Source organism: Glycine soja, chromosome 3 (genome assembly GCF_004193775.1).
Source record: "Glycine soja cultivar W05 chromosome 3, ASM419377v2, whole genome shotgun sequence".
NCBI classification, from domain to species: domain Eukaryota; kingdom Viridiplantae; phylum Streptophyta; class Magnoliopsida; order Fabales; family Fabaceae; genus Glycine; species Glycine soja.
Window position 1 is genome coordinate 33,120,766 of NC_041004.1, and position 72,089 is coordinate 33,192,854.

General features: G+C 35.5%; 4 protein-coding genes and 1 long non-coding RNA gene across 5 annotated transcripts; all 5 read right to left on the minus strand.

The window, feature by feature from the left end:
* Positions 1-8,660: 8,660 nt before the first annotated feature.
* Positions 8,661-15,301, minus strand: LOC114405166 (uncharacterized protein At3g06530-like). Its single transcript, XM_028367809.1, has 14 exons — positions 15,292-15,301; positions 15,008-15,147; positions 14,782-14,874; positions 14,170-14,350; positions 13,831-13,925; positions 13,561-13,710; positions 13,276-13,432; positions 12,980-13,113; positions 12,700-12,781; positions 12,428-12,608; positions 9,394-9,465; positions 9,141-9,212; positions 8,931-8,999; positions 8,661-8,854 (listed from the first exon to the last, which is right to left on the minus strand). The coding sequence occupies exons 1-14, from the start codon at positions 15,299-15,301 to the stop codon at positions 8,812-8,814; spliced, it is 1,479 nt and encodes a 492-aa protein (XP_028223610.1). The 3' UTR covers positions 8,661-8,811.
* Positions 15,302-15,471: 170 nt separating this feature from the next.
* On the minus strand, positions 15,472-16,199 carry LOC114405529. Its single transcript, XR_003665258.1, has 3 exons — positions 16,121-16,199; positions 15,928-16,023; positions 15,472-15,828 (listed from the first exon to the last, which is right to left on the minus strand). It is a non-coding gene; the product is annotated as an uncharacterized LOC114405529 (long non-coding RNA).
* An 888-nt stretch (positions 16,200-17,087) lies between these two features.
* LOC114405483 lies at positions 17,088-18,213 on the minus strand. Its single transcript, XM_028367992.1, has 2 exons — positions 17,971-18,213; positions 17,088-17,869 (listed from the first exon to the last, which is right to left on the minus strand). Exons 1-2 carry the CDS (start codon positions 18,139-18,141, stop codon positions 17,600-17,602), a joined length of 441 nt encoding a protein of 146 aa, XP_028223793.1. The 5' UTR covers positions 18,142-18,213; the 3' UTR covers positions 17,088-17,599.
* Positions 18,197-22,264, minus strand: LOC114405167. Its single transcript, XM_028367810.1, has 6 exons — positions 20,566-22,264; positions 20,197-20,334; positions 19,078-20,062; positions 18,646-18,934; positions 18,334-18,546; positions 18,197-18,235 (listed from the first exon to the last, which is right to left on the minus strand). Exons 1-6 carry the CDS (start codon positions 22,262-22,264, stop codon positions 18,197-18,199), a joined length of 3,363 nt encoding a protein of 1,120 aa, XP_028223611.1.
* Positions 22,265-33,521: 11,257 nt separating this feature from the next.
* LOC114405169 lies at positions 33,522-34,352 on the minus strand. Its single transcript, XM_028367811.1, has 2 exons — positions 33,973-34,352; positions 33,522-33,759 (listed from the first exon to the last, which is right to left on the minus strand). Exons 1-2 carry the CDS (start codon positions 34,350-34,352, stop codon positions 33,522-33,524), a joined length of 618 nt encoding a protein of 205 aa, XP_028223612.1.
* Positions 34,353-72,089: the final 37,737 nt, after the last annotated feature.

Here is a 72,089-nt window from a genome sequence, read left to right on the forward strand (position 1 = left end):
CATCGCCACCATGTTGCCGATGTCATCGCCATGAATCTATCGCCTCCATCGTCGTTGTCATTATTCCACCCAACCACCACCATTTCACTGCTACTACCGTCACCATCACCATTCCACCACTATTGTCACCATTGTCGTTATCACTATTCCACCACACCACCATTAGTCCACTGTCGATGCCATCACCATCATTTAGTCACCACCTCCATCGTCGTTGTCACTATTCCATCCTACCACTACCATTCCACTGCTACTACCGTCACCGTCACCATTCCACCATCGTTATTGTCACTATTTCACCCCACCATCATTATTCCACCGGCACCGCCGTTGTCGTCACTCCCACCTTGTTACTTATGTCACCGTTGTAATAGAGCGAGATAAGATAAAACAGTTGACTTATTCTATTTATCTTCAAAACTAAAAACAAAGCATAAATCGAAACTACAAACTCATCACTAAAATTGATTTTGAATCTTAAAAATTTCAAAACTAAAAAACGAGAAATCATCCCAAATAATACCTTAGTTTGTAACATTAAATTTATCTTTACTTATAATGTCTTTTTTTTGGAATTATTACATCTATTTGTTGGGAGAGCAAAGCATGGTTTTTTTAATTGATTTTTTTTTTCATTTTACTACCATCTAAAATAATAAGAATACCATTCTAAAGAAAAGAATAAAGAAATTATCAAATACATCCTAAAAGATTTTTTTATTTATCTTTAGTCATGGTGGTGTTTCATGATTAGGTGACAAATACTACGAATGATACTATGATTTGACCATCTACAATACCAATATGGAGATTCCTCATGGCGATGACTTTGCAAAGGCAGAAAACTCTTCATCTCCCTTGTTGAACTCAATAATTCATCAAGCACCTTTGACGACTAGCCTTTCTGTTCAAGACGTAACAAAAACAATTGGTAGGAAGAGGGTTAACAGTAATAGAATAACTTAACGAAAGAAGATTAAAGATAAAATTATATGTAATTTATGATTAAGATAACCTCTTATTAATAATGTGTTCATTGACATATCATTTCAAATTTTTATTTGACAAATTTTTGCACAGTAACCCGCCACAAATGAAGTGCTATGGGTTAGCAAAAACAACCAAAATTCTCCCAAAAACAACCCACTACAAAACCAATCCAAGCAATCATTTGCAACAACTCTACATTCCTTGATTCAAACCAAAAACCAAAGGGAGGTGGAGAACTGTATGCTAGTTGCAGTTCACCGTTTCCCACTTATACCATTAATTACTAAAGAATTTACAACACTAACTTAACACTCATGAGCTATACCCATTTGGTGAGAGGAAATACATTGTAAATCATATCATAACCGTTCTAAATCTAAAATAATATTAACTAAAAACATTCATTGAATAAAATCAATGTAATTGTAATGTTGGTTGGATTTTGATCATAAGATCTGAAAATTGAAACAAACTACAAAAAAAAAACATGTGATTTTTTTAGGATCGATTCCAATGTTCTAGTCTTTGAACACACCTAATAGAGTGTAACATTGTTGTAGGATAAAAAATAATATTGCACAAAATTCTGGATTTTATTAAAATATTTTCCAACTAGGAGGAGCAAAAATATATTTAAACAACAAATAAACATTTATGTTGTCATACTAAATTACTATTGTAATGGAAGAATGAGCTTAATTTTGATGACATAAAACAATAGACATTTTAGCATTACTAACCAAGTAAAAATTATCATACCCATGATTTTTAATATGATTATGACATGGTTTTTAATATGATTATGACAAAGTTATCCGTCTCGTCGCAAAGTTATCTTTAATATTATGAATATATTTTTATTAAATCAATAAATTATTTGTTATTTTTAAACAAAACAGTAGAAAAACATAATCTATATTACAATTTTTTTTAAAAAAATTATATTCTCAATATATTTTTATTAAATTAATCAATTATTAATTATTTTTAAACATAAATAGTAGAAAAAACATAGTCACATAAAATTAATTCACACAATATGTGAAACAAAAAATTAAAAACATATTGTTATATACATTAAATGATTTGTGCTATATTGACTACACTTGTTCATTAAATTTTTAAGAAAAATTGTATTTTATGAGTTAACATCCATAGATAATTATATAAATTTATTACTAACATAATTATATATATTGTGAGATAAAAAATTGGGAATAGAAATAAATAAATGCAATATCTTTATATAATACTGTTAGTTTCATTTTTATTGTAATCTATTATATTTTATTGGGATGACTTTCCTATCTATTTTAATAATATAGTAACTTCAAAAAATAATAATTAATATACTTTGTAATAATTTATTTATTGTTGTAATTTTATATTTCTAGTATAGAGGGGCGAAGTATTAATTATAGCATCAAACTCTTATTGGAAATCAACCATGTCTATAGAATTATAGAATAAAGAGTAGAATGAAGAAGAAAGTGAAGGTGGGAAGGGATGAGAGAATAAAGAAGGATGAACAACTTACCAAGTAAAGAAATAGTGTAAATAAATGAATAATGTGTGAACTTTGGGTAGTTTAAAAGTGACATACTGTGTGAAGAGAGAAAACATGAATAATCGGAGGAAAAAAAAAAACAGCAGTCCAACATTCCACTATGTTTCAAAATTTATTTTTCTGAAAATTAATAATCTTATACATTTTAACAATTTATCCTTAAAAAAACGATTCAATCTCTAATTTTTTTTATAATACTTAGAAAAAATTCTTATGATGTATTCACAATAAAGGCATATAAGTTTCATCCTTGCATGTTGGAAATGTTAATAACTTGTTTCGAATACTTATAAACACTTCTTATATATTCCCTTGTTGAATTTTAAATTCGGGAAAAAAATTATGTCTTTGTTTATGTTTCATTTTCAAAATTACATGAATTATTCATAATATTTATTATGTTTATTTTTTATGATTTCTATTTTATTTAATGACGGACGGCAAACTCTAAATAAATTTAAAATATAAATAAAATAACAAGGAAAAATTTTCTAATAAAATTCTATTAACATGCTTGAACACGTGTCATGAATAATGATAAATTAATTTATATTTGAGAAAATTTGAGTTATTTTACATTATATATTACAAATTCATAACAATTAACACAACAATACGCCTGTACATGGCACGAGCCATCAAACTAGTTCTTGAATTAAATATGATTTTTTCCACCCAATTTTTTTTTATGATATAGAAACTTTTATTTTTCTTTATAGGAATACCAATTATTTGGTTTATTTTATATACGTCAAATTTGATAACTCATTTATGTTCTACTCTTTTCAAATTTGCCAAAGCATTTAGCTAATGAAACATTTTATTTCTCTATAGTGCAATTACATAGATTCTTTCTTTTTTACTTACAAAAATAATAGGTTTTTTTTTATTATGAAACATGGAATATATTTTATTTCATTATAATTTTACCATATATAATCCTTTGATTGATTAAGACAATTTCTTACCCCTTACAATTGTTCAAATGTTGAAATATAATATTTAAAAATATTTTAAGAATTATTTTTCACATATAACTTATGGTAAATATATATACTAATTAATAATATATATTACTTATAGTAAATATATATACTAATCTTTTAAATAATACCTTTTTAATAATATTTATTGTGACTAATGATAATCTAACCCAAAGAAATATATATATATATATATATATATATATATATATATATATATATATATATATATATATATATATATATATATATATATATAATAGATAGGATAAGAATGATAATTTTACCACTTGTTTTCCATTGTTTTTTCTTTTTGAAAGGGATTTTTTTACCTGTTATTATCTAAACTAACTATGTTTTGTATAGTATTATTATAAATCTCATTTATCTATCTATCTACATATTTATTTATTAAAATTAATTATTTTTAAGATTATATTATAAACATTTATATATAATTGTTATAATATTGGATAACTTTTAGTTATTAGGATAAAATATATTTTTAGTTCATATTCTTTCATTGTAACTTGCACTACTATAAAAAAGCATTTCCACGACATCAATATAACATCGGGGTTATGCGAACGTTGTTGAATCTGTAGCGGTGGTATTTTTGTAAATACCCCGACATTAACGACAACGTTTTTGGTGCTGCTTGATGTTGTATTTGAGCGGTTCAAATGACTATGTTTGAGCTGTGAAAAACGTCTTCGTATTTCACAGCATGCTAATGAATACAACGATGTTTTTTAAGAAATCACTGTCCTTGTTGCAGTTTTGCAAATTAAAATAAAATTTTAGAAACCGCGCCCTTACCTTATAACTCTTTGCCCTTCCTATCTGTCGTGAGCACGCCCTAGCTAGCAACCTCCTTCGTAGCAAACCTCTGTGGTGCCCTCCCTTGTGTGCTTTTGCGTTTCGTCGATGCCGGTAACTTGTCCGGGCTAGGTTTTGTCCAACTTTTGTGAGGTAAGTAAACTTTGTTAATTACTTGTTAGTTTTCGTCATTTACCAGTTCTAGGGTCTGTCCGGGCTTGGTATTTATCGTTGAGGTCAAACTCTAGGGTCTGTTGGATTGAGTTCTGCATAAGCAACATGAAAATATAACAACATTGCAATTAACCCAGCTTTTCCTTAATTTATTGGGTGCTATGGTAAGGACTGTGTTCGAAAGTGAAAATAGTTTTTTTAATTGGAGTTGTGTGTACACTTTGAGGTAACACCGTATGTATGATACAGCTATATAGGTGAGTCATGGTTTTGAGGGACAAAGAGAACACTTCATGGGACGGGAATGGTAAATAATGATGATGATGGTTTGTGGGGTTTGCTTAAAATTAATATGAATATGAGGGTATATAGAGAGAGAGACAGAGGAGAGACAAGGATTGTGTTTTTATTTTGGTTGATACCTATAGTGGAAAAGGGATTGGAGGGGGACCTCATACAGAGCTGTTTAGCAGACAATCTGTATCATCATATCACACACTATAACCATAACAAATGTACACTAGAAACCACTGGTTAGGCAACTCAAATATCAAACACGGATTCTACTCCATAAAATTTCAACTCATATTAGCTATTACCCATAGGTCCTATCCCTTATCCTCCTAGTCCCCTCTAACCATTTAGGAGTCCCTAGGGCCCTCAAACAATGAACTTTAAGTCTTGATATTGTATCGTAGAGATTATTGTTAATGGATTCCGTAACCATTAAACTTTACTGGCAGTCTAAGTAAATCAATCTCGAAGGTTGTTTGAAGAAATTAAAGGATGTATAGGTATTGAATATACTATTAGTACTTTACAATGACTATTGTGATTGGACTATGTAAACAGAGTTTTGTCCTCAATGCTTTAATTTATAACTGAATCAATAAATTTCGGTCTTTTAATTATGAATTGGTTTTGTTGCTTAAACTTAAGTTGAAACCGCCTAATGTGATATAAGTCTAACAAACTAATTCAAAATATGTTGTCTTATTCACGCACCTAAACTTTATCCTCAATGGAGTGTACTGTGCTATGATCAACTAAATAGCCCTTGGAGTTGTCTTATTCACGCACCTAAATAAATAAATAAAAATGGTGCTCAACATCAAGAGACTAGCCAGATTCTACTAATTAGAAAAAAAAAATAGGAAATGCATTACATAATAATAGTCATTTAAGTATATGATAAGGAACATAAGGTACACTTTGCATTCAAGTCTCGTGTGTGATAAGGTCCATAAGGTACATTTTGCATTTAAGTCTTGTCTTGTATACAACATATGCTTCTTTTCTGTTGTATTGTTGTTATGAAAAACTTAAAAATTATGAAATAAAAAAGTCATTATAATTCTTCATAGGTAGAATCTGATTGTGTATTCCTCCAACCCCTCAATTTGCTTACTTTTTTTAAATTGCTTTGTCATAGATGCATGAATTAACATCTGGACTCATTTAAGGACCCTGTTTTTTAGGCGAAGAACCCAATTTTGTTTGTTGTAACTTAAGTTTCCAATTCCCTAGCAAGATAGGTTACTGCTAATATGATAGTTTGAAGGTCATTTCCTCTTTTTGGTAAATATAATATGATTTTTACCCCAAACATAATTATTTCCTTTCCTTAAGTAGTTTAGGTGAGTATTTGTGTTCATGCCAATTGTAGATCAAAGTTATTTTTCCATAAATAAGTTTTCAGTGAAAAGTTTTATCCATATTGGTTTTCCATAGAGAATTAAATTATATCCGATTTTTTTTTCGACAAATGCTACTTTGTTAGTTGGTAGTTTTTGTTAATGCTTAGTTGGCTTGCAACAGTGGCCTATAACATTAGTGGACAGGAGAGAACAATTAACTACCATGAGTAACTGATAATTGGTGAGTTTCTTGAGTTAGTGTGTGTTCAACCAACTAATGGTGATTGTTAGTTAGTAGCACAGTATGTGGGTAAGGTGGCAATGGATAGCATAATTCTTGAAATTTTTCTGTAAAATAGGGTCTGCAACAAGAAGCAATTATATTTGTCTGCAGAGTGCTTCTTTATTTATTGGATAATTTCCTTTGACCAGAACTCCAGAAGTTTCCTTAGACAGTTACTTCTGGTGAAATAAATGTGTTCTTACACTCAGCTTTCATTTTTATTAGTGTTGGGGCTACACAAGTTTCTGTGTGTAAGGTGAGGTATTATAATAGTAGAAGGGATAAGTCATAAGTTAAAGAGGTTCAAAATTGAAAGGCAGATTCAATTTGGAAGAAAATCTTGAAATGGAACTATTCATCACCTGGTGTATCTGAGGCTATCAGGTTAAAAAAAATGAACTTAAAAAACAAATGAGTTAATCTAGTATTGCAATACATCGGCTAGTTAGTTTCTTTATAATAGTATCACATGTAATACGATTTCCGTCTTTTGACTTTCTTTAATAGAGGTAATGGCCCTCTTTAATTTATGAACTGGTTAGTAAGCAGAAACGATCATCTATCAAAGATGGTTCATGTCAGCTATAAGAAGTATAAGCTTGTGTATGCTTGTAATCCTTAACAAGAATTCTTTTGGTTTAGTCTTTCCTATTTAACCTTCATTCGCCAATGTTTGTTTCTATTACTTCTATATATATTACATGTCTTCTCCTTATTCTCATATCCTAGTATTTTTTATATAGTTTTGACATTTCATTTGAGTTGTCATTACTATTATAATTTGTGCTATTATGAGTTCTTGATGAGCATATATATCATTGCAGGAGAAACAGTTCTTAAAAATGTTCCAGATGTCAGTCATTGAAGTGCCCACAAATCTTGCTAATATTCGAAAACATTTGCCTATTCAAGCTTCTGCTGTAGGACATTTAATATTCGTTACTGTTGATTCTTAAGTATCTTTATAGTGTTGTATTTATTTAAACGAAAATACATTTTTGGTAACATCATAAAAACACGTTTTCATTGAGACAAATCCATATCCCATACACGATTTTGTTGGATATTGTGTTTGGACATTCTCTTACAATAGAAGTGCATTACTATTGTATATTTTTGTTCAACCAAAAGTCCGGGGTATTTTTGGAAATAGAAAATATTAAACAAAGTGTGAGGTGGTAAGATCATCTTTGTATCTTGCCTTCCGTTTCTCCATACTTTTTGTTTTCCAATAGATCTTCGTCTTCTAAAAGGTAGTCTCCGAAACCTTAGCAGTGATGTATTCCTGACTCATTTTTTTTCTCTCTAAATAAGGGCTCATTAATTTGAGAAAATATTTTTATTTTTATTTTATAAAAATAATTGTCATTTTCATGCCTCGCCTTTTGAAGTCAATTTGTAACCTTGCCTTTCAAATACACTGCTTCCTTGTCTATGTGCTTCAGATTGATATCAACAAAGGCATTGCTTTAGGTGCTATCTAGACAAACTTCAATCTCGTAGGCTAGGAAGGCACTCTTGAATTTGGCAATGAATTCCAAGCTACAATATTTTTGTTTGCCTTGAATCACTACTAAAAAATAGGCTTTCTACATCGGTTCTAACGGCCTTTCTACATCGGTTATGACGCGTGGTGGTAACCCGGGATCGTTGAATCACAACATCGGTTTTATGACCGTCTTTGAAGGCCGGGTTTTCTACATCGGTTGTCTAGCTACAACCGATGTAGAATGGGTAGCTTTCTACAGCAGTTCCAAGGCTAAAACCGATGTTGAATGGGTTGATATCTACATCGGTTATCAGTCAACCGATGTAGAAAGTGAAAGATTTTTATATCGGTTATAGTTCAACCGATGTAGAATGACTATATATGGTACGTGGCTACATCGGTTATCAATCAACCGATGTAGAAAATGAGGAGATTTTCTATATCGTTTATCACCAAAACCGATGTAGTATGAGGATGTTTCTACATCGGTCTACAGTCAACCGATGTAGAATTTGAAGAGCTTTTACATCGTTTATCGTATAACCGATGTAGAATGAGGATATTTTCTACATCGTTTATAATTGAACCGATGTAGAATATGTTGATTTTTTTTTTAATTTTTGGAAATTTATAAACCCAGGTTAAATTAGTACAAGAAAAGCTATGAATTGAAATACAGTACAAATAATGAAATTCAACAAAATATTGAAAAGCTATGAATTGATCTATCTTGCTCACTCCTTTTAAGAATGTTTGTACCAATGATGTAAAAAAAATAAAATAAAAAAGACTGAATTTTTTTGACAAGGCTCTAATTTAAATCATGCTCCAAAGTTTAGACAAAAGTTTGATCTGCTCAAACCTACTTCTCATGGAGATCTTTGAGATTCATATTCCATCAATTGCTCCCCACTGTTATGTCCATGTAAACCAAGTATCAGAAACTATAAAATCTCAAGTAAAATTTGATGTCAAGTTGTAAACGTACTTATGATCATCTTTGTCACTGTTAGTGCCAGAGGTAGGTGCAAAGCCTTTAATAACATCAAGCTTGTCTCTACAGAAGAAAGAAACAAAAATAAGAGTAGATTCATTGCAGATAATTCTTTGCAATGATCAAGAATAATTATGAACCAATCAATCAAGAAGCATAAATTGAAAATTGGTCCCACATCAAGTAACAGTCCAAGTAACTTACAGGATCTTCAAGTGTTGTAATTGAGACAGAAAATCGGGAACTTCATCCTTTAAGCTATTATTTGATAAATCCCTGGAAAGCAAATAATTAAGTTGCCCCTTTAGATATATTTAAATCTTGACACATGTACCAAATGACATATTGATTGTTGACACATAATACAAAGCAAAAAAATAAATAAATTAAAATAAGAGGTTTTTTCTGCAGGTCTCATCATTATTGAATCAAGAAAAATAAAATAAAATAAACTCACAAATTCTCCAGCATGGTGAGATTTAAAATTGAAGGGTCTATCTTTCTTGACAATCCACTCGAAGATAAATTCCTGCATGTTTTACACAAATCCACTTGAAGATAAATTCCTGTTTTACACGACCAGTCATTATTATAGGTTAAATATGTTTTTATTTTTAATAAATTTATGTTTTACATTAAATTTTTAGTAAAATAATAATTTTTATTTTTGATCTTTAACACTTATTTTTAATCCTTAATAAATTATATAATTTTGTATTTAATTCTTGATAATTTTTTTCATTTATTATTAGTTTGAGCTAAAATAAAATTTACTAATTTATTAGAGAACAAATAATGTGTTAATTTATCAAAAATTAAAACAAAATATTAAGAATAAATAAACAAAAGTATTGTTTTATTAAAAATTTAGTGTAAAACAAAAATTCATTACAATAAATATTTATGAAGGACAAAAATATATTTAAGCTTTTTATATATGTTATCATTTCAGTTTTATAAAGTTATGATATTAAATTGTTAAACACGACTTACAAAGTTGTGATTGTTGGGGAGTCATTTCCAGGATAAGTACAATTCAGACCATCCCACAAGTAGTCTATAGGGGCGCATGGATTCATTGCAGAAGAAAGAAACAAAAATAAGAGTAGATTCATTGCAGATAATTCTTTGCAATGATCAAGAATAATTATGAACCAATCAATCAAGAAGCATAAATTGAAAATTGGTCCCACATTCTAAAAATGGTCATCTCAGTGCTTCAAAAAAATTTCCCAAAAGAAATAGAAAGTACAAAATCATACATAAAAGCTTAGAAGCAAAGTTTGAGGGTTTTATCTTACTTTTGATATCCTGTGTCCACACCTTTGTTGGGGATGAACCAATTTCTTCATCTCCCTGAGTGTTATTCCAATTGGCACTTTCTTTCTTCAAATGACCAAGCTCGCTCAACAAATATTCAACATTGATGTAATGGCATTCCCTCCGAGTCTTCCAGAAAAGGAGTTCCACAAACAATAGGGGTTGCTTTTTCATTTTCTTTAGCATCTTTCTGACCAAACAAGTAGAGAAAAAGATCAAAATGTAGGGACATCAATGCTGAATTTATAGACACCTTGAATTTATAAGATATAAAGTAGAGAAAAGGATCAAAATGTAGTAAAATCTTAGTTGGTATGCTCATATTTACATCTGAATAACTATACCTGCATAGTCTTTGCAGGGACATCAATGCCGATTGCTATGTTAGTTAAGGAGAAGCACCCCTTGGGCAGTAGTGAATTTACCATCCTTGGGCAGAGGAAGATACAAATCAAGCTGCTTAAGTTTTCTAGAGACTTGGGCAGTAGTGAATTTACCATCCTTATCCAGTGCATTGGCTATCATGTAACTACATCTTCTGTGGTCCTTGAATCTGCAGAAATAACAACCCAGCTATTAACAACAAAATCAAAAGCTAAATTGAAATTCTATTTGTCATCCTGAGCAAAATAATATAGAAAATTCAGAAAACATTGAATTTTCTTATTTAACTCCTCTAAAAAGGTAAGCCACACAATATGTAACATTAAACAAAGTCTAAATAAATAAACAAACAAAAACACTAATGTAAAGCAAATGAAACAATGTCAAGGTCTATGTGACTGTACATGTGTCGCCAAATCCTACCTATCATTATCCTTTAATCTAAATGCTAATATTCATTCACTAAATCAATTATGTGACCAATTCTCTTCTTCACAAACCCAGTTGTCACAGTGACACAGATGGACCGATTGGGGACGCTGATGAGATCTGGTTTATAATGTCATTTTATTAATGGTTGCTGGCATCATTGATTATAGAGAGTCTCTACTAGAGACTTGTCTTTATACCAGGATGTATTATGGTACATAAAGCAACTTCACCTGCCGGCTAGAACCTTCCTAGGAAGAGAGTATAATTACAATTAGTGTTTTTGCACTAACAACATTCATGGCTTTATCTTTATAGTCCAAAAGGAAACACCAGCCAAGAACTCTTATCACAATCTCGTCAGCGCTCAGCAAGGCAAAAAAGCAATAAAAAATACAACAGCAAGGCCCATGTAGCGGGAAGAGAAAACAGTTGGTCAAGTGAGTGGTTCAGTGAATCAATCCTAGCCTTTAAGATTAAAGGAGAAGCAAGGAATAGGATTTGGTGAAATATAAAATTTGACACTTAATGTCAATTGGTCATATATACATAACAGAAACACATGCACATGCACACCAAAGCCTAAAGCTGCAATTTAATAAAATACTCCAAAATAAAGTGTCATATTGCTTAGTTTGGAATTTATCATAATTTTTTATTTCATGTTTATCGAAGAATTCATCTAGAGGAAATAAATAAGGACAAGAAGAAAACAAGCAACCATTCTAGAACAATAATAATAAAAGACATAGAATAACACATATCAAAACAGCTCTCAAGTGAAAACCCATAATTACAAAATTTATAAGCAATATAATTGATTAGCATTTCCATCTTGAATAAAAATAGGATTATTCAACTGTCAAGTTAAGGTTCCATCCTACAGTTTATGCATTGGTTCAACACCATTTTAATTATCAGCTGTATATATATATATATATATTCACATTGAATGAATGTCCTAGTTCTCCCTATATGCCATCTACCTAAAATTCCAATTCTTTTTCGTCCCACCCTTAATTTACTTTCCCCTTCCTTATATGACTTTATTTGTGTCATGCATCCCTCCAATCCTTATGAACTTTGAGTTTTGACAATGGGGACAATGAACAGAAACAGAACAGTTATTTCCCAGCAACAGCAACTGAACATCATTTAGATTTTAAAAAGAAAAGGGGAAAAACTCTGTCCAAATGCTTCTGTCCACATTAAGAAAATCTAGCTAATTTCATCAACAGAACAAGAAAGCATGGTCATATTGATAAGCAGCAGCTAAGACAATGAATATAACAAATAGTTCTAAGGTAATAATATTGGTGCCATTGAAATGAGAATTGTCATAGTAACATCATAAATACCTTTTTTCTATATCTTGAGGTACCAAGATGTTTCGAGGCTCCAAGATGTTTGGACAGGATGAGCTAAAAGCAGATGCAAACAATGAAGGAAGAAATTTCTTGTCGGACAATATGAATGTTTTTTGTGGATCCATCAATGCCAAAACATCACCCAAAAAATGGATCCACGTTGCATTGTTACCTGTTCTTACCAATTTAGAAATTTATAAAGTAACAAGGTAAAATTAATTAGGCATTGAGGGCTACATCAAATTATTCAGACAACAGAGTACCATTTTTCTTGCCAGAACGCTCAACATGACACCACAATGTACGCAATGAATCAATACAGCTCATGGCAGCAACCCTTATAGACTGGAAGAAAAATAAAAAAAATGCAAAGAAATCATTTGAGCCGATAACATCTTTTCAAAAACAAAGAAAACGGAAAAAAAAAGTAATAGAGGATATACCACCAAGAAAACCATTTGTCAACAATTATAAATTGGCGGTGTGCAGAAAAGGACAAAAATATACACAACGTCAGAGAGTAAAGCTAACAAAGAATCATACCTGATTATCACTCGCAAATGGAACAAGAACAGAAGGAAATTCAGCTAAAAGTTCAATTTGCCATTTATCTTGCGACAGGCTACAAAGAAATGCATAGCATTGAAGACTTTCAACCTGAACTGCAGCAGTAACACCTGTAGAATGAAAGATTCAACCAAAAAATATGCCAATTGAACTTTATCTTACTTCTGATTCTGAACGAAAAATGTTAACTATAGAATACCAAAACAATTTGTAAATATCAATTCCAAAGGAACACAACATTAGCCAAGTAAAATATAATAAGTGTAGAGCACCTTCATCTGTGAAAAACTTAGATAAGAGGCGGGGAGGTGATATTTTGCATTGTGCTGCTAAGTAATGGAGGTGTTCGAGGAATGTATGCTTCAATTTAGAGGAAGCAAAAAATACAAACAGATCCCTTATCTTGTTGACCCACTTATCATCATCATGCTGCATTTTGTAAAAGGTTAATATCCAACAAATGTTGAAGGTGAGAATCTAACAACAAATTCCAAGAAGGAAAGCAGGTTCATTAGACAATTGATAAAAGGATTACAAATAGTAAAGGAATTACTAACAAGCAGAATGTCAGAAGGTAGTACTGATATTAGTTGTGCTAGCCTCCAAAATATGCAAATCATAACCTTCACATTTAGATGTCTCAGCTTGACATACAAAAGCTCATTAAAGAATGCACTGCAATCCCAGTCTAACACTTCAGGCTTGAACTGCAAAACAACCCGAATTCCCAACAATCAAAACAGAAGTAAAAAAATTAGCTTCTCATTACAAAAAAAGTAAAAAAAAAATGAAATAAAAGCACCAATATGCTAGTAAATCATTTGTACCTCATCCAATGAGGCATCACCAGCTGTCATTGATGTTTCCCACTCAGCCTTTAGAATAGGAAATACACATTCAAATAGTGTATAAATGTCTTCATCTTTGATCAAAAGAAAAAAGTCAATATTTACCATTCCTTGATCCCATCTTTTGTAATTTTTTTACAAAGAAATCTAATACAGAGAATAGAAAAGTACAACTAGGGGAAGTAAAATATACTTCAAACATTTATTTCTAGCTTATTTGTTTAAACATTACTTTTTTAGTCATTATACGATATAAGATATTTATGTATTAGTTATCAATTATTTCTGAAAAATATTAAAGAGAAGGGGAAAACAAACCTTTTGGTTTTATCAAAAGAGACTGCAAAAGAACAAAAAAGAAGAGTGTCTTTGACAACTCCAAATCACTGCAACTTTCAACAAACCAAGCAATATGCTCTTTGGGGTGGACCATGAAATTCTTAGCCATGTTATCAATAGTCTTCAAGTTAATTGAAGATAAACTTCCAGGTATCAATGTCTGCAATTTTACTTCAAGAGTCACTAAAGTAAAAGATGATTGACGATTTCATCTGACGTAAACATATTCATGAGTTGTTGTGATTACTAATTAACAATTTAGAAATACTATCAAACCAAAAATGTCTTTGAGAAAACCCACACCACAAGTACTACTAGTAAGTAGTAACATATCATGTTCATATACTAGACTCGTCATGCTCCAATTGGGTTATTCCCACCATAATATCTGTAAAAAATGTGCATTTGAATTTTCAAAGTTTTGCTTTTCCAAAGGAGACAGGACCTTATGCTTGATTCATATCTTCAGTTCACCTTGGCAAATTCTTTATAGGATCTAGAGTTTGACAAACTTGCCTTTTTGAGCAACAGAATTAAACTTCTTCATACTGTAATTGTACATTAAAAACAAATTTGAAAGTAGATATTTACCCCTTCTCCAAAAGAAGACACGACAATATTCTGATAAAGTGGCCAGTTTATTTTGTTGACTAGTCCCAGAGCCTTTAAATTCAAGCTTTGTGTCTGCATGGCAAAATAAGTGGTTATTTGATAATTACCAGAGAAGGGAAAATATAAAAGCTATTAAATAAGTACAAGACCAAAATATATTAATTTTCTATCCGAAAAAAATATTAAATATGAAGTTACTTATTACCTGTGGTAGAACAAGGAGTAACGGAAAAATCATAGCAGCAACATTCTTCAAGTAATCAGTATGATCACTGAAGTAGGAGATGGCATTCTTTAGACAAGTGACAACAACTTCACCATTTAGACTATAGTTATCAGCTGAACCTACAAGAAGAGAATGGCGCATAATACATAGAGTGAACAAAGAGCATAATTTTTTTTATTCAATTAGTAAGGAACCAAGCAAAGACCATTTGCTTAAAGAATATCTAATACAAATCATTTCTTCTTTTTACTGTTTAGAGTCACTTGTAGGCATCGCAGTTGCTTCTCCTACAAATCAGATCATCTGACAAGCCAAGTCATCAGGCAATTTGTAATTATAAACTTATAAAATTTGAAATTAAAAAAAAGGAGAGAGGTCATTATTGCAGCACCTGAGTAGCTTTTCCGATGATTTCTTGGATCAATGTATGAGAAGGTTGCGGCGGACTGAACGACCCAAGCAGGAACATGTCAAACGCTGACCTGCATACAATTAGAGTTGCACAACAAAAAAACTGATCCTATATTGGGACCAATACAAAATGCAACCCAAAAGCAGTGCACACTAATAACGTAAACAAGTCCCATAATCATGTAACGATGCCGAATTAAAAGTCATGACCAGACAAATGATGTGTCTTGTGCAATGAAAATTTTACGTTACAAAGGTGATTAATGTTCCTATGTCATCTAAATTTGTCTAATTTACATCCATTTTCCAACTTCTAGCAAATAGGCTGCCCATTTCTTGCGTATTGTCGTCATGGTGTCAGTGTCTAATGCTGTTCCATCTGAAAAATACTACCAAGGGGAAGAAAATAAAATTTAGTTAGTACATCAACCATTTAAGTACGATTTCATACTACACAAATTGATTTGTTAGTCTAATAGAGGACATACGTTGTGGAGTTCATTTTTCAAACCGGCACTAACGATGCACCACATCCAATGCATCACATAATATCCACACTCATATGGTCCTTGTTGTACATGGCTCTACATGCAATATAAGCGCTCAATAAATGCTGGATCATTCCAATTGAAACATCAGACTTATTTCAAATTTTTTAAAAAAATAGGGATTACAACATACCTTAGCCTCAATCCATTGAGGTGGAGGTGGAGGTGCATTGTCCTTGCCTTGGAGATTACTGCATATTTCCTTCATTGCACTAAATTTGACAATAACAAAAGCCGAAGTTAACATGTAATGCTTTGAGTAGTAAACTACAAGTAATGACCAATGCTAAATTGAATAAGGTTGCGAAGTACTTGTTCACTGCAAACTTAATGTGAACATCAGGCTTTCTTCGTATAGAACAGAACCATATTATAATGTTCTCTCGTGGACACAACACAAGAAGTTGCCAATGTGCCCTAAAGTCAGCAACATGAAATTCACCATCAAACTGATGCAAACACATTGATAACAAGCACATGAATAGACTTACTGATTGAAGTAAGGTCCTAAGTATATTTCTCGATGTGACTCCTTGACCCACATTTCTATGTACTTTTGACATTCTTCACGCGTGTCCTTTGTGCAGCGTATAGACTGGGGCTCAAGGAAACCGTACACTGGAGAAAAACCAATGCTTGTACTCCAATCATTCATAAACCTGTTTTAAACACAATCAACAATATTCTTAGACAAATATGGAGTGGACAATAAGATATGACAACCAGTCAAATAATATGATTTACTTACATCATCCACAGCTGCAGTACAGATATGTTTAAACATTTGTCACCTAAAATTATTTCAGTCACATCTACATGTGTGATGAAAAAACCATTTGAGGCATTAGGTAACCCAAATTTCGCCCCGTCCCATGCCAACTCCATTGGCTTTGTGTAAACCACATATGACTTCTTAACCAATTCTCCCAGTGGGTCATCTGTGGCCACAGATGTTAACCTGTTCGGCTCTCCAACAGACTTTGATGGAGGCTTATCGAGTCCTATGACCACCTATAATAATTGAAGTTAGTGTACAACATGAAGAAGCATGTCAACAAATAGAACAGATTCATAGGAGAAAAAAACTAACCTCATTAGTTACTTCCCTAACAAGATGGGTCGGCCATGCGACGAATGTGCCAACGGCCTGCTCAAGATAATGAACCTCTGATGTAGGAATAGGGACCTCAGCGTAAGGCATGTATGTTCTGACAACCTGAACCTTAACAACATCATTTTCATAACGAACATTATGTATGGTAGATGAATTCTCAAACACTTTTCCCAAGCCCGCAAGCACAATATTTTCCCCAACAACTACGAACAAGCCCATCAGATCGTCACCACCACTCAAAAGCTCTTTAAGTAATCCGCTTCCTTCAGGTCCAGCGCAGCTACCCTTTGTGCTAACACGCGCAAGTAGAGCTTGTATTTCTGGCGCCTCAATGGGGGCTGACTGATGTGATGCAATATGAGATAGCTCTACTTTCAATGATTTTTTTAACTCTTGCTTCATCATCTCCAAATTTTGCCACTGTTTTTCTTCAACTGCCCTCATCCAAGCCTCTTGTTGCTGCTTTTGTTCTTGTTGTACCTCCTTTCTTATCTCATCCTATACCTCCTTTCTTATCTCATCTTGTAGCTGCTTTCTTATGTCATCCTTAATTACACCGATGATATCAGCCAATTGTTGTTGGTTGATCGATGGTGACGATGTGCTAGAAGCACGTGAGGCTTGGCCAAAGTATTGGCTTATTGTGACACTTGTCCCTGCGACGCGAACACGGCCTGGATGCTTAGGTCGGCCAAGGGCCGTGTTGAGTATGTCCTGTCGCCCATGCGGAACAAAACTCCCCTGTGTTGCTTGTTCCTGTAATGAATCCTGCATGCATATACAATTTTTGAATTTGAATTAAACAAATTTGACTAGGTTAGCTAACCATTATTTGCCAATGACAGTAACCAAAAAATATATGAACTGACAATTTTGTCTGCAATTTCTTGTGCCACTTCAGACGTCATTTGGCCATGCCGCTTAGTGCGGGCGATCTTCCACTTCAAGTGTCTTGCAATTGGGGATGGTGGGTCGACGTTGAGTGTTGGGCTTTCAGTACACGAATGTTCCTCATGTCCACGCTTGCTCTTCTCCTCCATAAGTTTCTTGTCAAGCAGTTCATACCCCCCACGAGACAGTACGTGAGGGCAGTCATTAAATTTTTTGAATTTCCTGGGCCTTCTTTCGTATACCCTGAAAAAGACAAGCTTGTACTAGTCATATATATGTTACAAAACAACGAAAGCAAAAATTGAATCGATTATTGCAGATACAGAAATACTTAAACAAACCTGCCAATTAGGAGTTTTGCGGCTTTTTGCAAATTCCGCCCATGTTTCTGGATCAAGGCCATACTTGACTGTAGGATCAGATATTTGCTGACCTTCATTGTCAGCAAAGACAAATTTTGAAGTCAATGAAGACTTAAATTGCCTCCATCTTGCTGCAACTGTTGACATCACCTTTTTTTTTGCATTTTCACCTTCAGGGATATCAAATTTGCGCTGCACAACAAAAGGAGTTATGTAACAGTATGTAAATGAATCCTTTAAAAGTAACTTAACAAAAAAATCATGAATACAAGTGTATTTAGAATTACTTACCAAAATATCTTTCCATATTAAGCTCTTTAGATTGTCGGGGACAACATTCCAATTCGCGTGTACAATAGGAACTTTTTCCCTTGCGACAACCCCTAAATAACTGTGAAATTTCTCTTTATGAGGCCCTGACCCTCTACCTGTAGCTGGATTCACGTTCACAACTGGCCGTGGGCCATCTAAGCATCTAGACGTCAAACTTCTGAGCCTCGTGGATTGTCTTGTCCTTTTCGAAGTAACCTCAGGAGGGTTTTCTGATTGTGGCGGGGATGGTGGTGGTGTTGCCATGGCCCTGCGGAACAAAACAAGTGTTATAAATATGTCAAATTCAATGATGTAATAGGGTGCATGATTTTCAAAACAACTTAGCAATTTATGCATGACTAATGTTAGAAATGTTAAGTAATACTTATATGGTTGTGCTTATATAGTTACGTAGGAATGTTCTCCCATAAACCCTCGTCATGATCAGTACGATTTGCATATACATCATCCTCTTCTTGTTCAATAGTACTTGAAGGCATATCTTTGGAGAAAGATGGCATGTCAGTGACATCAAGTGTTGATCCATCAACATGGTGACCGATACAAATTGTTCTCCCTTGCAAAACCACTGCCCATCTAGAGTCGCATGGATCTTCTACATAAAACACCTGTCGAGCTTGCGTTGCCATTATGAATGGGTCGTCCTTGTAACCAACTTTTTTAAGGTCTACTAAAGTGAATCCCATTTTGTCTTTACGCACACCTGTGTTTCCATTGACCCACTTACATTTGAAAAGAGGTACTCTAAATTCACCGTAATCAACCTCCCAAATCTCTTCAATGACTCCATAGTAAGGCATGCAAGCTTCAATGGGATTATTGTCAGCAGCACTACAAAAGTGCTCTGATTGACCATCAACACTGACCCCGCTATTTTGCACACTACTTTTATCATCCTGGGACTTTGTGTAGAAAGAATACTGATTGATATCATATCCCTTCCAAGTTGGAACATTCATATTTGGACCCACGGCTAGCAATCTTAATGTGTCTGAAGCACTGTCATCGGCGAAGATTGTTTGTCTAAACCACGATATGAAAGTTCTATTGTGCTCTTGCAACAACCTCATCATGTTCATTTTTGGGTGAATACGACACAGATGTTGTTTGTGAGCATCTATGTAAGGGATTACCTCAGCTGTGTTGTGTAATACATATAGATGAGCTTGTGCCAGCTGTTGGTGATCCATGGTTACAACATTGAACCCCCGTGTGCCCCTACCTTCCATGGTGGAGCCATGACGACTTTGAGGAAGTCCCACTGGTGTAGCCATTTCTATATATTGTGAACAAAACTCAATAGCTTCCTCAGCAACGTATCGTTCAACAATGCTAGCCTCTGTCGATATGGATTTTTGGTATATCCTTTCAACACCTTCATGTAACATTCAACTGGATACATCCATCGTAAAAAGACGGGCCCACACAACCGAATCTCACGTACAAGATGAACAATTAAGTGAACCATGATGTCAAAAAACGATGGAGGAAAGTACATTTCTAATTGACATAGGATAATGGCTGCCTCGTTCTCCAAATCATCCAATTGTTTTGGGTCAATGACCTTACGACAGATTGCATTAAAGAAAAAGCACAAGCGGCTGATTGCAACCCTTACCTTTTCAGGCAATATACCACGCACAGCCACTGGCAACAATTGTTGCATTAACACGTGATAATCATGAGATTTCAAGCCAACCAACTTCAAATCATTAATTGACACAAGGCTCTTGATATTGGAAGAGTATCCTTGTGGGACTTTCACATTTTTAAGACAATGACAAAATTGTTTTTTCTCCTTAGTTGACATTGTGTAACATGCTGGGGGCAAATAAGTTCGCTGACCTTGTGATTACGGATGTAACTGTTCTCGTATACCCATATTGACCAAATCTTGTCGACATTTCAGACCATCCTTTGTCTTTCCTTTGATGTTAAGAAGGGTGCCAAGTAAACTATCACAAACATTTTTCTCCACATGCATAACGTCGAGACAATGCCAAACATGTAGATTGGTCCAATAAGGAAGATCAAAGAACACTGACCTTTTCTTCCAAATGTTCTTGTTAGCATGATCCTTCCGCTGTGTCTTACCAAAAACAGTTACGATGTCTTTCACCCGATCATACACTTCATGGGGAGCTAACAGTTCTGGGGGTTCTTCAGCCTCTTGGCTACCATTAAATGCTTTCTTCAATCGTCGATAGGGGTGATAATGTTTTAAAAACCTACGATGCCGTGTATAAACTGTCTTCTTCCCATGTTTAAGTTGGATGAAACTTGTGTTTTGCTCACAAATAGGACAAGCCTGGTGACCTTTCACACTATATCCACTCAAATTCCCATAAGCTGGAAAGTCATTGATGGTGCAAAATATCATCGCATGCAACCTAAAAGTCTCACCCTGATTTGCATCATACACATCAACCCCGTCTACCCACAACTTGCGCATGTCTTCAATCAAAGGAGTAAGGTACACATCAATATCGTTTCCTGGCTGTCTTGGACCCGATATCATCATAGACAACATAATGTATTTGCGCTTCATGCATAACGAAGGAGGAAGGTTGTAAATCATTAGCAACACAGGCCATGAACTATGATTAGTGGACAAGTTACCAAATGGATTCATGCCATCCGAAGCAAGACCAAGTCGAAGGTTTCTTGGTTCGGCTCCAAATTCAGGATACAAGTAATCAATTGTCTTCCACTGTGGAGAATTAGCAGGATGTCGGAGAAACCCATCATTTATTCTGTCAACTGCATGCCATTTGAGGTTAGAAGCATCGTGTGCAGTAGCAAACAATCGCTTAAACCTTGGTATAATTGGAAGGTACCAACAAACCTTTGCTGGACGAGGGTTGGATGTGGCTACATCATCAGTGTATTCCCCGTCATTTTGTTTGTATCGTGATACCCCACATGTTGGGCAATTCCGCAATTCGGCAAACTCTTTTCTGTACAACACACAATCATTACGGCAAGCATGAATCTTCTTGTACTCCAGACCCACAGGACATAATATCTTCTTAGCCTCGTAGTGACTATTTGGTAACTTGTTATCATTGGGAAGCATATTCTTCAATAAGACAAGCAACTCAGTCAGACTTTTGTCACTCCACCCAAATCTAGCCTTCAAGTTGACCAAAGCTAGCACTGCAGATAACCGAGTGAAGGTTGTGCACCCCAAGTACAACGGTAACTTGGAATCTGTTTCCAAATCTTCATAATAGGGTGCATGAGCTTCCAAAAATCCCTCTTGCCCAAGATCACGTATCATGTCTTCCATTCGATCTCCGGTTTCTAACGGTACCGCCTCATTGTCGGCAGGTAATGAGACCTCTGGCAATTCACCGTGCCATATCCAATTTGTATAACTCCGAATGAAGCCATCACAAATTAGATGTGATCTAATGACAACTAATGTCTGACGCCTTCCATTCACACAGTTTACGCACGGGCAAAAATACTTTCCACCCACAGCTGGTGCATGTTGTTGTGCAAACTTCAAGAAATCTTCAACCCCCTTTTCATACTCATCGCTTATGCGGGGTGCTTGAATCCAACTTCTATTCATGTTTCTTGTTCTACAAGAGGGCGTCTGTTATGGCATATGCATGACAGTCTCACTTTTTTTATATGAAGGTCGGGTCCTATCCCATTCAGGAACAAACTTTTTTTGCTTCATTCATATGTACAAGTTAAGTATGTTATGCTAAATTTGATGAAATTTTGGCAGCATTTCGCATTGGTTTCCAAATACACAAAATGAAAGCGGTCACCTAAATTGACCACAATCAAGTATGCACTCGGAGAACAAAGCAATATGCAATAAACCAAAATCAAATCAAATATACCACAACATACTTAACCTATAACTATGAATGAAGTAAAAAAAGAGAGCTTCCAAACTGTCCGAACGGACAATTCAAGAATCCATACCACAACTAATCCAAACTATCCGTATTAATCATGGTATGGAATCTCAAACGGGAAACTAGGGTTCACTCACAATGCACATATTTTTTATGAACAATAATAGTAATTTATGGAACAACAAACTTACAATCCAAATAAAATTCCTATTAACTTACATACCTAGATAGATGGCTGCGGTAATGGAAGCTTCAAATACTATCAATTTTGTCGTGGGTTAACCAACAAAGTCTGAATTGTCCAATACAAAACTCATAAATTGTAGCCACGGAAACCACAACAATGTGTAGACAGTTGTGAAGCACAACAGATTATACATCGTTTATCAGCAGTTGATGAAAATTTAAATCAAATCATACATTGCTAACTCAATTGACAAACAAATTTTATGATAATACAAGTGCTGAACCATATAAAGAGGTGCATACTTTTACGGCAGGAGATTTGTAAGATGAAACTGCACATAACATGACTTGGTATTGGCTTGTTTGTGTTAGCTAATTATGCTGTATATTTACCATGTCTTTGTCATTTCTTGTTAGTTATTATAGACATAGTCAACGTACATAAGAAAGAACAATAGTAACCAAACAAAAATCAGCAGGCTTTAAAAAAGTGTGTGGAAGAGATCAACTGTTTGGAGTGGGAGAGTTTTGCTTTCCATCCCAGCCCTTTAATTATCCTTGTCTTTGAATGCTATATCAGGTAATTTCTACTATTTTGGGTTTTACTTGAAATGATTTTTGGGCATGGATTTGCTGGAGCTAAAGAGAGTACAATTGTTGGTAATACTTAAGGCAAGAGTGGGATGGAACAAATGGTCAAACTGAATGAGATGGTAAAAACTTCACAAGGTGTGCCAAATTGTATGCTTTATACATAAGTGTAATACCAATTCAAATACTAACATGTTAATCGTAAAATTAAATTAATAATATCTTAACTAAATGATAAGAACAAGATCATTTTCACCCAAAAAAAGAGAACAAGAACACTATGTAAAAAAAATGGTTCATTATAATATGATTATTCATATACTATGGCACCTTTCTTCACATCAGAGCACATGCATTGTAATGTACAGGCAAGTAACAGAAGCCTAAACAAGAAAAGAAAACAGGAAACACAACTGGTAAATAACCTATTCATAGGTGTCTAATTGGTTCTATTAGCAGAGACTAATAATAATCTTAAACTACCTAATAATTTTTTATTAAGCCTATATTTTCCCTTTTTTTTATGCCTTGCTCATAGGTGTCTAATTGGTTCTAGTTGGGTATCCAACAATTATACACGCACTTCAACAAATATAATGAATTTTGTAGATAGTAGTAGGAGATGGGGGCTACTCTTCTTCGCTTCTTTTCCGAAGCTGTCAGTCCTTGGTTCACTCATAAGTCATAACTTCACATGTTCAAATTAAACAGTGAGGAGTTATAAAAAAATATCAAATGGGATCGGGTCCATTTTAATTTTTTAGGACCTATGTAGTTAATATAGTTACTAGGATCGAATCCCATAGGGTCAAATCCCTGACCCCAAAAAAAGAAAAGTGCCACATGCTAGCGATAGTGCTTGGCATCTCTGAAACATAACATACTGTTTCAAGGGAACAATTCCTAACACAAACCCCAACAGAACACTCGAAGTAATCATTTCATATGAATGAATGAATACTAAGAAACTTTTTAGTTGCCAAATTCAAAGCATGCAGCAGTACCTCAATTGTACTTTTCTGCATCCATCTCTTATTGGTCATGTCATGATTTTAGTAGTATTTCACATTCCAATGCCCAACATTGCAATAAAATTATCCATGATATTTTTAATTAGTGGTGTATTTTTTTTATATAACACTTGCATTATTATAAACAAGCAATATCTCCAATATCCGAACTAGTATTGTCAATTTGATCTTAAGTCATACAGGCCAAAATATCTTATCAAAGTAAGAAATGTCTTAGAATTTTGTTGTATGGGTTCTCATCTTATGAGATTTTTTGCAAATGGGGTAGGCAGAATATGCCTTTGTAATTATATATCATTTTCAGTACATCTAGTACTGAAGTTTTATTAATACTATCAGATTTTTGCAGTGCAAAAAAAAAAAAGAAGCCAAAGTATACAAAATATACTTCATTCAACTTCTTACATTATTATTGTCAATTTCAATAACCCTTTACACCAATGCACCTAGATAAGGTTGATGACAGCTGGGGCAATTTAAGTCGTTTGAAATGCTTTCAACATTTGCAAGATTGATAAGATACAATAATTAGATAATTAAAAAGTTATAATCTCTCGTACGTATAATTTATTTTGTGGTGTTGACAGTTTCAAGGGTTGTTATTATTGAGAACAACGGTCGCAGTGTATGTAGTGAGAGCAAGGTGGAACAAGTAACCTCTTACGGAGAGACGGCAACTTTGTTCGATTGGTTAATAACCTGTTCATATATAGGTGTCTAATTGGTTAATAACCTGTTCATAGGTGTCTAATTGGTTCTACAATTTTCTACAATTTAACCTTGTATTTTCGCACAACAATCAACATATTTCTATGTCTGGTATTGTCTTTGGGTTTTTAAATGCTTTGGTTCTATCTGATATTGATTGATAACTTCTAAAATGTGGTGAAAACTACGATAGACATTAAATCCAAATCACACACTCACACACACATGTCTTTTGAATACACAAGCTTGGATACCACATGTCCACATTACTCATAATTTTTATTTTTAAGGTTCAATGAAAGTAAAAATTCTTTTCAATATTTCACTTAACATTTTATACAAAAGCAAAAACTACTGGGACATGCATGTTAGATTTCTTCTGATGTGGGACTTGGGTATTTCCCAACAATGCATAAGTCACATAGGCAGGGTATTCTAGTCTCTAGACATCAGTTCCTATCAAATGAATGACAGAGGAAACAAATTAATTGTTTCATTCACTTACATCAACCAAGTCCAAATTTGCTACTCTATATTTGTGTGCCTAACCAGCGTGCGTCCAGACAGGATAGACTAATAGAATGATTAATTTGAGGAAGCTTGTTCAGAGGTCACTGTCTTTAGAAGCACTTCGCAACTTGGTGCCTCATATTGAAGCCTTAGCCTTATCTGCCATGAACTCTTGGGGTGGTGATGGCCAAGTCATTAACACATTTAAGGAAATGAAAAAGGTAGGTTTAATTTTTGCTGCAAACATAATATGTGTGTGTATGTGTATAGCTTTTATATTAAATTGACTCATTGACACTGGACCAATGATTGGATGGATTATTATATTGCTATTTATATTCAAGCACTGGTGAGTCTCGCATTTCTGGCATTTGTTTATGTATATTTTACTATATAAGTGGGATAGTGATAGCAATTCAGCAACAGAACACCACATAGGCCACATTGCAGAAGCTACTAACAGGCCAAGAAGAGTGAGTAAGAAGCCCACTTACTTGCTTTGCGCGAAGGCTCCAAGTGCTTGTAGAATCTTCCAGAGTTTGTTACAGCATTCCACTAGTTTGTTGGTAGTGATAATTAACTATACAACAATTTGAATTTCTATTAGCTATAGTAGTATAAATATGTAAAAGAAGTGGAATGAAAAATCAAGCAGAACACCCATAACTGAAGTCAACTGCAACTGCAAGTACTCTACATATATAATTTCCTTTTATGCTTGCTTTTCACTAATTCGATGCAATGCACTCAGAACCACCAAGTTTAAGTGGTTGCAGCATATTAAAATAATCCTACTATTTGATCTTTCTCTTGCTCGTTTTGCCTTGTTACTAAATGGGTTGAGATGCCTCAAATAAACCCTCCTCTACATTCTGTTTGATCAATGATAGCATTTGATGGACAGGTTTAAATGGTGGTGTGTTTTAAAAAGAGAATGCAACAATACAAGGATTTTTAAAATGTAGGATATTTGATTGAACAGAAGATAGAAAAGCAGGTTAAACGCTACATTAATACTTGTGGATAGACTCCGACAAACAGTGTTTTCTGTTCACAAATTTATTAAATCTGAGGCCTTATTTAACCCACCGGCTTTTATCCAAAAATTTAGAAATAGTATATAACATTATATTCATTTATTTTCAGATAAATTGGTACATAAACGTGTCGTGTGTAGGCTGTGTAATTTTGGAAAGGTATTATTACTCGGTTGGTCCTGAACTGTTAGTAAATTTTTAAATAGGTCTCCAAACTATTTTTGTTTAAATATATCTATGATCATGTGATTTTTTTTAGTTAAATCCCTTAAAGTTTTTAAAATCGCCACTAATTATCATTGTGTCAGTTTAAGGACCTATTTAAAAATTTACAAATATTTCAGAAATTTATTGAATAACTTAATATTTTAAAAATATTTACAATGTTTTTTTTATGATAATGCAAAATTTCTGTAGAGTCTCTGTAAAATTATGTATGCTTTAATTTTTAATTCGTAAATCCATTTTTTATTTGATAAATCATAGTTATTCAGTAATATGATAAAGGAAGTGTTAAAAGAAAGTATTGTCGCTTAGTAGCATCCAAGTATAAGGATAGGTTGGTCTAAATCGAATAGAAGCCACTTCTGATCTGTCAATTTTAACTAATTATGGGCTGGACTTACTGGATTGGGCCAACTTTTATAAGAGAAAGCAGACAAATCAGGCCTGTTGTATCCAACAATCCTATTATTATAGCTTCTACCTCTCATTACATTTCCAACAATTCATTTTAGAATATAAATTTATATTTTAGAATGAATTTTTTCAAATGGAACGAGAGATATTCGATGTAATAATAAAAGTGTACAATGTAAATGCCACAAATCAGTTGGTTAGGTCCAATTGCTTAAATAAAAAAATGATTTTATGATACTTTTTTTTTCTTCTTCCAGCAAGTACGGTTTTTATCTCATTCAAATTTATTTAATATTTAACATTTTTAAAACTTAAATATTATAAATTTTTAAAATATATCTATTAAAACATTTCTTTTGTTAGACACAAAATACCTAATAAATGGTCTTGGACTTACAAATAATATTTGCATTGCACTGCTAACATTAGAAAGGTTTTAAGATTCTACTTTTAACCAGGAGTTGACCAGGATCGGCTCACTAGATATAATTCCAAGAATTCCATTTTGATGCCAAATGTAAGTTAGGCTTAAGTCAGAAATAAAACTTACACTGCTTAGGTTTGCTAATGCTAGGTATTACTACAGAAGGACAATCTTAATACCCAACAAGCCAACAAGAAAGTTCTTTATTTAATGAGGTTATATGTGCCACAAACATCAATAGAGACTAGAAATTTACATCTGAAAAATGAAAGGAAAAGGAGGAGAAAAATGCCTGAAGCAAATTAAATATATAATTGAGAGGGGGAAAACATATAAATAACTTGAGAGAACCAAAATGTGATAAATACCTTGAGAATTCTTGACATGAAAGAAGTGTTATCCAGAGATAATGCATTATTTGCTGCTTCTTTTCGCATGAACTCAACATAAGCTGCCCTGCTCAAGTAAATGTGAATCAATATAGCTTCACCAACAAAATATACCGAATATATAATGAATAAAACAAAATTCTGACACTTTTTACCCTTTTGGCTGCCCAGTTGCTGCATCAGTAACTATAATCACTTTTAAAACTTCCCCAAATCTATTAAAATGCCGAGACAAGCCATCTTTGGTGGCAGCAAAATGAACCTGTGACAACCAACATCAGAAATCAAACAAATCCTACCAATCCCTGAAGCCTGCCCTCCCACACCAAGAACAGAGGAGTAAGAGTTCTTACATTGCTAACAAAAATGGTTCTGGAATCAACATCTTCTGATGGACGGCCAACAACATTAGAACCTGAGAATACACAGGATGCATGCAATCAATTCTACACCTGATTACCCTAGGTCTTCAAATGATATTTAAAAAAAAAAAGAAAAAAATGTGTAATTTAATAACAGCCCTTCACCATAATTAAATAATTTAAATTTTAAACGCCCAGAAATACAATATTTGTATGTCTCAAAAACAAAATTTTCAGAAGATTTAAAACTCACCAGAAGCGGTTAAGTGAGCCTTGCTAAACTCTTTCTGAACATCAAGAGCAGGGTTTGCCTGTTAAATGAAATGATATCAATGAAAGTGATGTACAGCTAAACAATCTAGCAGGTTATATTTATTAATTTTTAGAGAAAATACATTTTGAACACCCCCCCCCCCCTCGTTTGACTTAATTGAAAGAATAAACTATTCACTTTAAACCAAATTATCAAGGTCACATGCCTGTTTGGATAACTTCTCCAGAAGCACTTTTATGAGAGAATAAGAAAAAATTAAATAAGTTCTTCATAGGCCAAAATTAGCTTTATGCATAGCTGACTTATGTAAGTTTTCTCAAGAAAATTTAGCGGACAGACCAACCATGGCTACCATTATGCTCATGAATGCTAACAATGTAACCCCAACCAAGGACAACACACAATTGCTAAGAATTAAAATACAAAAAACCAGAAAGATTGTTGAGACACATGATCAAAAAAAGTGTGAAATTAGTCATACCTTATCAAAAGCACTACGAACAATGTTAAGTGAAGGAAGCTCACGATGTCATCCCTCTGCAATTACAGCACTAGATTAGACAAAAAGCACAACACTATAAACACAATAAAACAACCAAAAATGCTCTGAACCCCTGTTGCAGTAGTGTGCAAATCAAATCAATTAGCATAACCTATGATTATACTTTTAAAAATTGAAATCTTTTTTTTTAAAAAAAAATTAAAACTACCTGAAGTTGAGTCAGATTGTTGAGCCTAAGGTGGAGGTTTTTGAAGTTCAAGAGGGTGGCCAACCACGTTATCTGCCTCATTTCGAAAGTTTAAAAACTAAGTATTTTTGTTAGTTAAAATTGTAAAAGGGGTACAGAACTAAAAGGAGTATTTTACTAGAAGCTGATCTCAGAAAGATGTACTACCTTTGTGAGTGGTAACAGAAGTTACATTGGCGGCATGAATGGGAGCTCAGGCACAAACGGACGAGGAGCGCGGAGCACGGCAAACAGAGGAAGGTATGGTGGCAGAGGAGAGAAGCTGCTGCTAGGGCAAGCGTGTCATGGGAGATTTCGAAGAAGTGATCGAATACATGCATGCCCGAATCCAAAAGACACACTCGCGTGTGTAGCACGTGCAGGAACTCTCTCTGTACAAAGGCGGTTATTGGGCCATGACCGTCTTTGTATGTTTATGGGCAACATACAAAGGCGGTTTACTTGTCACACCCGCAGTAGAAGAAAGGGTGTATATTACGAAAAACCCATCGCGCCGTAATAACAAAGACGGGTGTCCGCGACCGTCGTAGTAAGTTTCGTTTTATTTACAAAAATGCCATCGAGACACATTCTAAGGCGGTTCTAGGGAACCGCCTTAGAATGTGCGACGTAAAAAAAGGATTTTTTTAGTAGTGAATGGTGCATGCACTTAATCCTAAGCAATTATTGTGTTGTAAATCCTAGACAATAATTACTTAGGATTAAGCAATAGTCTCTAACAATCGAAATTTTGATCAACAAATATCTCTAAACTTTTCATCTATCATCATTGTTGCATTCAAGTAAAAACCTTAAATATTGATATAACAATAACATTGATATTCAAGTGACTTATCACATCATTAAGTTTTACTATAGACATGTAATATTTTTTAAAATTGTTTTAAAACTCTTATTTGTTCATACCAATTGACGATGCTAGATTTGTTAATCAGATATTAGAATCATAGTTTCTCAAAAATAATACTAGTAGTTATTTTGTTAAAGTCATTGAATTATCAATATTGTTGTGTTATTCCTTAACATTATTTTATGAAATGTTTTCAAAGAAAATGCTTTCTTAATGTAAGAAAAAGATATTTTTAGTGTTATTTTCTATTTTTCTATCTATTAGCGACATTGATAGTCAAATAACTTATCACATTATCCAAAAGTTTAATAAACCAATAACATATATTTTTTTAATCTCACTTGATGAAACTAGTCGATGGTGTTAAATCAATTAATAAGAGATTAAAAATATAAGTTTTTTCAAAAATATTATATATAATTATTCCATGAGACTTTATCTTCTTTGATATCGTGATAAGTTACTATATATGCTACCAAGTCACTATTGTTGAATGCATGGATTGGCGATAGAGAAAAAGGTGAGACAATTTGACAAAATTTAGATTAAACACTAAAAATAAAAATTCAAAAAAACACCCAAAAAAAAAAATAATTCCTGATTAAATTGGTGGTATCGTTTTTTCAATTAAAAGATAAAGAAAACATTTGAATTTTTTTTCACTTTTAGACTTGTTTTATGAAAATTTCCGGAGAAAATATTATTTAAATGCAAGCATAATTATTTAGTTTTATTTTCTATTCTTAGTGGAAAAAATGTGACCTTATTACTTTCAATATTTTTATATTTTAAAAGATTTATATGAAGAACAAAGATAAAAGGAAGTCATTTTCAACGTGTTTTTGGTATTTTATATTGTAACTACTTTTGCACAAAAAAATGATGAGTACGATTTTGGTGGGTTGATGCCATATATGTGGGATGTGATAGTGCAGTAACAGTTCATCTTTCTATTTTATCCACGTTGTACTATTTTATCCACGTTATACTTTTAGTTTGGTTTGTTATGCAAGCATCTCCTATAAAAAGCTAATAGCCCTTATTTCGAAAAGATTCCAATTTATAAAATCACTACAATTTTTAGATTTAACATCGCACGGTTAACATCAGTTATTCATAAAACGGATGTTAACAAAAGTTCGGTGGCATTTTTATAAATAAGTAGAGTTAGTTAATATCGGTTTTTCCAAAATCGATGTTAACGAGTTGATGTTAACATCAGTTATTTAAATAATCGGTGTTACCTATTTGATATTAACATTGGTTTTAAGAAAACTAATATTACCTAGTTGAGGTTAACATCGGTTATATTTAAAAAACCGATATTGTTATAATTATAAATTAAAAACCTGAAATTGCACATCCCACGTGCTGGAACCCTATCACTCTTCTTCTTTCTCCTTCTTGGTATTTTATATTGTAACTACTTTTCACTACTAAAAAAAAGCTTTCTACATCACCCTATTAACATCGGTTATAGCAAAAACCGATGTTAACGAAAGCGCGATGACATTTTTGTAATTAAATGGAGTTACTTAACATCGGTTTTAGTAAAACCGATGTTAACTAATTGATGTTAACATCGGTTATTTAAAAAACCGATGTTAAGATGAATATGGTAACATCGGTTTGGGCAAAACCGATGTTAACTTCATAGAGTTAACATCGATTTTGAGGAAGCCGATGTTAAGGAGTTGATTTTAACATCGGTTTGTTAAAAAACCGATGTAATGTATTTGATGTTAACATCGGTTTTTACAAAACCGATGTTAACTATATTCAGTTGACATCGGTTATCCACAAAAAACCGATGTTGTTGTGTTTATAAGTTAAAAAAAATTGAGATTTCACAAGCCGTGCGCTCTCGAAAACCTTGCACTCCCTCTTCTCTTTGTCATCCTCCTACCTGAAATCGCTATTCTCTTTCTCCTCCCGCCTGAAATCTGCCGGAAACCGCTCCCTCGACACCCACATTGTCGTCGGTCGAACCCACAGAACCCCCTACACTGCCGGAAAACCCACATTGTCCTCGTTGGAACCCACAGAACCCCCTACATTGCTGTAAAACCCAAAGAACCCCCTACATTGCCGGAAAACCCACATTGTCCTCGCTGGAACCCACAGAACCCCCTACACTGCCGGAAAACCCATATTGTCGTCGCTCGAACCCCACAGAACCCACATTGTCCTTGCTCGAAGAAAACCCTACATACACTGTTGCTACTAGGGTGCTGAAACACTTGTCGGTGCTCAAAGGTCAAAGCTTTCTCCACGAGGTACGTAGGTCAAATTCGTGTATGCTAAGTTTCGTTGTGAGTGGTTTGACCCGAATTGAGAGTGACATTAGATAATAAAGAAAAGGTTTTTGTTTGCGATTGTACAGGCTCCGCTCACGTGCGTGTGTTGTTGGGTTCTCTTGATCAAGGTAACACTAACTTCTATACTTCATTTGACCTATTTTATTTTTTCTGGGTAGTAATAAGTAATGTTGCATGATTTTTAGTAAGGTGTTATTCTGTTTGCACTATAACAGAGAATCAACCATGATTTTTGTAGATGGATCCACAGGGGTGTTGAAATTTCCTGTAATTGCTTTAACATTTTACTGTCCAACAGAGGGGGCTTAACTGTTGTTGTTTTAACATATTTTTTGTTTCTTGAGCAAGTAATGCTTAAGTATAGATAATGTTTTTACCCAACTGGATTTAAGGAACTGGGTTGCTTGCTTGCTTTTCTATTTTATTCGCTTAATTGTTGAATGCTTCCAGACTGTTTATAAACTATTCACTTGCCTCGTATTGGCAGTTTCTAAAAGTTCTCATATGTAAGTGTGCTTTCAAATAAACTATGCTTGTAACTGTTTTACAATAACATATCCTGAAGTGAACTGCTTATGTGTTTGCGTATTTTTTTTTTAGCTTATCTTCATAATCTACACTTGAGCTTACAAAAACAAATGCAAACATCTCATCATTCATAAGATGATCTAGAATCTAGATACAGTTTTGGACTTAGAAATTTCAATACTTTAAAGTTTAGAAAATTATATAATGCACATTGATTTTGCTAACTTAAAAGTTGAAACCTGACCAGTTGTAAACATGATGATTTCTAATTATCCTCTCATTATAGTCAGTACTAATCTAAGACTATCACAACAGTCCTTTTGAAACCTAGACAATCTTCTGAATTGTAGAAACCTACAACAATTATTCTCCTAAGTTTTCTTTTGGATTGAATCCACAAACAGAAAAAAACCTGCAAGGCCTCTTAGACCTCCTAGCCTCCTCAACCACCTCAATTGCAATTAAAACACCATGGAGCAACTGTCTACCCTTCACAAAGGCTGTTTGCCTTTCATCAATGAGGTGGTTCATGACCTTGCTGAGCTTGTTAGCCAGTAGTTTAGCAATAATTTTGTAAACACATCCAATGAGGGAGATGGGTCTGAAATCATTGAAGGATTGAGGGTCCTTAATCTTTGGGATAAGAGCAATGAAAGAGGAATTGAGACCCTTGGGGAAGGAAGCATTCACATGGAATTATGCTATAAATCTTAGGAATTCAGGCTTCAATTCCTTCCAAAAGTGCTTAATAAATCTGAAATTAAAACCATGTGGCCCTGGGCTTTTGTCATTGCCACAGGCCCACACAGCATACCTTATCTCTTCCTCTTTAAAAGGTTCAATCATAATTTCTCTCTGAGTAGAAGTCAGACTTTTAAATGAAACCCCATCCAAGTTAGGTCTGGTCAAGTGAGGCTCATTGAACCTGTTCTGAAAATGATGAAAGGTTTCAGCCTTTATAATGTTAGGATTTTCCACCCAGGTGTCACCAATCTGCAACCCCCTCAAAGCATTTCTCTTCCTCCTCAAATTAATAACTCTATGAAAATAGGATGTGTTGCTGTCCCCCTCTTTGATCCGTCTACATCTTGATTTCTGCCTCACAATAGACTCCTGCATAGTAGCTTTTTCCCAAAGGTCAGCTTGGGTTTTCTTGAGGTCCTTCACTTGTTGTTCAGAAGGTTGAACTGGCATAGAATTCTCCAAGTCATTTAGTTTCTATTGAAGCTGTTTGACTTTGCTGCACAGGTCTCCTATGTTGTCTTTACTTCAGATTTTTAGCCTCTGTTTAAGATGCTGAAGCTTGCATTTTAAAGCATAACCACCCCACCCCATAGGTTGATAATCTAACCAACAATCCCTCACTACCTTCGGAAATTTCTTGTTCATTAGCCATCCATCATAAACCTTAAAAGGTTTAGGGCCCCAATCAATGCATTTAGAGTGCATGATAATAGGACAATGGTCAGAGTAATTCCTCTCAAGGTTAAATTGGGAGCTGTCAGGCCATTTGGACAACCAGCCATCAGAAACACACACTCTGTCCAGTTTGCTTTTGCAGGAACCATTAGGCCTAACCCAAGTAAAGGGTTTACCCACACAAGGAATATCATCAACCTCTATTGCAGCAAGCCAATCATTGAATTCAGATATTAACCCATTATCTGAATTGCTGCGGTTGCTTCCCAATAGCCAATTTAAAACTACTGATCTTACCCAACCCTCTGATATGCTTAGTTAGGAATAAGGGCCATGAAGGAAGCATTGATGCCTCTACGAAACCTTCCATGAAAGTCGATTTCATCTACAAATCTCCTGAATTCAGGTTTCAAAACCCTCCAAAAAGCCTTAATAAAATTGAAATTAAATCCATCTGGTGCCAGACATTTGTCTCCACCACAATTCAAAACAGCCTTTTTAATCTCTTGGTTAGAAAATGGGGAAGTGATCCCCTCTATTTGATTCGACTGTCTTCACTCCTCCCACAAAATTCTTTTCCCAGCTAGATCACAAGGGGCATAAACATTGACTATGAAAAGTCTGTGGTCTTCACTAACCCATCTCCCATCTAAAAATAAAAAGCTATGGCCTTTAATTCTCCTTTCCACATGAAAAGCTGAATTGTTCCATAAAGAAAGTAAACCACCAGCTGGCTGAACAGAGGGAACACTGTCCACACTGCTGATTTCATTTCCACTTCAGAGAATCTTGCAACTTTTACTAACTTTTCCCTGTCTTTCTGCGCATAATTTTTTATTGAACGGCCAAAGATAATATTATATATATGATAAGCATAGTACCAGAAGTACAACAATAAGGTACAAGGAATAATATCCCCTAAAACACAAGAATATAACCAACAAATAACAAGCCACCAAAGAACAACAATACCCAGCCCTACAAATCACAGACTAGATAAAAGACAAAGACATATTTGAGGACCATTGGTGAAAAGGAACAATGAAATCCTTTTCCCATCCCCTTAACCAAGACCAAGTGAGAAAGATTGTTTTGTCCACCAATTTAGAGATGTCAAAAGGCTGATTATTAAAAATCATGTCATTTCTGAGATTCCATATGGATCTTGTAGCTGCTATCCACCATATCTTCCTCCTTCTGTTGGAATTCCTCGAGCCAGCCAATGAGCAGTGCTGAAGAAAGTTGTCCATAGGCTTACTGTGCAGAACTCTATCTTCCTTCACCCATGAGTTGAATTCCCACCACAAAGGCATAACTTTATGATAAGTGAAAAATAGGTGGGAAGCAGATTCGACTTGGCTTTGGCAGAAGGGGCAATGGTCATTTTGAAGGACAATCTGCCTCTTGATTAGGTTTTCCTTAGAAGGAAGCCTATCCCAGAGTAATCTCCAAGAAAAGGATAAAGCTGTGGAGGGGGGGTTTGATTTCCCATAGCTGTTTGAAGCCACTATTTGGCTGATAGAATAGCTGATCAGGTCTGATACAATTATAAGCAGAATTTGTAGAAAAGATCCCCGTTGGTTCAGCTCCCCACACCCAAGAATCCATCAAGGCTGCATTGGTACTTATTGCTGCAGTCTGGTCAATAAAAGCTGATGCTCCCCCCAATTCATTGTCAAAAAGATATCTTCTCCACGAGAAATTCCACTCCTAGCCAGTTTCTCCAAAAATCCCCATGCTTGCCACTGTTTGAAGTTTTTGAGATGATATTTGATATAGTTCTGGGTATATGCTAAGAGTTAGTTTGGAGTTATAGGGGGTGTTGTTACTTGGACCAATGAAGCAGCACAAACCCTGAATTGTAGACAATTGGAAACCCCTTTCAGCTACTTGGGTATTCCTATTGGGGCTAAACCTTCAAGCAGTGTTGTGTGGGAGCCTTTAATAAAAAAATGTGAGTCTAAACTATCTAAGTGGGCTCAGAAAAACATATCAATGGGAGGGAAGATAACTCTAATCAATTCTGTTCTCAATGCTGTACCAATATATTTATTATCCTTCTTCAAGATTCCTCAAAGGGTAGTAAATAGACTGGTAGCCTTGCAAAGGAATTTTCTATGGGGGGGGGGGGGGGACCAAGACCATAAGAAAATTCCTTGGGTAAAATGGGAGATTGTTTGCCTGCCCAAGTCTGAGGGGGGGGTCTAGGGATAGTAAAATGGGAGACTGTACCTGATTCTCACATTGTATATATAGATGGTGCATTTGATCTCTTTCATGCTGGACATGTCGAGGTATAGTTTACATACCGTATTGCATAACTGTTGGTTTTGCTTGATCATTACCTAAAACAGCTCTTTATTCAAAAGCTCTCTCAGCTCAGTAACATCTTTGATTATAAGTTGTTTTTAATGCAAAGCAAGATAATACAAACAAGCACCTAGTCTGTCAAATGTCTTGGTCTCACAAAATTGAGTGGAGGGTAGTGAGAGACAAACATAAGATAACTAATATCCATTTTTTTTGGTGATGTTCTTATTCAATAATCTATTGCCATTTGCCTGTTATATCTGGCTATAGAAAATAAATCTTGGGTTATTAGATGGGGGTTATTCTGGGAGGGTGAGACATGATAAATTATACTAGGCTCTTGCAATAATTTACTTCTATGCTACTACTACCATTTAGATTGTTTAAATGGATGTGTGGCTTGATATTGTATTAACTGACCTTTATGTTATATAGATCTTGAGGCTTGCTAGGGATCTTGGAGATTTTCTACTTGTTGGAATACACACAGATCAGACAGTCAGGTTGGTAACCTTTATATCTCTGCCTCCCCACTGTATTTACTTTTTAATTTTTTTTTTGTACTTATTATTAGTGTTATCAATGGTGAATAGTGGAAACCCAAAAATCCACCATGGAATTAAGCCGTATGGCATTGTGGCAAAAGTAACATAAGTAAACTATTTTTTTAACATATCAAACTTTTTAAAAGTAGAACACATTCTCGAACTTAAATGAAATCAAAAGCTTAAAAAGGAAAGACCAATAGAAAACATAATATAAATGGAAGCATGAGCTATATAAGCAAGTTGAAAAAAAAACCTGGACAAGGAAGCATTTCAAACTTTACAGTGACTGGGTAATTAGGTTAATGGGTGGACAGGCAGGTTGCAGTTTTACTCATTCTGTTGCTATCGATGTGGTGGTATTAAGATGGGCGCTGTTATTGTCTATAATTGAAATATAGTATAATTGTTTTTTTCTTCTTCTTAAAATTTGAACCGGCGCTATCATTCTTTGAATGCCATCATCTACCTTTAATGATTCACATCTAAATTGGTCCCTGTTTAATTAAATTAATTAGTTATTGCTTTAGTTTGACTTGACAGAAGTATGATATGTATTCTTAAAAAATTGTCCATGAGCTGTTTGATATAATGACTGAGAATGAATTGAAATTTTCTTGCAAACTTGTATTCTGAACTTATTTTTCTTACAAATCAAACTTGGTACTTTGAAATCAGTGTAGTTTGTGTTGAATGTGATAGAAAGGATTCAGAGGTAATGTCTTTGGAAGAAGACAAATGAACAGTATAGGATGAACATAGGAGATCCTCATTTGCAAATTTTATAATTTTCATGTAACCGACTGTTACCTCCTATAATAGGTCATCAGTGGTTCCTGACCTGTGCATCAGACTTTAACTACTTCACCATAGCCAGCACTATGCATTGAGAGGGGTCTTTTCCTTATTTTGTGGCAAAAGGTGCACATTGCTGAAAAAGGCTTTAAATACACTCTCAGTATAATGTCTTTTGAGAGTCAATGTATCACCATGAAGTGAGAGTCATATTGTTGATAAAAGGCTTTAAATACATTGTGGCTAATTTCTGTATGGTTTTTTTTAGGGTTATCATTTACTACTGCTAATTGGCGTTGCTGTGGAAGCGCTTTGATTATATCTTTGAAGCCTCGAACTCAGGTATTTATATCTTTGATTCAAAAACTAATTTGAAACTTATGTTATGCATTACTGGTATATTTGTAACTTATGCTATGCCTGTCTACATGACCTTTCTTTCATTGGACTGATATCTTTGAAGTATTTACTGTGATTTAAACACTTAGAACTTGTTCATTGTTAGTGTTGAATGTTTTTGTAATTTTATCTGCTGCCCTTCTCTATATATATGTTGTGACTGCCACTGCCCTTCTCTCTCTCTTGTATTATCTTTTTTTTTTATCAGCAAAATTATAATTTGTATTAATAACTGTGAGTACCAGAGGTACTAAATATACAAGGTAGAAACCTACAGACTAGCAGAACCATAGGTCCTACGAATCAGGTGCCAATCTAAATAGAATACAATAACCCTGCACTGCTACCCTAATCAAAAAATGTTGTTGATAAATTACTAGACCAATAGTTGTAGGGCTGGGCAAAGCCTTTCTCCAGCTGTCTTCTCCGCAAATTCCCTTTAGTTGGGATTCTATCTTTGATCAATCACCAAGCAAATGTTGTTGGTTTTAAAGGGATTTTGAGCTGCCATAGGTCCTCTAAAGTCTCATCCACAGTCTGATCTGCTGCTCCTTCTAGTAGCATACAGTATGCGCTCCTTGTAGAAAACTGGCCATTAGGTTCTCGTTTCCAAAACCAGCAGTCTGATGTCCAACGATCAATATGACCCCACGAGATATCATCCAAGAAACTGGCTGCCGCTTGCACCTCATTGTCAAAAAGGTGTCTTCTCCATTCAAGCTTCCATTCCCAAACATTTGCAGAGTGACATCCCATATCCTGAATAAGCTTCTGCTGTTGACATGATATGTTATACAATGTGGGATATTTTGCCCTTAAAGGTCCCTGTTCCATGAGCCAGCAGTCCCATTTAACCCATGCAATTTTCTTCTAATCAAGGCCACCACCCCATAGGAACCTCCTCTGGATTTGGGTTAGTTTTTCCGCTACCCTGTTAGGAATTCTGAAAAAAGAGAGATAGAAAATAGGAATAGAGGTTAGAGTTGCTTTTATGAGGGTCACTCTTCGCCCATAAGATAGATGTCTCTGCTTCCACCTAGACAATTTAGATTCAGTCTTTCTTAGGATTGGATCCCATAACCCACAGCGCCTTGGAATAACTGGCAGCCTGCAATTCAGATAACTGGCAGCCTGCAATTTCCATTATTCATATTGGCCCAACACCCCAAAGCTGCTCTTCCCATAATTTATTTTAAGTCCTGATGACAATTCAAAAGCCCTCAAAATCAATTTGATAGTCTTGACATTTTTCATAGTAGCCTCCCCAAAGAACATAGTTTCTTGAAAAGAGGTGCCATTCAAAACTGGTCTGCTACTCATAGTTTCTTGAAATCTCTTCTTGGGAAGTCAGCTGCCTGTGTTCAGCTTCAGATTCAAGCTTGTTAAGCTCAGCTTCTAACTTCTGGACCCTTTTAACAGTGCATCGCTTCGTGTGCATCTTCAACACACACACACACACACACACATACACATACACAGCCACACACACACAAAAACACACACACACACAGAAACAAACACACAGCCACACACACACAGAAACAAACACACACACACACACACAGAGAAACACACACACACACACACACAGAAACACACACACACTGACACACACACAGAAACACACACACACGCACACACACACACACACACACACACAAAAACACACGCACACATAGAAACAAACACACACACACACACACAAAGAAACAAACGAACACACACACAAACACACACTAACAAACACACACACACAGGCACACACACACAGAAACACACACACACCCACACTGGGTTTCTGTGTGATAGAAGCATTAGAAATTAAGTCCTCATGATAGAAGCATTACAATCAACTCCTCATGATAGAAGCATTACAAATTAGACAGCACATTACTCGTACATAACTAAATATTATAAACTGTTCAATTTAAGCTTTGATAGGAACCCAAGAAACAATTCTGAAAATCGAGTGTTATTCCACTATGAGGAGCTCATACCTCTTACAAGGAAGCTGTAGCAGTGCACAGTTAAGGTAGACAGCAGCAGAATTGCACCATTCCTCAGGTTGACCTATAACACCAAACTGACTCTTTGCGAAATTAATTCTCAATCCAGAGACCATCTGAAATCTTCTGAGAATGACCTTCACAGCTCTGATATTCTCCATGGAAGCTTCTCCAAAGAACACAGTATCATCAGCATACTGCAGAACATCCACAGGAACCTTGTTCTTCCCCACCAGGAGGCTTCTAAAGCAGTTTTGAGATACTGCTTCCCTCATTAGCCCGGTCAGTCCTTCAGCCACTAAGTCGAAGAGTAATGGAGCCAAAGGGTCTCCTAGTCTCAACCCTTATGATACACACAAACCCTCATGATACACACACACACACATATACCCAGCTACAATAATAAAGCATAAGCACCCTTGAAACCCAGCATTTGAAATTAGTTACATAAACAACTGCTGATGTCTATATTTGTCTGTAATTGAATTTGACCTTTTGTATGTTCTTGTATGTGATCAGTGTAATTTGCTATATAAACAACTATTGTTCATGGTGAGTGAACCTTAGATTCCCGTTTGAGACTGAATGCAATGATTCTTGCGGATAGTTTGCATTAGTCATTGTATTTAGTCTTGAATTGTCCGTTTGGACAGTTTGGGGAGACTAGTATTTTTATGTTACATTTATTCGTGATGGTTATTATTATTTTCATTAATTTGATTCAATTTCGGTTCAATGCATTTCAAGTTGTTCTCCGAGTGCATACTTGATTATCGGGAAATTCATTTGACCGATGTCATGTCGTGTACTTGGAGACCAATGCGAAATGCTGCCAAAATTTAGTCAAATTTTTGTAAATAATGGTAACCCTGACGTTTGAAGCTAACATAAAAGACAGTTTTTCTAAATGGGATAGGGCCACACCTATAAATAAAAAAGTGAGATTTTCATGCATGGAATTGCTTAGATGGATCGAAGTTGGATGAATGAAAGTCGCATGAGCCCAGAATATGAGGATGGCGTCGAACAGTTCTTGCAATTTGCGTCAAAAAGAGGTCGACCAAATGAAGAAGGAAAATATTATTGTCCTTGCATCAACTGTTTGAATGGAAGACGACAATTACTCGATGACATACGGGACCATCTATTGTGTGATGGGATTAAGAAGAATTACACAACGTGGATATGGCATGGTGAAGTCACAAACAGTTTGAGTGGGTCCCAATCTGAACCGTTTGATGTAGAAATGGGAGATCGGTTAGAGGACATGATTCGTGACCTTGGACAAGAGTCTTTCCAGCAAGCACACGCCCCTGTGTATGAAGGATTGCAGAGTGATTCTAAGAAGCCTTTGTATGCAGGGTGCATGAATTCCTTAACCCTGTTGTCTGTTATGTTAAGTCTGGTTAATGTCAAGGCCAGGTATGGGTGGAGTGACAAAAGTTTCACCTCACTGCTTGAGGTAGTGCACAATCTGCTTCCAGAGGACAACACATTGCCTAAAAGTTACTATAAGGCAAAAAATATATTGTGTTCGATGGGTATGAAGTATCAGAAGATTCATGCTTGCCCCAATGATTGCATACTGTACAGGCATGAATTCCAAGAAATGTAGAAATGCCCTATCTGTGGGACTTCACGAGACAAAGTGAAGGATGAAGAAGAAAGCAATTCTGATGAAAACTCGAACAAGGGCCCCCCAGCGAAGGTTTTGTGGTATCTTCCAATCATTCCAAGGTTTAAGCGTCTTTTTTCTAATGAGGATGACGCAAAAGACCTTACATGGCATGCAAATGGAAAGGTTTCTGATGGAATGGTCCGTCATCCGGCTGATTGCTCGCAGTGGAAGAAGATTGATGGTTTGTATCCAGATTTCGGGAAAGAGCCAAGAAATCTTAGACTTGGACTAGCCAGTGATGGAATGAATCCATATGGCACCTTAAGCACTCAACACAGTTCATGGCCAGTTCTACTAGTAATTTACAATTTGCCTCCTTGGTTGTGCATGAAGTGAAAATACATGATGTTGTCTATGATGATATCGGGCCCAAGACAATCAGGAAATGACATTGATGTTTATCTAAGTTCGTTGGTTGAAGATCTGAGAAAGTTGTGGGACGAGGGGGTTGTAGTGTTTGATGTGTTTCGCAAGGAGACCTTTGAAATGCGTGCAATGCTTTTTTGAACCATTAATGACTTTCCAACATATGGGAATCTCAGTGGTTACAGTGTTAAGGGTTATCATGCATGCCCCATCTGTGAAGAAAACACAAGTTACATACAACTTAAACATGGCAGAAAAACAGTCTAAAGTGGGCATCACCGCTTTCTAACACCTAATCATCCTTACAGACGACTGAAAAAAGCTTTTAATGGAAGTCAAGAGCATGATATTGCGCTGATACCGTTGACTGGTGAGCAGGTATATCAGCGGGTTCGACACCTGAATACTATATTTGGGAAGACCCAATAGAAGGATAAAAGTCAGAGTTGCATATGGAAGAAGAGGTCCATTTTCTTTGATCTTCCGTACTGGTGTGATCTTGACATTAGACATTGTATTGATGTTATGCATGTGGAGAAAAATGTTTGTGATAGTGTGATTGGGACGCTCCTTAACATTCAAGGCAAGACGAAGGATGGCTTGAATACCCGTCAAGATCTAGCTGATATGGGTATACGATCACAGTTGCATCCAAGGTCTAATGGGAAGAAAATTTACCTGCCCCCAGCCTGCCATACTTTGTTCAAGAAGGAGAAGATAAGTTTTTGTCAGTGTCTTCGTCGGGTGAAGGTTCCACAAGGATACTCTTCAAATATTAAGAGCCTTGTGCAGTTGAAGGAGCTTAAGCTGGTAGGGTTAAAGTCTCACGATTGTCATGTGCTCATGCAACAATTGTTAGCCGTGGCTATACGAGACATCTTGCCAAACAAAGTCAGGTTAGCCATAACTCGCCTGTGCTTTTTCTTCCATGCTATATGTAGCAAAGTCATTGATCCAGTCAAGTTTGATGAGTTGGAAAATGAGGCCGCAATTATACTATGCCAGTTGGAGATGTATTTTCCCCCTGCTTTCTTTGACATCATGATTCACTTGATTGTACATTTGGTCAGAGAAATCAAATGTTGTGGTCCTGTTTATCTACGGTGGATGTACCTGGTTGAGCGATACATGAAGATCTTAAAAGGGTATACAAAGAATTTATATCGTCCAGAAGCATCATTTGTTGAGAGGTACATTGCAGAAGAAGCCATTGAATTTTGTTCAGAATACTTAGAGAAGGCTAAACTTGTTGGGCTTCCTGAGTCTCGGCATGATGACAAAGTGGGTAGTAAGGGTTCAAGAGGACTTCATGTGATCACTCCAAGTGTAGAAGATTTGTTACAAGCTCACTTGTATGTCTTGAACAACAGTAATGAAGTTTTGCCATACATAGTAAAGCATGAAGCTTTAGTCAAACAGAATAATCCGAAAATGTCAAAGAATTGGGTGTTGAAAAAGCATAACAAGACTTTCTATGATTGGTTTAAAGATACAATCTTTGCAGATGAGAATGCTTTAGAAACATTAAGAAAACTAGCTGATGGGCCTAAAAGAAATGTTATAACCTGGCAAGGATACGACATAAACAGGTATTCATTTTACACAAAAGCACAAGATGACAAAAGTACAATGCAGAACAGCGGGGTCACCCTAAGGGCTGAATCTCAACACTTTGCAAGTGTCAATGACGCCAATCCCTGTGTAGCTTCCATCCCTTACTTTGGGTTCATTGATGAAATTTGGGAGCTTAACTATGTGAAATTTACGGTATGTGTTTTCAAATGTAAATGGGTTGACAGCAACACCGGTGTGCGCACCGATGATATAGGATTTACGCTGGTAGACCTAAAGAAACTTGGTTACCACAATGACCCTTTCATCATGGCAGAACAAGCTAGACAAGTATTTTACGTGCAAGACCCTTGTGATGAAAGGTGGTGTGTGGTTCTACAGGGCAAAACAATTGGTGTTAATGTAGAAGATGATGATTCATTCATGGACACCTATGTTAGTCCTTTGACCGCTCAAATCACTCCTAACGTTGTCGGAGAAGAAGAAGCTGACGACGTTCATGCTAATGAAAATGATCATGATGAAGGAGAATTGATTAACATCGTCTAATGTAATTTTTTGTAGAGATAGAGGTCACCAAAGCAAGTAAGTGACAACTACATTTTTCTCTAATTGAGGCATCAGTTTTTTTGTTTTAGATGGTATCCTTAGGACTTCATACAGCTCATGTTTGTCGCCAGTTTCATCATCCACCACCCTTTTCTTCTCTGTCTTCTCATGTTTATTGTTGTTAAACCCATATTTATACTTTCTTCCCTTCATGTCTTGTTCTATCATAACTTTAGCCGAATCTCCTATCTTCAGCACAGTTGAATCTCCTGTCTTATTCTCCAATGACACACTTTGATAGCCTGTATCTCTTTTCTTCGTATGTTCTAGTGCTTCAACTTCATAATGCATAAAGCAATCAGAATTTTCCAGTGATCACCAGAGGCTTCTGCATCAGCATTGACACTCTCCACCCTCTTTGGTTTATGCTTCTGCGCTGCATTCCGTGCTTCCTCGTTATAAATCTCAGATTTATTAGAGGTTGCACTAGAACGATTAGCACCAATCTGTGCTTCTTCCTCGTCTACCAGCTCAATATCTTTCCTTTCAACTTTTGTTTTGTAAATTACAGTGTAGTTTACAAAAGCAAAGGTGAAACGAAATATATTGAGCTGGTAGAGGAGGAACAGACACAGATTGGTGCTGATCCTTCTAGTGAGACCTCTAATAAATCTGAGAATTATATGGAGGAAGCACGGAAGGCAACACAGAAGCATAAACCAAAGAAGGTAGAGAGTGTCAACGCTGATGAAGAAGCCTTTGGTGATCACTGGAAAATTCTGATTGCTCTATGCATTCTGAAGCTGAACCTCTAGAACATACGAAGAAAAGAGATACAGGCCATCAAAGTGTGTCATTGGAGAATAAGACAGGAGATTCAACTGTGCTGAAGATAGGAAATTCGGCTAAAGTTGTGATAAAACAAGACATGAAGGGAAGAAGGCATAAATATGGGTTTAACAACAACAAACGTGAGAAGGCAGAGATGAAAAGGGTGGTGGATGATGAAACTGGCGACAAACATCAGCTGGATGAAGTCCTATGAAGATCCTCCTTATTCTCAAAGAGGGGAATGAGTAACAATTTGAAGGTTGTACATTCAGGAACTAAAGAATTCAAAATAGCTAGTAATAAGAGGGATTTGTTTTTGGGATTTTCTGAGCACCAAGAGCGGCTACGCAAGAAGCTTGCACTTGAGGAGGGAAGGATATTTGCAGCTAATGAACAACTTTCTTAACTATTTGTCCTTCAGATTTTACTGTTTCTTTTTGCTAATATGTAAATATAAATAGTATAAGGCTACGGCGTAAAAACATGGTCTATATTTACTTCGAAGATTGTTAGGGGTAAAAAAAACCATGTCCATAAGCCATAGCCTTATACTATTTATATTTACATATTAGCAAAAAGAAACAGTAAAATCTGAAGGACAAATAGTTAAGAAAGTTGTTCATTAGCTGCAAATATCCTTCCCTCCTCAAGTGCAAGCTTCTTGCGTAGCCGCTCTTGGTGCTCAGAAAATCCGAAAAACAAATCCCTCTTATTACTAGCTATTTTGAATTCTTTAGTTCCTGAATGTACAACCTTCAAATTGTTGCTCGTTCCCCTCTTTGTTTTCTGCAAAAAAGAAAATCAATATCAAAGAAAACATGGATGAAGTCCTAAGGATGCCATGTACATGTGTATTTATGAAGATATAGTATTTATATTCCATCAAGCATACATTGACTATTGATTACATGTAATAGACTTTTTATAACATGGGTCCCCCAAATCACAATTAAAAAGCACAACTACCAATCTTTCGGAGTCCTTTGGTTAATTTGTCTTGTCTCCTTCTGTGGTGGGGTTTTGTTTGATAATATTATACTTTTGCCTTCCAAAAAAAACTTATGACTGATCCTCTTTTCATTAATCCTATTTTGTATGTTATTGTATAAAAGATCATGGGTTCTCCACCTGCCTCCACTCCTCCTCTTCCTCCTCCTCCTCCTTCGGACGCATTGGCTTCGCCGTCTGCCGTGAAGCGGACATGCAAAGCCTCACGTCTACGATCGTTGTCCACTAGACCACCTGGTGCTGAGAGACCAGTGGTGCATGTTGATCCTGCTACCGGGAAGGCCGACGGTCCCCACAGGAAGAAATTAAGAACATGTTTGGGGATTGTGGCTTGTGATAAGGGGGACATCACCTACGAGAACTGGAAGGAGGTCCCTACTGCTCAGAAGGACCTGATTTGGGAGGATATTCAGGTATTTCTCTTTTCTTATTTGATTTTGTTTAATTAATATCCAAAAAATACATTATTGTAACAAATAAACTTTATTTGATGTTGTCAGGCGGAATTTGATATCCCAGAGGCTTTTGACAGTAGGATGAAAAGGAAGTTACTACAGACCGTGGGGGAGAGATGGAAGTAGTTTAAATCAGACCTCACGAGGAAATGGGCCCTTGCAGCCGATCAGGACGGTGTCGAGGACACTGTTTGTGAGAAATACGACATCAGCAAGGAAAAGTGGGCCCAGTTTTGCCAAACTCGCAGAGACCCTTCTTGGGAGGTATGTTCCTTGCCATTTAAGTTGTTTTTCATATTAAACATGATGTTATTATACTTCATTCTACCCATTTCAAACATTATTGTTTAATTTTTTCAGGATGTACGCATGAAGGCACAGGCCATCCAGAAGCAGAATACTGCCCCCCACGTTTTGTCTCATGGGGGTTATGATTATTTGGAGCAGAAGCTCCTGGCTGAGAAGATGAAGAAGAAGCTAGAGGAAGCTGCACAGTCAGGAAGCGTTGATGGCGTCATCGACCCTTCATCCCTGGTCAGACGCCACGTGAAGTGGAAGATGGCCCACACGAAGAAGACAGGGGAGATGACGACTGAGGCCGCAAAGGAAATCGCTGAGAAGATTGTAAGTCATTTTCAACTAACCATTACAATTATGTTTCAATATTTTGAGAATGCCATGTACCACTGTGTGTTTTCTGTGCAGGATTCGTTTGAGGAGCAGGCCATACAGGGATCGTTCGTCCCCCATGGACGTCAGGATGTTCTCGCCGTTGCTATTAGACGTCCAGAGCACCCTGGACGTGCCCGTGCTGCTGGAGCCGGTGTCACCATCAAGCAATACTTTGGATCGGCTCCACGGACGTCCCACAGCGCTTCCTCCATGCCTCTTGACGAATTACAGCAGCTGACCCAGCAGATCAAGGACCAGCTAGAGGAGTCCATCACAAAGAAAGTGATGAGGCAGGTCATGGCATCCTTCAACCAGCTTTTGTCGCAGATGCAATCTCAAGGACTTGCAGTGCCTTTTGAGCCTCTGGTTGGTCCCTCCGGTCCTCGAGTGAGCACAAAGGGGAGTTGTGTTGATCCCTCAGGAAACGATCCTGAGACGGGTGACTCTGACAGGTGCGGCTTGTACATAGAAGCAGATTCTGCCCGCCTGGTTGCCATGGGGAGAGTTTATGAGGGATCCACTGTTGTTCATAACACGCCTTTGTTGCCTGGCCAAGTAAAGGTGAGTGTGGAAGAGGTTACAGATGCAGATGCTCCAGTTCATGTACCCACTGATGAGGTTTCCTTAGTGGGGCAGACACTTCACACCTTCCTTGCTTAGCTGACACATCTAGTCAAGTCTTTATCACACCAGGTACTTATTGTCCTTACTATATGTTTCTTCTTTTTAAATTAATTCATTAAGCATGCCTCAAATTAGGCTATTTAACTTTGTTTCATGAACAGGTAGTTGTGTCTCCAGCAAAACCACCTCCGAAGCCCGATCCGGAGGTCGATGATCCGCTTTATTTGATGACATTGATCATCCCAGAGCTTTTCTTGAGGCCTTATCAGGTTAGATGGGATGCCACCGTGTTCGGGGTCTTTAATCCAGATTTCCCCCTTTACATAAAGCACGAAGACCTCTCTGAAATCGCACACGGTGGTCAATGTCTCAGCATATCAGTGTTACAGTTGTGGATTCTGTAAGTCTCTATATAAAAGGCTTTTAATTACCTAAGTTATGGCTTTCAATTCATAAATATTTAACTTTGACTTAACATAAATAGACATCTCACTGAAACATGTATGCGAGTGGGGAATTCTGATATCTATGGATTCCTCGAGCCACAGTCCATTCAGAGGTCTGGGCAATCGCAGTTTGAGTCTGAAAATTACATAAAGTGTTGGATGCAGAGTTCATAACGCGATGTCTATCTTGGAGCCTACCTAAATGGGTAAGTCACAAAATAACTAAATTTAATTAATGTTTACTAATGTACTAACCCATTTTAGGTTCCACTGCAGCGGACACTGGCAGATGGTGGTCATCCTACCCAAGGAACACCTAGTTGTCTGGTTTTGTTCATTGCATAACAGGCCAGACAACTACCTTAAGGGGATTATTAATAGGTTAGTGTTCTTTTCAATACATTTGCATTGTAATACCTCAACGTACAACACCAGTTTTTAATTGTTACTCATATGGAACAGTGCTATCAAGGGTCTTGACGATGCTCCACAGCCTAAATCAAAGGCTTCTGCTAGGTGGATTGTCGTCAAGGTACGTCATTTACATAAAACTTCCACTTATATATATTTCTTTATGTGTCTGTACACTAGTTGTTTAATTAATATCCAAATTTCATTATGTATTTAGTGTAATAGACAAAAAGGAAGTACTGAGTGCGGCTACTATGTGATGCACTGGATGTCCACCATCATTTTAGGAACTTTTAGGAATAATTGGGAAGCGGTAAGTTTATTTCAAACAAAATCGATTTATTTATAATTTGTATTACATTATTAACTTATTATGATTTATTTCATCATGCAGTATTTTAACGATCCTAGACCATTGGAGCCAGAGAGATTAAAAGCATTGCGGATGCAGTGGGCACAGTTTTATCTCCGAGTTAGAGATCAGGCCTAGGATTTAGGGACATTATCTTTAGCTTTAGTTTACTTTGGTTTAACATTTTTTACATTTTCTATGTAACATGAACATTGAATTCATTTGATGATTGTTCTTTATGATAAATCAATTATTTGATGTTTATTATCATTAAAACTGCTTGAAAGCAGAATAAAATGTTTATTTGCTGTGAATTGGGCCTGAAATTGCATTTGACAGGTACAATTTTGGGTTTATTGTAAAAACAGAAAGTATATATAAAAAAATACTTGAAAATAACATTGGTTATTAACAAAAACCGATGTTAATATCATAAACAACATCGGTTATTTACAAAAACCGATGTCGATATGAACCTTAACATCGGTTGTAATAGAAAACCGATGTTAACGTTTGTATATTAACATCGGTTATTTGTGTATAACTGATGTCAGCGTTTGTATTTTAACATCGGTTATCTTTAGATAACCGATACCAACTCTTATACATTAACATCGGATAGTTATAAATAACCGATGTGAACATTTGAATATTAACATCGATTATGTACACATAACCGATGTTATACACAAAGAACTACACCAAATAAGTGTATGCATCATCAACGTTGACATCGGTTTTCTAGCAAAACCGATGTTAATGGAATACATTAATATCGGTTTTGCTAAAAAACCGATGTTAATATAACATGTTAACATCGATTTTACTGGAAAACCGATGCCAACGTTCATCATGCGTACAGTTTTTTTTGCTGTTGTTCATTGTGTTTAACATCGGGTATTTAGAGAACCGATGTTGTCATATACATGTTAACATCGGTTCTCCAAAAACCGATGTTAACATTGATACATTCAACATCGACACTTTCAACATCGGTTTTAGAACCGATGTAGAATGTTCTAAATAACCGATGTTGAAAGTGTATTTTCTAATAGTGTTTGCACAAACAAATCATGAGTACGATTTTGGTAGGTTGATGCCATATATGTGGGATGGGATAGTGCAGTAAGAGTTCATCTTTCTATTTTACCCACATTGTACTTTCAGTTTGTTTTGTTATGCAAACATCACTTATAAAAAGCTAATAGCCCTTATTTCAAAAAGATTCCAATTTATAAAATCACTACTACCATTTTTAGATTTAACATCGCACAGTTAACATCGGTTATTCATAAAACCAACGTTAACAAAAGCTCGGTGGCAATTTTGTAAATAAGTAGAGTTAGTTAACATTGGTTTTTCCAAAACCGATGTTAACTACTTGAGATTAACATCAGTTATTTGGAAAATTTGATGTTAACGAGTTGATGTTAACATCGGTTATTTAAATAACCAATGTTACCTATTTGATGTTAACATCGGTTTTAAGAAAACCGATGTTACCTAATTGAGGTTAACATCGGTTATATTTAAAAAACCCGGTGTTGTTATGATTATAAATTAAAAACCTGAAATTGCATATCCCGCGCGCTTGAACCCTATCGCTCTTCTTCTTTCTCCTTCTGCCTGAGTTTGTCTTTGCCACAAACTGCCCTGCCCTGCCGTCACTGCAAGCACATTGTCGAGTTCGTCACTGGCACTTATCGATTTAGGTATGTCCTTTCATTTTAACATTAGGCATTTCTCGTTTTAACATTTGGTAACTTTCGCAGCTCGAAGAAAACTAGGAAAGGAAAGAGTCCCGGAAAAGGTGGGAATCGATTTTGGAAGTCCATTTTGATTGGCTTTAAGACTCCCAGGGAAGCCATCAAAGGTATGTCTCTGTTCTCTGTTAATGATGAAAATCCATTGTTAAGTGGTCTGTCTCTGTTGTCATGTTTCGAAACCTTAGTTAGAATAACTAATATGATTGATATTTGACTAAGTTGAGACTAGTCAATATGATTATTTTTCCAAACAATAGGTTTTGTTACCCGTTCGTGTTACAGTGCTAGTTTGGTGCTACAATTAGCTGTGTATTTTCCTCTCACCGTCCATTAAACTTGATTATAATTGGTGTAATTCTTAACATGAGCTTGGATAAGGGAATGGATATTGAAATTGGAGAGGATCGTGCCATTGTGTATCACCCCTTCATACAAATTAAATATGTGGGGCTATATTAAAATTAAAATTTATGTACATTTAAGAAGAGAGGGAGTGAAAGATAGATACAATTTTTTCACATTAAATGGGTTTGTGAAATTCAACATGAGAGGATCCATTCTCTCATATTTAACTTCTTCCTTTGATGAATCTCTGTGTCCAATCCATCTCTGTTCTCTGATGTGGCATTAATTACTTTTAGAGTAGTTTTGTCTTTGGTTTCAGTATCCACTTTAAAAATCAATTGGGATTTCATATTTGCATTGTTATACTCTCTTCTTTATTTATCAATTTGTTGTCTTATATAGGTTCAAAATGTCCCAAGTTGATGTTATTCTACTTTTAGAATACTCCTTTCATTATATAGGTATCCGGCTACCTATCCAAGTTGACGATGTAGCATCATCAACAAAGTTGTTTCCATATGTTCTTTACATTACCTCATATATAGTACCTTGTTAGCTATAAAATACTCATTTTGTGGCCTCTGTTCTTAAAAAATGCTCTTAGGTGTTGGACCCTTGTCAACAACTCTGTTTAACTCACTCGAGAACAATATAAAAAAATTGCTATTTTGTTGTAATGCCCTGGATTAAAAGATACACCCTTTATATAACATTTAAAAGTTGGCTTTCTCATGTGTAATGATTTTATTTATTTCTGTTCATCGCTTAGTTAGAATGGCATAACTTGCTCTGGTTCAGAGTTGTACAAGGGCACTGGATTTGTTGAAGAAATTATCTATTTTTTGTGATATGAAGACTGTAAGGAAAACCATTTCAACTTAACACGCCTCTTCACGATTTTCCTGTTGCCTCTTGGTAGACACGATCACATGCCTGCTTGAATTACTGGAATCAACAGGCACAAATTTGACAAACTAAGGGTGTGTTTGAATAAGCATTGAAATCCCGTTCAATGCAAAATCTTCAATTTTGTGCACGTTTAGTGCTTGGGAATGTGTGAAATCCCATTTATCTCTACCAAAAAAAAAATCCATTTATCATGCTAGTTTGGTGCTACAATTAGCTGTGTATTTTCCTCTCATCGCCCATTAAACTTGACTATAATTGGTGTAATTCTTAACATGAGCTTGGATAAGGGAATGGATATTTAAATTTTGTTCTTATTACATGGTGTCATAATATCACCCCTTGACCTCTCCCAACTATGAAAAGGTCATGAATGTCATCCATTGTTCTTATTGCTGCCACTGCGTCCTCACTATTGCTGACCACCTTCTCAACATAATCAACCACATCATCATCCCCACACCTCATCCAAAACTCATGTATAAGCTTCTCATCATGCTGCTTCTGAATATCCCTATCTGTTTGCACTGTCAGCACCCTCGGTTCGTCCAAATCAATGCCACCATGTTGTTGCCTCAATGGTTGTACTTGTACTTGATCACTTTGGACAAAACGCATTACGGTAAGGCTAATCCCATGATGTTCCACCATTCTCCATCCATAGCACAATGCTTCTCTATCATCTGGTCCTCTAAAGAACAACACTGCTACATGATGAGATACTTGATTTCCCGCCAAATGGTTAGAGCCACTTAAGCCTTTATCCACTAGAATTCTGACCGAGCAAGGTGCATTTGCTAGCACATTCTGGTTGATGGATCTGTATGCCATGTTTGTTGCTTCCATTCTTTAATTAGAAAAAAAGTTAGATCGGTGGTAAAAGGTTAATTTTAGCAACATGGTGTTGATTTTTTTTTATATATATATATAAATTTGGTCTAATTGCAAGACCATTTGATTGCTTTCTGCTCTGCCCGCTAAGAAACTTTTATAGCCTTTGTATTTAAACTCTCATTGTAACACTTTAAATATGATGCATAACTGAAATACAACAAGTCAGTTTTTGCTCCATCTTTGTATGTGTGTGGTTGCTTAGTTTTAGCTATCTAACAAAATGATAGGGTAGGTCTTGAGAGATCAAAATAGATTCTAAAAATTAAGTGGCTTAAAAGTTATATTGGTGGAATTTAGAATATTGTTTATAATGTCATTTAGCCTTTTTTTTTTAATTTGCTAAACACTAAATTATGCTGCCATACTATTTTCAGATTCCATTAGGAGTGATTTTAGCCATTCTTGATCCTGTGGTCATTGCTGTTTCGAAAAGTAGTCCTATAGTCATTGCTGGAAAGTCAATTGTGCTAAAGCCTCGAACTCATGTATTTATATCTTTGATTCGAAAACTAATTTGAAATTCTTTTTGTATGCATTACTTGTATAGTTGTAGAACTATTTGATTTATAAGCACCACTTGTTCCTGAGTACAGGATAGCTTGCAATGCCATGAAAGTAGTTTTTATTGAATAATTTGGAAAGCAAATAAGAAATAATCAATTGCAGGCCCAACACCATTCTTTGTTACATAAATTCTTGTATTTGTTTGACTAACTAATCTAACATCTAATGAGTATCTGTCAATACTCCTCCCTTAAAGTTTCATTTTGTCATAATGATGAATAGCTTGGGGCTACTGACATAAAGTTCCAATAGTGTTTCAAGTAATTGAAGCATGGTGACCAAGCCATGTAGCCCAAACTTAACTTTCAATCGTCCTACTCTAACACAAAAATGTGATGTAAGTGTCTCCATTTTCTCTGGTATAGAGGTTTACAGCAATGGATTATACCCTTCACCAAGCATCCTTTTGTCTTCCAAACTAATAGGCTTCCTTCCTGTTAGGCTAAAAGTGTATCTCTCTGGGTCTACTGACCTGTTATCCTTGAAATCCACCTTGTGCTCTTCACACACACACACACACACACACACACACACACACACACAACCACACACATACAGAGAGATTCCATAAATAAATAAAGAAGGCCCTTACAGTAAAGTCACATGTGAATCTCCACATGGATTCCATGAGCCGTCCAAGGTTCACTCTCTCTCCATAGATTCCATAAATGAAGATAAACCCAAAAGGTGTACAAAGTGAGTCACTACTACTCACCCATATTTTGAGACAAGGGAAAAATTTCTCTCTTACATGATTTAAGGTTGTAAGAAGAAACCTTACTAGTTGACAGTTTCTAATTAGGGTTTTAAAGTTAGACTTGTAGTTGTATTACAAATAGCAATGAAGAACAATTGTTGATGAACATTTAGTTATTTTAATTTAATTAAGTTTATAGAAACCTTAAAAATCATAATATTGCATTTGCAATTGCGGTTGCGAACCACCATTTAAAACCATGTTTGCAATCTTATGCTTCAAGTTAATTTCCAAATTTATGTCCTCCCCTAAATTGAAATTGCTTACTTAGGATTAAGATAGAATGAAGCAGCATGAAGATTGCTATGTAATTGCAAATCCCAATGAGTATCAATTATCTTCCACACTTTCTTATATTGTGACTCTTGATTCTTGCAATTTGAAGCTATTTCTTCTTTACCCCTATACACAGCTTCCTAGATATATAGCATGACATGTTTGGAGTGACACACTTAAAGCAATAGTGGATAGATTTCCAAAATCTATAATCGCACAAAACAACACTGATCACTAGTTTGCCCTCAATTTTTACTAGCATGACTACCAGTTGCCTACCACTGAAGCAAACCTAGATCGAAGAGTATTCTTTTGCTGTGATATATACATTGTAGAGTGAGAAAAATAGTTGCAAACCTTGTGATTACTGGTCTAGCTAACTCCCTTCGTTTGGAATGCTTTATATACAAGTTTAGCACCCATGGATACTGATTTTCTTTCATCCATAATAAACTTGTCCATAGTTTCCACCATGAAACATCGTGGGTACTTGTACAAAAGCAGATCCCAAGATAGAATCTGCATCATTTTAGTAAAGGAATCTGGTTTTCGTATATCTAGGGATCTAACTTGTCTACCATTAAAAACGTGTTGACATTCAATCGCATGCAGCCACGTATCAACCCTCTTCTACACTACCCCGTCAACTGCATCTCTTACAAGTAGTGATGAATATGTCTCCTCATCACACACAAAGACACACACACACACACCCTCATGATACACATACACACACCCTCATCACACACAAAGACACACACACACACACACCCTCATGATACATAGACACACACACCCTCATCACACACAAAGACACACACACACACACACACCCTCATGATACACACACACACCCTCATCACACACAAAGACACACACACACACACACACCCTCATCACACATAAAGACACACACATACACACACACACACACCCTCATCACACATAAAGACACACACATACACACACACACACACACCCTCATCACACACAAAGACACACACACACACACACCCTCATCACACACTAACTTTGTTATAAATGACAAAATGTTCCTCTCTCCCAATGACTCTTCTATATATATAAATGCAAACATGCCTCATTTCTTTAGAGTCTAAATTGTCCCAGATAAACTAACCTAATTAACTAACTACCTTTCTCACTGACAAACTAACTCTAACAGTCATCTAACAATTGAGAGGCAGAGTTTAGTCACCTTTGCTGCCACATCCTCCTCCACTCAAGAGGTCAGGTCTACTGGTTTCAGAAGCAGTGGGTTGGCTGGTGTACTCACAACCTAATTTTGTGTGTCTGTTCTCCACATATTACACACACAAATCCTTCATGTAGTACTACATAACAAAAGTTGTTTTCAGATTCAACTTGCTCAAGCAATTAAAAGTACAAATTAGATGATGGACTCACCTATCTTTATATTTTGTTGAATCAAATGTAGGCACTGGCCACTGTAATTTCTTACATACTTCATATAATGTGGTCCGCGATCCTCCCTTCTTCATATTGATTGATAAATTAACTGTAACATGAATCCAAAATGAAGTTAATCTAGAGGTAGTTAATAAATTAACTGATTGCCCTTGGATTTGATTGTAACAGAATTAAAAAATAGCATATAGGATAATCTTCTAGAGCCAATATCCTCTTGCCATGTAATCCTTGTCTTGGCTGGACTTCCTTAACGTAATCTTGCAGATACTGAGGTTTGTTTACTAGACTTTTTGGTTTGTGATTCATATGTATGCTTTGTATGCTTTGCTCTGCTGATGTTTTTGTTGGTGAGAATTGCAATTGTCATATGGTGAAATTGATTCGGTGATTTTATATGAAAACCAAAAACCCAGTCAAAAAATAGGTAAGGAATAGAAAGATTACTTCATTAATTGCCCAACTACATATCACACACACACAGAGAGACACACACACACACACACACACACACACACACACACACACACACACACACACACACACACACACACACACACACACACACACACACACCACACACACACACACACACACACACACACACACACACACACACACACACACACACACACACACACACACACACACACACACACACACACACACACACACACACACACACACACACACACACACACACACACACACACACACACACTCTCTCTCTCTCTCTCTCTCTCTCTCTCTCTCTCTCTCTCACATCATAAACACACACACACCCTCATCATAAACACACACACACACTCATCATAAACACACACACACACACCCTCATCACACACAAAGACACACACACACACACACCCTCATCACACACACACACTCCCTTATCAGACACACATACACGCACCCTCATGATACACACACACACACACACACCCTGATGACACACTAATTTTGTTATAAATGACAAAATGTTCCTCTCTCCCAATCTCTCTTCTATATATATAAATGCAAACATGCCTTATTTCTTTAGAGTCTAAATTGTCCCAGGCCAACTAACCTAATTAACTAACTACCTTTGTCACTGACAAACTAACTCTAACAGTCATCTAACAATTGAGAGCCAGAGTTTAGTCACCTTTGTTGGCACATGAGGTCCACTCAAGAGGTCAGGTCTACTGGTTTCAGAAGCAGTGGGTTGGCTGGTGTACTCACAACCTAATCCTTCTTGGTTGTCACATATTACATCTACCTCTGTCATACCTCTAACATATTCACAAAAGAAGACACATACCCAACTACAATAATAAAGCATAAGCACCCTCCAAACCCAGAATTTGAACTTAGTTACATAAAGAACTGTTGATGTTGATATTTGTCTGTAATTGAAATTTAGATTTTGTATGTTCTTGTACATCATCAATGTAATTTGCTATATAAACAATTGTTGTTCATGCTGAGTGAACCTTAGATTCCCGTTTGAGACTGAATGCAATGATTCTTGTGAACAGTTTGTATTAGTCATTGTATTTAGTCTTGAATTTTCCATTTGGACAGTTTGGGGAGACTGGTATTTTTATGTTAGATTCATTCGTTAAGGTTATTATTATTTTGATTAATTTGATGAAATTTTGGTTCAATGCATTTCAAGTTGTTCTCTGAGTGAATACTTGATTATCGGGAAATTCATTTCACCGATGTCATGTCATGTACTTAGAGACCAATGTGAAATGCTATCGAAATTTAGTCAAAATTTTGAAAATAATGCTAACCCTTACATTTGAAGCTAACATAAAAGACAGTCTTCCTAAATGGGATAGGGCCACACCTATAAATAAAAAAGTGAGATTTTCATGCATGGAATTGCTTAGATGGATTGAAGTTGGATGAATGAAAGTCGCATGAGCCCAGAATATGAGGATGGTGTCGAGCAGTTCTTGCAATTTGCTTCAGAAAAAGGTCGACCAAATGAAGAAGAAAAATATTATTGTCCTTGCATCAACTGTTTGAATGGAAGACGACAACTACTGGATGACATACGAGACCATCTATTATGTGATGGGATTAAGAAGAATTTCACGACGTGGATATGGCATGGTGAAGTGACAGACATGCAAAGTGGGTCCCAATCTGAACCATTTGATATAGAAATGGGAGATCGCTTGGATAAGAGTCTTTCCAGCAAGCACATGCCCTTGTGTATGAAGGATTACAGAGTGATTCAAAGAAGCCTTTGTATACGGGGTGCAAGAATTCCTTAACCTTGTTGTCTGTGGTGTTAAGTCTGGTTAATGTGAAGGCTAGGTATGGGTGGAGTGAGAAAAGTTTCACCTCACTGCTTGAGGTAGCGCACAATCTGCTTCCAGAGGACAACACGCTGCCTAAAACTTACTATAAGGCGAAAAAGATATTGTGTCCAATGGGTATGGAGTATTAGAAGATTCATGCTTACCCTAATGATTGCATACTGTACAGGCATGAATTCCAAGAAATGTCCAAATGCCATATCTGTGGGACTTCACGGTACAAAGTGAAGGATGAAGGGGAAAGTAGTTCTAATGAAAACTCAAAGAAGGGTCCTCCAACGAACGTTTTGTGGTATCTTCCAATCATTCCAAGGTTTAAGCATCTTTTTGCTAACGAGGACGATGCAAAAGACCTTACATGGCATGCAAATGGAAGGACTTCTGATGGAATGGTCTGTCATCCGGCTGATTGCTCACAGTGGAAGAAGATTGAATGGTTTGTATCCGAATTTTGGGAAAGAGCCACAAAATCTTATACTTGGACTAGCCATTGATGGAATGAATCCATATGACACCTTAAGCACTCAACACAGTTCATGGCCAGTTCTACTAGTAATTTACAAGTTGTCTCCTTGGTTGTGCATGAAGCAAAAATACATGATGTTGTCTATGATGATATCAGGCCTAAGACAGCCAAGAAATGACATTGATGTTTATCTAAGTCCGTTGGTTGAAAACCTGAGAAACTTGTGGGATGAGGGGGTTGTAGTGTTTGATGCGTTTCGCAAGGAGACGTTTGAAATGCGTGCAATGCTTTTTTGTACCATTAATGACTTTCCACCAAATGGGAATCTCAGTGGTTACAGTGCTAAAGGTCATCATGCATGCCCCATCTGTAAAGAAAACACAAGCTACATACAACTAAAACATGGAAGAAAAATAGTCTACAGTAGGCATCACCGTTTTCTAACACCCAATCATCCTTATAGACGACTGAAAAAAGGTTTTAATGGAATTCAAGAGCACGATATTGCGCTGATATTGTTGACTGGTGAGCAGGTATATCAGTGGGTTCAACACCTGAATACTGTATTTGGAAAGACCCAAAAGAAGGATAAAAGTAAGAGTTGCATATGGAAGAAGAGGTCCATTTTCTTTGATCATTCGTACTGGTTTGATCTAGACATTAGACATTGTATTGATGTTATGCATGTGGAGAAAAATGTTTGTGACAGTGTGATTGGAAAGCTCCTTAACATTCAAGGCAAGACGAGGATGGCTTGAATACCCATCAAGATCTAGCTGATATAGGGATACGATCGCAGTTGCATCCAAGGTCTGATGGAAGAAAATTTACTTGCCCCTAGCTTGTCATACTTTGTCCAAAAAGGAGAAGATAAGTTTTTGTTAGTGTCTTCGTCGAGTTAAGGTTCCTTAAGGATACTCTTCAAATATTAAGAGCCTTGCGCAGCTGAAGGAGCTTAAGCTTATAGGGTTAAAGTCTCACGATTGTCACGTGCTCATGCAACAATTGTTAGCCGTGGCTATACGAGACATCTTGCCAAACAAAGTCAGGTTAGCCATAACTCGCCTGTGCTTTTTCTTCCATGCCATATGTAGCAAAGTCGTTGATCCTGTCATGTTTGATGAGCTGAAAAATGAGGCTGCAATTATACTGTGTCAGTTGGAGATGTATTTTCCCCTGCTTTCTTTGACATCATGATTTACTTGATTGTGCATCTGGTCAGAGAAATCAAATGTTGTGGTCATTTTTACCTGCGGTGGATGTACTCGGTTGAGCGATACATGAAGATCTTAAAAGGGTATACAAAGAATCTATATCGTCTAGAAGCATATATTGTTGAGAGGTACACTTTAGAAGAAGCCATTGAATTTTGTTCAGAATACATTCAGAAGGCTAAACCTGTTGGCCTTCTTGAGTCTCGGCATGATGACAGAGTGGGTGGTAAGGGTTCAAGAGGACTGCATGTGATCACTCCAAGTGTAGAAGATTTGTTACAAGCTCACTTGTATGTCTTGAACAACAGTAATGAAGTTTTGCCATACATACTTAAGCATGAAGCTTTAGTCAAACAAAATAATCCAAAAATGTCAAAGAATTGGGTGTTGAAAAAGCATAACAAGACTTTCTGTGATTGGTTTAAAGATACAACCTTTGCAGATGAGAATGCTTTAGAAACATTAAGAAAGCTAGCATATGGGCCTAAAAAAATGTTATAACTTGGCAAGGATACGACATAAACAAGTATTCATTTTACACAAAAGTACAAGACGACAAAAGTACAATGCAGAACAGTGGGGTCACCCTAAGGGCTGAATCTCAACACTTCGCAAGTGTGAATGACGCCAATCCATGTTTAGCTTCCATCCCTTACTTTGGGTTCATTGATGAAATTTGGGAGCTTAACTATGTGAAATTTATTGTATGTGTTTTCAAATGTAAATGGGTTGACAGCAACACCAGTGTGCGCACCGATGATATAGGATTTACTTTGGTAGACCTAAAGAAACTTGGTTACCACAATGACCCTTTCATCATGGCAAAACAAGCTAGACAAGTATTTTACGTGCAAGACCCTTGTGATGAAAGGTGGTGCGTGGTTCTTCAGGGAAAAACAATTGGTGTTAATGTAGAAGGTGATGATTCATAAATGGACACCTATGTTAGTCCTTTGACCGCACAAATCACTCCTAACGTTGTTGGAGATGAAGAAGCTGACGACGTTCATGCTAATCATAATGATCATGATGAAGGCGATTTAATTAACATTGTCTAATGTAATTTTCTATTTATATATTTGATTTTGCTAGATTCATTTACATAACTCATACACATAATTCAAATTCATTAATATTTAATCGACATTTAATATCAGTCCATAAAATTGAGCAAATCAATACTAGATTTCTATTTAGAATAAAACATTCAAACTAAATAGAGTGTACACAAACCAATCATATGTGATTGGTTTGTGTGATTGTTTTACTAATTGCATTATTAAAAACATGCATATATTTGATGAAAACTTTGAAAATGGAACTTATGCCAATTCATCTTAAATTGTTGCAGGTACTCTTCCTTCTTTAGATACTCTTCCTTCTTCCTAGCAGTTTGTGCCTCAATCATCTTCTTGTTAGCTCTTGAGATTGACCTTGTTGTCCACACTGCTTTTGCAATCAAGTTACTAAACACAAATCTTATGACATATTGTTCTTTGATTTTCCAAAGATTAAATGTGTAAACAGATTAAATTCTTATCCAAACATTGGTTTTAAGTTTTCGGTAAGAGCAAGCTAATTGAGTTGCTCACCTTTTTAGTTAGGTAGTTGCAATTCTATATTAGTCACCATATTTTTTTTTGTTAGGTATGAATTACCAATTTCTGGTTTCTATAAATAACAGTTTGACAAAACTATGATTGAGTCGTATTCGAACATGATTTAACAACTAGAGGACTAATTTTACAAAAAAAAATTAGAATAATTTTAAGCAATTAGAGTTTTAAAGGGACCGAGTCACACAATCTAGCTTTTAAGTTTGAAAGAGTAGAAAACAACATGAATGAACAATAAAATGAGGTGGGAAGTTGCACCTATGCCTAGCTTACAGCCTCAAGATGCAGAAATAGAGTCACAAAGTAGCCTCTCCCTCCCTCCCTCCCTCCCTCCCTGTAAGGGTCTTATACAATACCTCTTTTCCATTAGCTACCTGTGAATTGTGAGTCACCTTCAATGTTTTCCCTTCCCATCCTTTGTAGTATATTCTTGCCAAATCTTAGTTGACACAATTGATTTGTACCACCCATTTGTTGTTGCTAAAATTGGGCCTTTAGACTACTTGACCCCTAACATCATGCATCTTGTTATTTAAAGAATTGATATGTTCTTTCTTTGTCATTTCATTATAGCGAGGAGCATAATATGGTTCTGTATGTTGGATCTAGTGGCCTCAAAATAATTAAGAAGGGGGGTTGAATTAATTATTACTAGACCTTTACTAATTAAAAATTTACTCTTCTTAGGCTTTTACTAAGTTGTTAAGTAAATGAAGAATAGAAAAGAAACTTAACCAAAAGTAAAAGTGGTAATTAAAGTGCACAGCGGAAATCAAAAGAGTAGGGAAGAAGAAGACAAACACACAAGAGTTTTATACTGGTTTGGCAACAACCTGTGCCTACATCCAGTCCCCAAGCGACCTGCGGTCCTTGAGATTTCTTTTCAACCTTGTAAAATTCCTTTACAAGCAAAGATCCACAAGGGATGTACCCTCCCTTGTTCTCTTTGAACAACCTAGTGGATGTACCCTCCACTAGAACTGATCCACAAGAGATGTAGCCTCTCTTGTTCTCAGTCAACAACCCAAGTAGATGTACCCTCTACTTGTACCACAAAGGATGTACCCTCCAATGTGTTAAGACAAAGTTCTCAGGCGGTTAGTCCTTTGAAACTTTGTGAATGGGGAAAAAAAAGAATTCTCAGGCGGTTAGTCCTTTGAAATCTTTTGTTTATGGGAAAGGGAAAAATCAAAAGAATCCTCAGACTGTGTCGTTTTGAATTCTTTGACAAGGGAGAAGGGAGACACAAAAGAATTCAGGCAGTTAGTCCTGCGTTCTTTTGGAAAAGGGAGAAGAGAGACACAAAAAGAATTCAGGTGGTTAGTCCTTGGCGAATTCTTTTTGGCAAAGGGAGAACGGAATGAAAGAGATGAATAGCACAGTTTTGTCTTTAAGGTTTGGAAAAACCAGAAAACTTTGGAAGGGTTTTGGCAAAAGAAGAAGAAGAAGAAGTTGAAAGAGATTTAGAAATCAATTGGAAAAAAGTTGTTGAAATGCAAGTCAAGGTCTTGCTTTTATAGACTCTTCATGTCTGGTCAAAAGAACCATTAGAAGAGTTATAACCTTTAGAAAAACTTAAAAAACCATTGGAAAAGTTATAACTTTTAGAAAAACTTGAAAACCATTAGAAAAGTTACATCTTTTGATTTTTCTTCAGAACTTATCACTGGTAATCGATTACCAAATCATTGTAATCGATTACACAAAGCTTTTTGTGAAAGGATGTGACTCTTCACAATTAAATTTGAATTTCAACGTTCAAATACACTAGTAATCGATTACCAAATCATTGTAATCAATTACACCATTTTGAAATCAATTGGAACGTTGTAAATTCAATTGAAAACTTTTTGAAAACAATTTTGCTACTGGTAATCGATTACAATAAACTGGTAATCAATTACGAGAGAGTAGAAACTCTTTGGTAAAAGGTTTTGTGAAAAATTCATGTGCTATTCAAAGTTTTGAAAAAAAATTTAGTACTTATCTTGATTGAGTCTTTTCTTGATTCTTGAATCTTCAACTTGTCTATTCTTGATTCTTGATTCTTGAAACTTGAATCTTGAAACTTGATTCTTGATTCTTGAATTCAAATTTCCCTTAATTCTTGAAGTGTTCTTGACTCAATCTTGCTCTCATTCTCTTGGGTTTTTTGTCATCATCTTTGTTATCATGAAGTGATCTTGACTTTTGAGCTTTTTGTCATCATGTTTGTTATCATCAAAACTCCTTGGATCAATATTGCTTCATCATCATGAAGCTTGCTTCTACACTGTACTCCTAAATCATCACGAAATATATTGAAGTAGGAAAAGGCGTGTACTTCTCCCAATTATTAGTTGAGTTTTTCTTTTAATAAAAATGTAATTAAACACACACAGACACATAGAAAGAGAGAGACACACACACACACAGCAAGATACCATCCATGTCCAATCCAAAAGCCTAAGATAATAATGAATCGCAGATAAAATGAATCTGTCAAACCTCTAACATATTCACAAAATAAAACACATACCTGGCTACAATAATAAAGCATAAGCACCCCTGAAACCAAGATTTCCAATTTAGTTACATAAAGAACTATTGATGTTGATATTTGTCTGTAATCGAAATTTACATTTTCATGATGTATAAAGGATCATGGCTTCTCCACTTGCCTCGCCTCCTCCTCCTCCTCCTCCTTTAGACGCATCAGCTTCGTCGTCTGCCCTGAAGCGGACATGCAAAGCCTCACATCTACGATCCTTGTCTACCAGACCACCTGGTGCTGATAGACTAGTGGTCCACGTTGATCCTACTACTGGCAAGGCTGACGGTCCTCACAGGAAGAAATTAAGAACATATTTAGGGATTGTAGCGCGTGATAAGGTGGATGTCACGTACGAGAACTGGAAGGAGGTCCCTACTGCTCAGAAGGACTTGATTTGGGAGGATATTCAAGTATTTTTCTTTTCTTATTTGATGTTGTTTAATTAATAGCCAAAAATTACATTATTGTAACAAATAAACTTTATTTGTTACTGTCTGGTGGAATTTGAAATCCCAGAGGCTTCTGACAGTAGGACGAAAAAGAAGTTTCTTTAGACTGTCGGTGAGAGATGGAGGCAGTTTAAATCAGATCTCACGAGAAAATGGGCCCTTGAAACCGATAAGGACGGTGTGGACGACACTGTCTGTGATAAATACGACATAAGCAAGGAAAAATGGGCCCAGTTTTGCCAGATTCACAGAGACCCTTCTTGGGAGGTATGTTCCTTGCCATTTAAGTTGTTTTTCAAAAAACATTAACTTGTTATACTTCATTCTAGCAATTTGAAAGATTATTGTTTTATTTTTGCGGGATGTACGCAAAAAGGCATAGGTCTTCCAAAAACAGAACACTGCCCCCCACGTTTTGTCTCGTGGGGGTTATGAATATTTGGAGCAGAAGCTCCTGGCTGAGAAGACCAAGAAGAAGCTCGAGGAAGCTGTTGATGGCGTCATCGACCCTCGATCCCTGGTCAGACGCCGTGTGAAGTGGAAGATGGCCCGCATGAAGAAAACAGGGGAGATGACAACTGAGGCCGCAAAGGAAATCGCTGAGAAGATCGTAAGTCATTTTCAACTAACCATTAGAATTATATTTCAATATTTTGCAAATGCCATATACAACTGTGTGTTTTCTGTGCAGGATTCCTTTGAGGAGCAGGCGACACAGGGATCCTTCATCCCCCATGGGGGTTATGATGTTCTCACTGTTGCTATTGGACGTCTGGAGCACCTTGGACGTGTCCGTGTTGCTAGAGCCGGTGTCACCATCAAGCAATAATTTGGGTCGGCTCCATGGACGTCTCGTAGCTCTTCCTCCCTGCCTCCAGAAGAATTGCAGCAGTTGACCCAACAAATCAGGGACCAGCTAGAGGAGTCCATCACAGAAAAAGTGACGCGGCAGTTCATGGCATCATTCAGCCAAATGCAATCTCAGGGACATGCATTGCCTCCCGAGCCTCTGGTTGATCCCTCAGGTCCTCAAGTAAGCACAAAAGGGAGTTGTGTTGATCCCTCAGGAAACGATCCTGAGACAGATGACTTAAATAGATGTGGCTTGTACATCTAAGCAGATCCTGCCCGCTTGGTTGCCCTGGGGAGAGTTTATGAGGGATCCATTGTTGTTCATAACACTCCTTTGTTGCCTGGCCAAGTAAAGGTGGGTGTGGAGGAGGTTAAAGATGCAGATGCTCCAATTCCTGTACCCATTGATGAGGTTTCCTTAGTGGAGCAGGCAATTCACACCTTCCTTGCTTGGCTGACACATCTGGTCAAGTCTTTATTACAGCAGGTACTTTACTCTTACTATATGTTTCTTCTTTTTGAATTAATTCATTCAGCGTGCCTCAAATTAGGCCATTTAACTTTGTTTCATGAACAGGCAACTGTGTCTCCGGTAAAACCACCTCAAAAGCTCGATCTGGAGGTCGATGATTCATTTTATCTGATGACATTGACCATCCCAGAGCTTTTCTTGAGGCCTTACCAGGTTACATGGGATGCCATCGTGTTCGGGGTCTTTAATCTAGACTTCCTGCTCTACATAAAGCACGAAGACCTTTCTGAAATCGCATATGGTGGTCAATGTCTTAGCATATTAGTTTTACAGTTGTGGATTCTGTAAGTCATATTAGATTACTTTTAATTACCTAAGTTATTGCTTTCAATTCATAAATATTTAACTTTGAATTAATATAAACAGGCATCTGACTGAAACAAGTAAGCGAGCGGGGAATTCTGATATCTGTGAATTCCTCGAGCCACAGTCCATTCAGAGGTCTGGGCAATCGCAATTTGAGACTGAAAGTTACATAAAGAGTTGGATGCAAAGTTCAAAATGCAATGTCTATCTTGGAGCCTACCTGAATGGGTAAGTCACACAAAATAACTGAATTTAATTAATGTTTACTAATATACTAACCCATATTCATCCCCACTGCGGCGGACACTGGCAGATGGTGGTCATTCTGCCCAACGAACACCTAGTTGTCTGGTTTTGTTCATTGCATAACAGGCCAGACAACTACCTTAAGGGGATAATTAACAGGTCAGTATTCTTTTCAATGCATTTGCATTCAAATACCTCAATAACACCACTTTTTAATTGTTACTCGCCTGGAACAGTGCTTTAAAAGATCTTGATGATGCTCCACAACCTAAATCAAAGGCTCCTGCTATGTGGATTGTCGTCAACATAAAACTTTCACTTATATATATTTCTTATGTGTCTGTACACTAATTGTTTAATTAATATCCAAATTTCATTATGTATTTAGTGTAATAGACAAAAAGGAAGTACTGAGTTCGGCTATTATGTCATGCACTGGATGTCCACCGTCATTTTAGGAAGTTTTAGGAATAATTGGGAAACGGTACGTTTATTTCAAACAAATTCGATTTTTTTATAATTTGTATTACATTATTAACTTATTATCATTTATTTCATCATGCAGTATTTTAACGATCCTAGACCATTGGAGCCAGAGAGATTAAAGGCACTGCGGATCCAGTGGGCACAGTATTATCTCCGAGTTAGAGATCAGACCTAGGATTTAGGGACATTAAGTTTAGCATAGCTTACTTTGGTTTAACATTTTTGACATTTCTTATGTAATTTGAACATTGAATTTATTTGTTGATCGTTGCTTATGATAAATCAATTATTCAATGTTTATTATGATTAAAACTGCTTCAAAGCAGAATAAAATGTTTATTTGTTGTGAATTTGGTCTGAAATTGCATTTTACAGATACAATTTTGGGTTTATTGTAAAAACAGAAAGTTTATATAAAAAAAACTTGAAAACAACATCGGTATTAACAAAAATCGATGTTAATATAGTAAACAACATCGGTTATTTACAAAAACCGATGTCAGCATGCACCTTAACATCGGTTATTTATAAATAACCGATGTTATATACAAAGAACTACAGCAAAATAAGTGTATGCATCATGAACGTTGACATCGGTTTTCTAGTGAAACCAATGTTAATGTAATATATTAGCATCGGTTTTGCTCGAAAATCGATGTTAATATATTACATTAACATCGGTTATACTAGAAAACCGATATGAGTATATTGCATTAACATCGATTTTTCTAGAAAACTGATGTCAACGTTCATCATGCATACACTTATTTTGCTATAGTTTTTTGTGTATAACATCGGGTATTTAGAAAATCGATGTTATCATTTTTATATTAACATCGATTTTGAAAAACCAATGTTAACAATAATACATTCAACATCGGTTTTAAAATCGATGTAAAATGTTGTAAATAACCGATGTTGAAAGTGTATTTTATAATAGTGAATGGTTTTCAAATTAGAATAAGCTAATTAAACTCTTGTAATTTATTAGTGGTAATTAAAAGCTAATGATTTATGAAGAAATAGTGTGGGCTGGCATCTTTGGAAATTGGAATGAACAAATAAGGATCTTGTTAACCCTTCCATGTGTAATTCATATTTTTTAGACAGGTTTTCCAAAGCAAAGCCTAAATGAAATTAACAAAAGAACTTGGAAATACAAACATGACAGTAAATAAAAAAAAAAAGTAAACTTGTAACAAGATGAGCCTAAATTAATCCTATAAAAGTCCTCTAAATAAAATGGAGAAATTATATAACAAACCAAAAAAGTCTTTAATCATATTGGCAAGACAATTAAATGCGAAAAATCCCAAACTCCAGGGCTAGCAACGGACAATTCCTCCATCTGTTAATTAATCGGCTTCCAACGGACACTACTGAAACACAAATTAAAAAGCATTCGCCACAAACATGAAATTGCACTACTCCAACTAAAGCTAATTCCTCCAGCCTCTCAAAATTGCAAATAGTATATATAGCTTTGAAAAACATTAATTACCTTAATTTATACAAGGACAGTATATAAGATTATAAGTTCATAAAAATAAAAGATTTTACGTAATCAAATTAAGTGAGTGTGTTAGGGGATAATGAAAATCTTATTAGGTTAATACATTATAAGAATATGTTCCTCAGTATACCACACTAGCACGTATAATTTTTATTATCCCCATTTGAAGAGTTACGTAGGTCCTATGAAGAAATAAAGAAGTTATTGCCGGTTGAGGAAAAACCATAAAGCTACCAGGTTACTTACGGATTTATATTTCGCTACGTTTGTTAGATTGATCATTATAGATCCAGGTATTCTTAAAACTCTTCTTGATAATCTAATGTAACGTGTTTCTGATCATTATTAATATTTTATAAGGATCCCCTAAAATTCAAACAAAAACCATTTTAATGTTTTGCTTTAAAATAGATATAATTACAAGAAAAAATTATTAAATAAGATATAAGAATGACATTATTTTGTGATTTTGAAGAATTTTTAACCAATAAGAGTCATTGATTTTCCTCTTTTTATTTTTCTACTTTCTTTTCAACCAAACAGAAGAAAAACATCTTACTTATATTTTCTTTTGTCTTTGTTAGCTTTTTATCCAACCAAACATATATGTCGTCTATATTGCAAAATCTAATTTCATTTCCACGATTCACGACTACGAACGTAAACTGTTTAGGGTAGGGCGATTTTAAAACACCAAATTAAATAAAGCAACAAACAACGGATCAATTATTATACACTGATATTTGATTTGATACATAATTCATGTGGCTCTCGCCATTAGGAGTTGCATAGAACTCATAATTAATAGCATCGAGCCTTATTATTTACGGCACACATGCATACATACTTATATATTACAGCAAATTAACATGGATTAAAAACACAGGAGAATATAAGGCCACACATGTGACATTTATTCAAATAATAACATTATTGATAACGCGGAATTTGTAATAATTCTTGATTAAAACGGTGGTATCGTTTTTTCAATTAAAAGATAAAGAAAACATTTGATTTTTTTTTCACTTTTAGATTTGTTATATGAAATTTTCCTGAGAAAATATTATGTAAATTGAAGCATAATTATTTTTAGTGGAAAAAATGTGACCTTACTTTTAATATTTTTATATTTTAAAAGATTTATATAAGGAACAAAGATAAAAGGAAGTTATTTTCAACGTGTTCTTGGTATTTCATATTGCAACTACTTTCGCAAAAACAAATGATGAGTACGATTTTGATAGGTTGATGCCATGTCTGATGGCATAGTGCAGTGATCTTTCTATTTTATCCACATTGTACTTCCAGTTAGTTTTGTTATGCAAGCATCTCTCATAGAAAGCTAATAGCCCTTATTTCGAAAAGATTCCAATTTATAAAATGGTTTTCAAATTATAATAAGTTAACTAAGCTCTTGTAATTTATTAGTGGTAATTAAAAGCGCTAATGATTTATGAAGAACTAGTGTGGGCTGGCATCTTTGGAAATTGGAATGAAGAAATATGGATCTTTGTTAACCCTTCCATTTGTAATTCATATTTTTTAGACAGATTTTCCAAAGCAGCAAAGCCTAAATGAAACTAACAAAAGAACTTGGAAATACAAAACATGATAGGAAATAAAAATAATAATAAAAAAAACAAACCTGTAACAAGCCTAATTTAATCCTATAAAAGTCCTTTAAATAAAATGGAGAAATTATATAGCAAACCAAAAAAGTCTTTAATCGTATTGGCAAGACAATTAAATGTGAAAAATCCTAAACTCCAGGGCTAGCAACAGACAATTCAACAGACAATTCCTCCAACTGTTAATTAATCAGCTTCCAACGGACACTACTGAAACACAAATTAAAAAGCATTCACCACAAACATGAAATTGCAGTACTCCAGCCAAAGCTAGCTAATTCCTCCAGCCAAAACATTACCTTAATTTATACAAGGACCTATATTAGATTATAAGTTCATACCAATAAAAGATTTTTTTTTATTAGTAAGACAATATTAAAAAATTTACAATATTCAATTATATTTTTATAAAAAATATGGATATGAAGAATGTAAAAAACATAAAGAAGTTAAATATAATATTAAAAATATTACATATTTCCGGTCATATTATCGCCAAACATTGTGGTGGCTAAAATACTTATTGCATTCAAGCTAAAATTAAATTCGCCTAACTTCATGATAAATTGATAATGGCGTTTGTTGCTTACAATGTCTACAAAATTCAAAAGCTAGGTAAGTGGAGTTTACTTTATCTTCTTGTGTCTTAGCATTATTCGAATGATTCCAAACAAACAAATCTTTCGGTACAATCCGATCTTTTGGCAGGATATGGGTATACACGTTATTGTATGATAACAGTGTTATACATTTTTATATTTTTTTAATTTAAAACATAAATTATTTAAATTTTTTACCGTAATTAATTATATTTTTTATAAGTAAACGGATGTTTTTTTATAGACTATTAAGTATTTTTTATTGGAGACAATTTTGTTGGGGACACATAAAACCATTATAAAAGATAAAAAATTTCCTCTCCATATTTAATGTAATTGTATACTTAGAACTCTTAAACTTGAGACCTTTTAATAAATCCAAATAATTTTATGTCAATTTATTTACATGATTTGTAGGTTTTATGTAGTTTGTAAGACACATTTGAATTACACTAGAAGGAGAGAAATTCAATGTTTTGTAACTATGAAATTGTACACTTAAGAATTATTTAAAGAAACTAATTACTACTATCTATATCAACACAATATATTCGGTAGTCTATCATTGAAGAATTTCACAGTTAAGTATGTTTAACTTGAAGTAATTATGAGATGAGTGACCTCATAATCATTTTCCAGAAAGTGTGAGTGAAGAAAAAAACATGTTAAAAGTCTTGTGTTGATTTGTAGGGACAATCATTGATTCTGAAAGTAACCGACACAATTTTTTGAGGTCTCAAAAAGATTTATCTATAAAGGGTTCTGACCAGCAAGGATCTGGAGTAAA

Bases quoted from the DNA above. Each gene is read 5' to 3' on its own strand.
- LOC114405166 (XM_028367809.1), bottom strand. The intron at 13,114-13,275 runs GTGCTCTACACT...TTCATTCTACAG, and splicing joins TAAGTTTTTCACAGATGAAG to GTGTTACTGCTGCAGTTCAG. The intron at 8,855-8,930 runs GTACGTTTACAA...TGGACATAACAG, and splicing joins AGTGACAAAGATGATCATAA to TGGGGAGCAATTGATGGAAT.
- LOC114405483 (XM_028367992.1), bottom strand. From the start codon at position 18,141: ATGGAGGAGAAGAGCAAGCGTGGACATGAGGAACATTCGTGTACTGAA. The intron at 17,870-17,970 runs GTCAGTTCATAT...ATATGCATGCAG, and splicing joins AAGAAATTGCAGACAAAATT to GATTCATTACAGGAACAAGC.
- LOC114405167 (XM_028367810.1), bottom strand. From the start codon at position 22,264: ATGAATAGAAGTTGGATTCAAGCACCCCGCATAAGCGATGAGTATGAA. The intron at 20,335-20,565 runs GTATACGAGAAC...AATTGTTGCCAG, and splicing joins ACAAGATTTGGTCAATATGG to TGGCTGTGCGTGGTATATTG. The intron at 18,935-19,077 runs GTAACTATATAA...TTTGTTCCGCAG, and splicing joins TTATGGGAGAACATTCCTAC to GGCCATGGCAACACCACCAC.
- LOC114405169 (XM_028367811.1), bottom strand. From the start codon at position 34,352: ATGCCAGTTCAACCTTCTGAACAACAAGTGAAGGACCTCAAGAAAACC. The intron at 33,760-33,972 runs GTATGCTGTGTG...CAATGATTTCAG, and splicing joins TTTAAAGAGGAAGAGATAAG to ACCCATCTCCCTCATTGGAT.